Source organism: Babylonia areolata, chromosome 11 (genome assembly GCF_041734735.1).
Source record: "Babylonia areolata isolate BAREFJ2019XMU chromosome 11, ASM4173473v1, whole genome shotgun sequence".
In the NCBI taxonomy this organism is placed as follows: domain Eukaryota; kingdom Metazoa; phylum Mollusca; class Gastropoda; order Neogastropoda; family Buccinidae; genus Babylonia; species Babylonia areolata.
Window position 1 is genome coordinate 23,762,095 of NC_134886.1, and position 65,864 is coordinate 23,827,958.

The 65,864-nt window shown below is 42.6% G+C and overlaps 4 protein-coding genes across 4 annotated transcripts in view; 2 read left to right on the forward strand and 2 right to left on the reverse strand.

Annotated features, from left to right (window-relative positions):
- The window catches only part of LOC143287612 (tripartite motif-containing protein 2-like), a 156,174-nt gene extending 153,704 nt beyond the window's left edge, over positions 1–2,470 (forward strand). The window contains exon 8 of the mRNA XM_076595730.1: positions 1–2,470. This exon is cut by the window's left edge and continues 2,854 nt beyond it. The gene's annotated coding sequence lies outside the window, so the exon portion shown is untranslated.
- Positions 2,471–10,097: 7,627 nt separating this feature from the next.
- LOC143287339 (uncharacterized) lies at positions 10,098–23,650 on the reverse strand. Its single transcript, XM_076595300.1, has 7 exons — positions 23,527–23,650; positions 20,187–20,250; positions 18,098–18,275; positions 16,934–17,093; positions 12,774–12,988; positions 11,709–11,854; positions 10,098–10,313 (listed from the first exon to the last, which is right to left on the reverse strand). The coding sequence occupies exons 1-7, from the start codon at positions 23,615–23,617 to the stop codon at positions 10,157–10,159; spliced, it is 1,011 nt and encodes a 336-aa protein (XP_076451415.1). The 5' UTR covers positions 23,618–23,650; the 3' UTR covers positions 10,098–10,156.
- A 3,874-nt stretch (positions 23,651–27,524) lies between these two features.
- LOC143287613 (26S proteasome regulatory subunit 7) lies at positions 27,525–41,347 on the reverse strand. Its single transcript, XM_076595731.1, has 11 exons — positions 41,179–41,347; positions 39,735–39,772; positions 38,157–38,238; positions 37,461–37,535; positions 36,483–36,639; positions 34,555–34,723; positions 33,684–33,848; positions 32,843–32,930; positions 31,771–31,973; positions 31,101–31,197; positions 27,525–30,009 (listed from the first exon to the last, which is right to left on the reverse strand). Exons 1-11 carry the CDS (start codon positions 41,252–41,254, stop codon positions 29,852–29,854), a joined length of 1,308 nt encoding a protein of 435 aa, XP_076451846.1. The 5' UTR covers positions 41,255–41,347; the 3' UTR covers positions 27,525–29,851.
- Positions 41,348–41,546: 199 nt separating this feature from the next.
- LOC143287341 (uncharacterized) lies at positions 41,547–60,599 on the forward strand. The gene is made up of 10 exons (XM_076595301.1): positions 41,547–41,589; positions 42,432–42,532; positions 43,145–43,325; positions 44,056–44,141; positions 45,576–45,670; positions 46,284–46,360; positions 48,691–48,777; positions 53,028–53,102; positions 53,978–55,328; positions 59,516–60,599. Exons 2-9 carry the CDS (start codon positions 42,447–42,449, stop codon positions 54,026–54,028), a joined length of 738 nt encoding a protein of 245 aa, XP_076451416.1. The 5' UTR covers positions 41,547–41,589; positions 42,432–42,446; the 3' UTR covers positions 54,029–55,328; positions 59,516–60,599.
- The last annotated feature ends 5,265 nt before the right edge of the window (positions 60,600–65,864 follow it).

The window sequence follows — 65,864 nt, forward strand, 5'->3', positions numbered from 1 at the left end:
GAGCTGTCTCTGTCCCCACCCCCTCAGCCACTAATTCCAAATGCATTATGCAAAAACCTGTGTGATATGCAGCCCATATCCCCACCCTCCCACCCCCCTCCCCACATGGCCATGATGTAACATAGCTCTTCACTGACCACTGACATCAAAATGCACTGTGTTGACGGGTGTTACTGTTTCGTCACTGTATAGTCTCTTGACTTGACAGTGGAGCTAGCAACCTCGAAACTAAATTTGTATGGTTGAAAAAAGCAGTGATGTTCTGCAGTAAGCTGCATGTGTGGAGGTGGTTGGTTTGTTGAGGTAGAGGCGGGTCGTGTTCAGATACCTGCTGTCAAACTTGCCATCACAAACTTGTTGTCAATCTATCGTCATGGTTCTCGACATCAGCGTCTTTCCAACCAGGTTGAACCACAACCTGCCTGACCACTGGTGAATATCATTGCCTTCGCTGTATCTGTGTTGTGAACTTGTTGGAAAACCTGTGCATTTGTTTTCTTTTCTTTTTTTCTTTTTTTTGTTGTTGTGCTTTTCCGATAGTGTTTGTGGAGTAGGATCAGCTACAATACACAGCAGTCTGAGCACAAATGATTAAAAGTAAAGAAAAGAATTAAATCATCACATCGTGATTCTGATATCACATGTACAGGGAATGATAGCTGGTCATGTCTGCTCCTGACCATCACAATAACCTAGGAGGCAGCTGCCGTCCTGACTACCTGGGCGAGAATTTGATTGTAGTGGAGAGTGTCTTGCCCAAGGTACATCCCCACTCACGGCCAAGAGGGCTTTGAGACAGTCGGCATTGGGGACGGTCCCCAAAGGCCAACTAGCCCCCAAGGTATATTTATATACAGTAAATAACTCTCAGGATAGGTTGTTTTTCAACACTATCCAGTAAAATGACTAGGTTATAGCATGGTTTAGTAAAAAAAAAAAATTTAATTAGTGCAGTATTTTCATGTGACGAGTTGCTTTGGATTTGTAGATTTATAGGGTGGTGAGCAAAACCAGTCATTCATGCCAAGAGATCACGCATTCATGGTTTACCATGGGGGGAGGGAAATATGACACTGAACATAATTCTGAAAGTTGACTTGTAAAACCAATATGACACTGAACATAAATCTGAAAGTTGACTTGTAAAACCAATATGACACTGAACATAAATCTGAAAGTTGACTTGTAAAACCAATATGACACTGAACATAAATCTGAAAGTTGACTTGTAAAACCAATACTGATAACTGAAGCACAGAATTATATAATGTCTTTTTAATAATCACCAGTGATGCATATAGTCCTAGAATTTTACTCTTTAATATTTCAGAAACTCTTAAAGTTGCACTGGATCCAAGTCAAGCCCTCGTTTGTTATGACATAATTGTGCAGCCCATTGAAAAGTGGACTGTCAGTTGTAAAATTCAGTCAGCAGTTTGTGTTTTTTTTACTAGAAATGTGTGCAATGTGAGGTGGTCGAGGTTGTTATTGTTTTTTTTTACACAATGCACTGTGCTCCAGTTCTCGTACAAACACAGTTTATTAGCATGAATTATTGGTAACGTTTATGACAACTTGGACAGCCATAAATAAATTTGCAGAACTGGAACTAGAAGATTTGTATTTGTTGTCAAAAGTGCAGACTTTCACAAGTTGCTTACAGGTATTGATGAGTCGCTCTCTCTTTCTCTCGCTCTCTCTGTGTGCCAATGCCACTAGTCAGACACAAAACCCTATTCATCTCGAGAAGAATATTTACCAGACTTGTTTATTTGTTGTCAGAGTGAATGTTCATCATCATTACTAAAGATGTGTTCTGGGAAAAGAAACATGAACAGTTTCTTTGGGTAGAGTTTTATTGCATAATTTTGGATTGTGTTGGATTGGTTTGAAACCAGTATGAGTGACTGCATCTTTTCGTGCTAATTTGGGATTGTGTTTGACTGGTTTGAAACCAGTATGAGTGACTGCATCTATTTGTGCTAATTTTGGATTGTGTTTGGTTTTAAACCAATATGAATGACTGCATCTATTCGTGCTAATTTTGGATTGTGTTTGACTGGTTTTAAACCAGTATGAATGACTGCATCTATTCGTGCTAATTTTGGATTGTGTTTACCTGGTTTGAAACCAGTACGAGTGAATGCATCTTTTCGTGCTAATTTTGGATTGTGTTTGGTTTGAAACCAGTACGAGTAAATGCATCTTTTTGTGCTAATTTTGGATTGTGTTTGGTTTGAAACCAGTATGGGTGAATGCATCTTCGTGCTAATTTTGGAAACTAATATGAGTGACTGCATCTTTTCGTGTATCCACATTTCCCTGTTCAAAAAACAAAATACATGTGGACGGTGATGAAAGCATCAGTTTTGAGGGTTTAAAAAAAAAAATTATACTGCCATGATTTTAGGCTTTTTTTGGGGGGGTGTACATTTCTTATTTCTTTTTTTCAATGAATTTTGTTACTATTTCATGATGAGTTTGTGGGTTGTTGTTTTGGTTTCTTGTTGTATTGTTTATTGAAGGGGATGGGGGGAGGGGGGGGGGGGGTTGATAGAGGTGGGAGTGGTGGAGTGAAGGGCAAATCCAATATGAAGAACACGTCTTCTCACCCCCAGCCCCCTCCCCAAACTTTTTTTTGTTTTTGTCCTAATTTATACACATGTATATAAGATTTGTTGTTTCAAGTGTTGGGCTGTGTCATCACCACAGTATCACATTCGGTGTGTGTGCACATGTCTGCGGACACCACACACACACACACACCAGGTTCAGTCTGTTCAGTTTCTTTCTCAGGGCTTTGGATGAGGTAACAGACATGAAGCCATCACACCATGTGTGTCGGTGGTCGGCGTGCACCCCACTGTTATGTATCCATATTGGTTTACATGGTCGGCTGTAAATAGTTCTTCTGTCTTGCGAGTGATGCCATGGTTTTTTTGTTTGTTTTTTCTTTTCTTTTTTCTTGTTTGTTTTTTCTTTTTTTTTGCATGGTTTTACTCCATGTGTTAGTACACACGAGGATTTTTTTTCTTTTCATTGCAGGTTTTGTTTTTTGGGGTTGTTTTTTTTTTTTTTTTTACATGAATGTGAGAATCTGGTATCAGTGCATGTTTTGTTTTGTTTTGAAATTATGTGAAACCATTTTCTATTTATATCTTGAACAAAGGCCCACTTCCACCTGTCACCTTTGATCCCTAATCAAACCCACTCATTCTGTCCATGACCCCTGCCTTTCCTCCAAGTTTAGATTCTTCTTCAGGCCTCCAATAATTGTGGGTCTGTTTATAGAGACATCAGTGTGTCTCCAAGTTTAGATTCTTCTTCAGGCCTCCAACAATTGTGGGTCTGTTTATAGAGACATCAGTGTGTCTCCAAGTTTAGATTCTTCTTCAGGCCTCCAACAATTGTGGGTTTGTTTATAGAGACGTCAGTGTGTCTCCAAGTTTAGATTCTTCTTCAGGCCTCCAACGGGATTGTGAGTCTGTTTATAGAGACGTCAGTGTGTCTCCAAGTTTAGATTCTTCTTCAGGCCTCCAACGGGATTGTCAGTCTGTTTATAGAGACGTCAGTGTGTCTCCAAGTTTAGATTCTTCTTCAGGCCTCCAACAATTGTGGGTCTGTTTATAGAGACGTCAGTGTGTCTCCAAGTTTAGATTCTTCTTCAGGCCTCCAACGATTGTGGGTCTGTTTATAGAGACATCAGTGTGTCTCCAAGTTAGGTTCTTCTTCAGGCCTCCAACAATTGTGGGTCTGTTTATAGAGACGTCAGTGTGTCTCCAAGTTTAGATTCTTCTTCAGGCCTCCAACAATTGTGAGTCTGTTTATAGAGATGTCAGTGTTTATAGAGACGTCAGTGTCTCCAAGTTTAGATTCTTCTTCAGGCCTCCAACAATTGTGAGTCTGTTTATAGAGATGTCAGTGTTTATAGAGACGTCAGTGTGCCTCCAAGTTTAGATTCTTCTTCAGGCCTCCAACAATTGTGGGTCTGTTTATAGAGACGTCAGTGTGTCTCCAAGTTTAGATTCTTCTTCAGGCCTCCAACAATTGTGAGTCTGTTTATAGAGATGTCAGTGTTTATAGAGACGTCAGTGTCTCCAAGTTTAGATTCTTCTTCAGGCCTCCAACAATTGTGGGTCTGTTTATAGAGACGTCAGTGTGTCTCCAAGTTTAGATTCTTCTTCAGGCCTCCAACGGGATTGTCAGTCTGTTTATAGAGACGTCAGTTTGTCTCCAAGTTTAGATTCTTCTTCAGGCCTCCAACGGGATTGTCAGTCTGTTTATAGAGACGTCAGTGTGTCTCCAAGTTTAGATTCTTCTTCAGGCCTCCAACGGGATTGTCAGTCTGTTTATAGAGACGTCAGTGTGTCTCCAAGTTTAGACTCTTCTTAGGCCTCCAATGGTTGTGGGTCTGTTTATAGAGACGTCAGTTTGTCTCCAAACCAGCCGAAGACGAACAAGAATAAGAAAGAAGATATAGCACTGGCCTGTTTAGAAGAAGAAGAAAAAGAAATGCGAAATATAATCTTAGGAAATTACCCCTCTGTTGATCCTATTTTTACTGAACCACAAAAATGTCAGTTTCTTATCTTAGATCAAGTTTGTTTTATCATGTTTGTCTGAGCATTGTTGCAATACGATAGACAGTGATACTTTGTGATCTGTAAGCTAGAGTGCAAGTGAAGGATGATAACTGTATTTATTGGTGTGCAATGAGACCAATTTTTTTTTTTTTTTTTTTTTAATTGTTTTGTTCCTTGATGTTTCCACTTTGTGCCCCTCCATTGTGTAGTCCTAGATTCCCTACAAGGTTTTCACATTGTGTTGCTCGATTTGCTTGAAGTATTATTGAGAAAAGCAAGGCGAGACAAGAGCATAGGACAAGGTAGTGCCAACACCAAGTGGATCTCCGTTGCCTGTGTGTTTTGTGTCCAGACCAGCAGACACAAGCTAGTTGTCTGTGTGTGTTTGTGTGTGTGATTGTTTGCCACATGCCATGACCATAGCCAGCATAATCCTCCAGATCCTGACAGTGGCATTCTGTGCCATGCATGGAGTGTGTGTATGTGTGTATCATATCCAGTTTGATCAATTGTATCCTTGGGGTCTGTGTTGAAGCATTTAGTGTGAACGTTCAGAATAGAAACGAGTGGTTCACTTTTCAGTGAACAGAAATTTTGAAACTTTAATGGGAAATTAGTAGTAGTTACAAAAAGAAATACCATTAATAATAGTCATTCGTAAACTTGTGACTTACAAGTAGATGAGCAAATTAATGGTTATCATTTTGTCTGTAGAATTCACTGGGAAATTTTCTCAAAATATACAGGGTTCATGCAGGTTTCAACACTAGTTTAAAGACTCTTTCCAACAGAAATTGTAGTTTTCAATATAGAAGATTAATAACACATGTCCACACAAACATTTGTTTAAAGAGACTCTCCAACAGAAATTGTTTTCTATGTAAAAGATTATTAACACATGTCCACACACATACCTGAATGTACATTAACTTGGTAGCAAGTAACAAATGGGGAAAACGAGAAAATAGTTTGCACAGAAAAGGCACAGCATAAGCTCCAATGTACTTTGTCATAAAACGCACTCCAGTCACACTCCAGAAGAAAATACCTTTTGCAAAACACAGCAGCAAAGCAACAGAAATGTGACTTAATATCAAGTGAAATTTCATACCTCTGTTGTAACAGTTGCCATTTCATTGTGCCATGAATGCAATCTTACTTTGGTTTTGGGGGGGGGGGGGAAGCACACACACACACACACACACACCCCCCCCTACAGTTTCTGTCAGTGATTAACAAAGCACTGCAAAAGAATGTATAACCTGATTTGAAATTAATTGTAATAAAATGATTTTTCTTTTTACCTTTCTGACTGAAATCACGATAGTTATCTTTGTAGCAGACTGTTCATTCAAGTGGTGCAACACCACTCAGAATATCCTCATGTTCATCAAGGTTCTCAAATATAACAATGCAATAATTTGAAATTGTTGGCCCTTTGGAATTTTAAAGGCTTTTTTTTTCTTTTTTCTTTTTAATTTTGTAATTAAAACCTGTATGAACTCTGGTGCATCACAACCGTCAAAAAAAGCAACAAAAAAAAAAAAGCACAGATAATCACTTAGAGCAGTCAGAGCTGTCATGTGTACAGAAAATGTTTGTACAATGTATAGTCTTATATGTAAGAGAAACACCTGTTTGGACTGTCATTTTTTGGTATTTAGATTTGTTACATCTGGTATCCAGTAAGTTGTTAACAATGTGGGAATTTTCATGTTGCTGCTTTTGAAGACCTTCCCTAGTTTTGACAGCAATTACCCATGAAAGAAAAAGACTCGCATGCATTGTCTGAAGACATGACACTTGATGGAAAAACTCAGTTTTTGTGGCCAAACCTATGTTCTTTATGATACGCCAAGGTGTTTGAATGCACTCTTTTTAAAGGCAGTAAAGCAGTTCCTCTGAATTTTATCCGTTCAGAGACGTGGACATTTGATACCGGCCAAGGTGTTTGAATGCACTCTTTATAAAAGGCAGTAAAGCAGTTCCTCTGAATTTCATCCATTCAGAGGTGTGGTCATTTGATACCGGCTCAGTTGTTGAACAGGTGGCTGATAGATTTGTTTGAATTGTACGACTCTTTTTTCATGATAAAGTTCCGTGTGAAAATCAGGCTGCTCTCTGCAAGGAGGAGGTGTCAGTACATGCAGAGCTACCCATTATGGTGTGGACAGTTGTAATGGACAGTTGTAACGGACAGTCAGTCACAAAGTACATGGTGGTCCACACCATAGAGCTACCCATTATGGTGTGGACAGTTGTAATGGACAGTTGTAACGGACAGTCAGTCACAAAGTACATGGTGGTCCACACCACAGAGCCACCCATTATGGTGTGGACAGTTGTAATGGACAGTTGTAACGGACAGTCAGTCACAAAGTACATGGTGGTCCACACCATAGAGCCACCCATTATGGCGTGGACAGTTGTAATGGACAGTTGTAACGGACAGTCAGTCACAAAGTACATGGTGGTCCACACCACAGAGCCACCCATTATGGCGTGGACAGTTGTAATGGACAGTTGTAACAGACAGTCAGTCACAAAGTGCATGGTGGTCCACACCACAGAGCCACCCATTATGGCGTGGACAGTTGTAACGGACAGTCAGTCACAAAGTACATGGTGGTCCACACATAAGCTGTGAGTGACAGCATGTCCAGTCCAGAGAGTAAATGATAGTACCCCTCAGTCCTACCTTTTTATGATACAGATTTCAGTAAAGGCACCTGGTTCTGGTACTAGCAGCAGCCCCATGCATTCACACATGCCCACACTGGCCCTTCTTGGGAAATAGTTCTTTGTGCATTGTCCTCGTGGTAGGGATTCATCTTGCACTTGACCTCACGTTGTGCACAACTCACCCATAGGATTTATCCAGACCTCCTAAACTTGCACAATGTGTCTGTCTACGTTCTCAGTATATGTTTTATCTTGCCATTCCATTGTCAGGGAAATAGACCTGTTTCAAGTTCAAGACTTTTTCCCGTAGAAAGAATAAGACTGCATTATGGAAGTTTTGTTTTTAGATGAACATAATAGTTAAGAGAAAATCATCATCTGATTAATCTTGTACAGGTTGACCTTGTAATAACTAGTACTGACATTCCCTTTTTGCCATGATTTCCAGCTCCATCATCCACACCACTGTTCTCAAACAGTACATTGGCACACAGTATAGTAGCACATGTGCACTTGCTTTTTTATTTTTATTTTTTCCACTTATTTTCCTAGGTAGTATCCTGACAAATGACTACTCGTTTTCTTTATGTTGGAAGTAAAATATACATTTTATTAAGTTCAGGTGGAATATTCAGTTCTGTTCTTTTATATACAAGCATTTTATATTTTGGTGAAATCAGAAAAACTTCTTTTTTGTGTGTCAAAGTCACTGTGATGAAGATAGACATCTTTTAGAATGAGACAGTTGAATGCAATGTTTTCACCAAGTTTTGTTCATTATTTTGGAGTTTTGTTCATTATTTTGGAACTTTTATACATTTTTAGGGAGGACACATTGGATTTACCTGTACTGACTATTTACTTCCCACCCCCTCCCAGTTTGTCGTCTAAATGTCTACCCTTGTCCCCCACACCCCCCTCCCGCCACCCCCGCCACCTGTATTGACAAACAGAAGTAAATGCTGAATGTACCTTTGATTTTGGCAAAGAGAGAACCAGTGATTTGGAACAACCCAGCTTTAAAAATTGGATCATGGCCCTCTAAGGACATCATTTTTATTTTTTCAAAACATAGTCTTTAGGTCATTGGACAGTTCTGTTATCAGTACCATTCACTACTGGCGTATCACAGAACTGTTTTGTTATTGTTCTTTGATGATAACTACAGTTCCTGGCAAGACGTCGTTTTTTTTAAAGAGTTCTAACTGTAGAATTTCAGTTTGCTGTACTACAGCTCATGACAAGACCTCATTTTTTTTAAAGAGTTCTAGCTGTAGAATTTCAGTTTGCTGTACTACAGCTCATGGCAAGACCTCATTTTTTAAAAGAGTTCTAACTGTACAATTTCAGTTTGCTGTACTACAGCTCATGACAAGACCTCATTTTTTTTAAAGAGTTCTAGCTGTAGAATTTCAGTTTGCTGTGTTCCAGGCATCAGCTGTTCATTCCAAATTCATTTGGATGACGATAGATGTCAGTAAATCTGCCCAAGATTTCTTATTCCTCCCACAACTTTGTACCCAAAATTTTTTCATTTAAATAAATTTGAATTAGTTTGGCTTTATTTGTATCCTCCTGCTGGCATTCATTGCTACATATCCATCAAACCCTGGGTTTTGTTGCCAAAACAAACTAAATTTCATTATCGATTGCATTTGTTTTTATCATATCATGAAATGTGTTATTTCTCCATTGTTCAGTTTTTCTACTAGTTTGTTTCTCGATTCATTTTGTGAAAGATTTGATACTAGTAGTATGTTACATTTTTAATTAAGAAAAAGGATAGATCTGATTTACTTTTTATTTTGTGCATATCAGTGTGTGCAGAGCACCCTTTATCATTTGTTTCCGTACTTGCAGATCTTGTTGATTAAATAGACGTACAGTAAGACGATAAACATTTGTTCTGATTTGTGCAGTTGTATGTATGGTGATTCTGAATGGTGCATGTACCAGCTCCCAGACTACGCACATGTTTAAACAGCTAACAGATTACACACACGTGTTCTGTGAAAACATAATATAAAAAAATTGTCAAATCACTGCTTGAACACTTATCACCCCCAAATGCAGGTGAACTTAGGCTCAAAGATTTTAACCATGCAACAAGTCGCTCCCAGTTACAGGTAAATTTGGGCTCAAAGATTTCAACCATGCACAAGTCGCTCCCAATTACAGGTAAATTTGGGCTCAAAGATTTCAACCATGCACAAGTCGCTCCCAATTACAGGTAAATTTGGGCTCAAAGATTTCAATCATGCACAAGTCACTCCCAATTACAGGTAAATTTGGGCTCAAAGATTTCAACCATGCACATGTCACTCCCAATTACAGGTAAATTTGGGCTCAAAGATTTGAACCATGCACATGACACTCCAAACTGCAGGGAAATTTGGGCTCAAAGATTTCAACCATGCACATGTCACTCCAAACTGCAGGTAAATTTGGGCTCAAAGATTTCAACCAGGCAACAAATCCATCACAGCTGCAAGTAAACTTGGACTTACATCAGCATGAAGATCAAAGAGCTGAGGACAAACCATGCCACTGGTGAGACAGTCAAAAGGCAGAAAGAAGACAAGTTGTACAGAGTTTTGTTTGTTTGTTTTTCTTCCCTCAGCTAAAAAATGACAACGGGGGATGAGGATGCAGCAGCAGAAACTGAGACCAGAATCCCCAAGTCCTGTGTCAGTCAGGAACATCTGGAGGACTGGTACCATCAGCGCCAGTACCAAGATCCCACATCTTTCACACAATCCAGGTCTTTCACTCACACACACACACATACAATCTCTATCTCTCTCTCTCTATCTCTCTCTCAAACACACACACACACACACAGTGAAGACAGCCCATCCAGCCAAACACAGTGTAATCTTTGGTGGACATACTCAGACATCAGCCGGAGGACAGATGGTCAGCCCACTGGTCAGTGTGGCATTGCCCTGAGTGTAGACATCGGTCAGCAGTGACCACAGCTGGGGGTCACGACTGTGCAGGTGCTGTCTCACCTCCTGCTCACTGCCACACCTGTGGTGTCTATGGCAACTGTGACACACAATCCACGTTGTTCTGACACACGTTGTTCTGACACACAATCCACGTTGTTCTGACACACAAACCACATTGTTCTGACACACAATCCACATTGTTCTGACACACAATCCATGTTGTTCTGACACACACACAATCCACGTTGTTCTGACACACACACAATCCATGTTGTTCTAACACACAATCCATGTTGTTCTGACACACAATCCATGTTGCTTTGACACACAAACCATGTTGTTCTGACACACAATCCATGTTGTTCTGACACACAATCCATGTTGCTATGACACAAAAGCCATGTTGTTCTGACACATGAACCACAAACCATGTTGTTCTGACACACAATCCATGTTGTTCTGACACACAATCCATGTTGCTTTGACACAGAAGACATGTTGTTCTGACACACGAACCACAAACCATGTTGTTCTGACACACAATCCATGTTGTTCTGACACACAAACCATGTTGTTCTGACACACAATCCATGTTGTTCTGACACACAATCCATGTTGCTTTGACACACAAGCCATGTTGTTCTGACACACGAACCACAAACCATGTTGTTCTGACGCACAGACCATGTTGTTCTGATGCACAGACCATGTTGTTCTGATGCACAAACCATGTTCTTCTGACACACAGACCATGCCGCTTTGACACAAATCATGTGTTGTTTTGACACACAAATGTTTTGGCACACAAATCATATGTTGTTTTGATACACAAATCATGCGTTGTTTCAAATCATGTTTTGGAACACAAATCATATGTTGTTTTGATACACAAATCACGTTTTTTACACACAGGTTAAATGTTGTTTTGAGACACAAATCACATGTTTTGACACACAAATTATATGTTGTTTTGACACAAAAAACATTTCTTTTGTCACAAAAGTCATATACTGTTCTGATGCACAAGTCATATATTATTTTGGCAAACAAATCAATGTTTTTACGTACAAATCATATGTTGTTTTGACATAGAAATCATATGTATGTTGTTTTGCCACACTAATTGTGTTTTGACACACAAATCATATCATTTTGGCACAGAGATCATGTCATTCTGACAAACAAATCATGTGTTGTTTGGACACAAAAGTCATTTTGTTTTGACAGACAAATAATACATTGTTTAGATTGTTTTAACAAACAAATCATGTTGTTTTAACACACGTCATATGTTGTTTTGACACACACATCATATATTGTTTTGACACACACATCATATGTTGTTTTAACATCCAAATCTCATGTTTTGACATACATGACATGTTTTGACACACAAACCAAATCATGTTTTGACACACAAATGAACACAAATCAAGTCATGTTTTCACACACAAACGATTAATCACACACACACACACACACACAAACTCACTTGGACATTCCCCCAGAGCTGAAGTAGAGGTTGACCAGGAAGTAGACCCCGGTGCCCTCAGCAAAGTACTCTGCACCACTCGCCATGGCATAGGAACCCACCGCCCATAAACCGTTCTCCTTGGCATTCCGGTAAGCTGCCGTCAACTGGAATCAAAAAGGACGTAGACAGAGGTCTGACGAAGACAGCTGCTGACTGAAATATGCTTTATCTTATTTTTAATTCCTGTCTGGCCAGCTTTGGAGGAAGGTCAAACAGGTAGGCTACTTCGTGATCTCAATCAGAGTCTTTTGATGTTCCCAGGGTCACTTTCATTGCTTCAAACTGAAATGTGACTTCAAGAGACTACTTTGAGAAAGAGTTACGAGCTGTAGTCCATAATCAATCGCACTAAAGAAAGCTGTTTCAAAATAAAGTTGGGACCTTTTGTTTAAAAGTTGCTAAAAGCTACAGTCTAATATCATCATCTTAGATGAACAGACAATAAATAATTAAAAGAAACGAAGTGTTAAAAGCTGATAATAGCTGTTTAAAAAGAAAGCTGACAACCTGTGTTGTAAAAAAACAACAACTGACATCTGGTAGGTGTTTTTTGTTGTTGCTGTTGTTGTTGATTTGTTGTTTCTGTTCACGGGTTATAACTCACGTTCACTCCTATGCACATGAGGACTTTTACAGGAATGACCATTTCTACCCTTACCATGCAGGCAGTCCTACACAGGTTTGGGGGGCAGGGGGGGATTTGGGGGGCATGGGGGTACATTCTGGGTATGCTCTCATTTCTATAACCCGTCGAGTGCCAGCTGGACTACAGGATATTCAACGTGTATTTGATCTTCTCCTTGTGTATCTGCACGAAGGGGGTTCAGGCACTAACAGGTCTGCACATCTGTTGACCTGGGAGATCGGAAAAATCTCTACCTTTACCCACCAGGCCCCGTGACCAGGATTCGAACCCCCCCCCTCCCCCCCCCCCCTCCACACACATGCACAACACAAAACATACATGCAACACACACCCATGCCCCCATCCACCCCTCCCTACCCACACAAAGTGCAACCAACCTGCCGTTTCTGAGCATGCGTCAAGCCGACACGCTGCACACAGTGTCCCAGCTCGTGCACGGCAATGTTGTCATGGTGACCGTATGGGTCATGTGACGTACACAGAACATTGTCCACCAGGGCGAAGGACCTCGAGCCGATGGTGATGCCAGGAATGTTGGCGAACTTACGTCTGTCGGATGTGCACGTGTGGCGACACGTCCCGTTACACAGACCTGTTGGAGAGACACCATGGTGAAGACAGTCAGTACAGTGTGGTGACATGTCCCATTACACAGACCTGTTGGAGAGACACCATGAAGACAGTCAGTACAGTGTGGTGACATGTCCCGTTACACAGACCTGTTGGAGAGACACCATGGTGAAGACAGTGAGTACAGTGTGGTGACATGTCCCGTTACACAGACCTGCTGGAGAGACACCATGGTGAAGACAGTCAGTACAGTGTGGTGACATGTCCCGTTACACAGACCTGTTGGAGAGACACCATGGTGAAGACAGTCAGTACAGTGTGGTGACATGTCCCATTACACAGACCTGTTGGAGAGACACCATGAAGACAGTCAGTACAGTGTACGTGTGGTGACATGTCCCATTACACAGACCTGTTGGAGAGACACCATGGTGAAGACAGTCAGTACAGTGTGGTGACATGTCCCGTTACACAGACCTGTTGGAGAGACACCATGGTGAAGACAGTCAGTACAGTGTGGCGACACGTCCCATTACACAGACCTGTTGGAGAGACACCATGGTGAAGACAGTGAGTACAGTGTGGTGACATGTCCCGTTACACAGACCTGTTGGAGAGACACCATGGTGAAGACAGTCAGTACAGTGTGGTGACATGTCCCGTTACACAGACCTGTTGGAGAGACACCATGAAGACAGTCAGTACAGTGTGGTGACATGTCCCGTTACACAGACCTGTTGGAGAGACACCATGGTGAAGACAGTCAGTACAGTGTGGCGACACGTCCCATTACACAGACCTGTTGGAGAGACACCATGGTGAAGACAGTCAGTACAGTGTGGTGACATGTCCCGTTACACAGACCTGCTGGAGAGACACCATGGTGAAGACAGTCAGTACAGTGTGGTGACATGTCCCGTTACACAGACCTGCTGGAGAGACACCATGGTGAAGACAGTCAGTACAGTGTGGTGACATGTCCCATTACACAGACCTGTTGGAGAGACACCATGGTGAAGACAGTCAGTACAGTGTGGTGACATGTCCCATTACACAGACCTGTTGGAGAGACACCATGGTGAAGACAGTCAGTACAGTGTGGTGACATGTCCCATTACACAGACCTGTTGGAGAGACACCATGAAGACAGTCAGTACAGTGTGGTGACATGTCCCGTTACACAGACCTGTTGGAGAGACACCATTGTGAAGACAGTCAGTACAGTGTGGTGACATGTCCCGTTACACAGACCTGTTGGAGAGGCACCATGGTGAAGTCAGTACAGTGCACAACAGACGTTCTGTCTTCACTACAGATTCAATGATTAATCATGATTATAGTAATTATAATGATGATAATGATAATAGTATTAACAGAAATAATAATAACATTAACAATAATAACAATGATAATGGTAACAGCAATAATAGAAATAATTATAATGATGATAATGATAATAGTATTAACAGAAATAATAATAACATTAACAATAATAACAATGATAATGGTAACAGCAATAATAGAAATAATAATAATAATAATAACAATGATAATGATAACAGTAATAATAGAAATAATATTAATAATAATAACAATAACAATGGTAATGATAACAGTAATAATAGAAATATCAATAATAGTAGTAATAAGAAGAAGAATAGATACTTTTTACAGCACTCTATCAAGAAAACTGCCCTGGATGCTATACAAAATATCTGATTTTTATAGACAGATATAACACATGACAACAACACGCCAAGATTCCAAGAAATGTAATACTTTCACCCCTTTGATAACAACTATATCAACAGCAATAATAACAATAATAATAATGATACAAACAAAAACAATCATATTAATGATTACTTGTGTTAAATAGTAATACTAATATAATGATAATGATGATAATGATGATGATGACAATAATACTACCAACAATGGAAACTTATATAGCATTCTATCTAGAAAACTGTTCTGGGTGCTTTAACATATAACATGATTTTTATATTTACATAACATGTAACATGATTTTTATATTTACATAACATATAACATCAATGTTACATACACATACCAAAAATGAACCTAGCAAACTATACACATACACCTATCCACAATTTGTATTCTTTGTATTTGTATTACTCTTTTCGTCACAACAGATTTCTCTGTGTGAAATTCGGGCTGCTCTCCCCACGGAGAGCGCGTCGCTACACTGAGAGCGCCACCCATTTCTTTGTATTTTTTCCTGCCTGCAATGTTATTTCTTTTACTATCGAAGTGGATTTATGCCAGAGACAACCCTTTTGTTGCTACGGGTTCTTTTACGTGCACTAAATGCCTGCTGCATACGGGACCTAGGTTTATCATCTCATCCGAATGACTAGCGTCCAGACTACTACTCAAGGTCTAGTGGAGGGGGAGAAAATACTGGCAACTGTTGGTGTGATTCGAACCAGCGTGCTCAGATTCCCTCGCTTCTGTGGCGGACACATTACCTCTAGGCCAACACTCCAATAAATGCAAACATATATATAAATAGACAAAAATTACAATAAATTCAATCCTTTTGCCCCTTTGATAACAACATCAACAGTAATGATAACAATATAATCATAATGACAACAACAATAATACTAATACTAATGATTTAATTCATACAGTGCCTTACCACATAAAACAAGCTTAGGGTGAGGAGGAAACAGTAAGAGTACAAACACATTGAATCAGAACTTAGTCCAACAATATCAAATAAAACAAGCATAAACAGACACACGCCCTTTTTTTTTTCAATTTGTCATTTGACATCGTTGCTTAGAGTCCAGCAGACCCCAAAAGCTGTATCAGAACTGCTCAGCTGAATACAAATTTCAATATTAAATACAAAACTATCATACCTGGAAAAAGAACAGTGTAACATCTGCAAAGCAACACAGTTCATGACATTCATCTTAATCATGAACACATTAACACTGAGGTAGAAAACCTCCCCTCTGCCTCCCCCCCCCCTCCACCTAGTGAAGCCAATGTGTCCCTACCCCCACACTGAGGTAGAAAACCTCCCCCCCCCCTCCCCCAGTGAAGCCAACGTGTCCCTACCTTAACACTGAGGTAGAAAACCTCCCCCCCCCCTCCCCCAGTGAAGCCAACGTGTCCCTACCTTAACACTGAGGTAGAAAACCTCCCCCCCCCCTCCCCCAGTGAAGCCAACGTGTCCCTACCTTAACACTGAGGTAGAAAACCTCCCCCCCCCCTCCCCCAGTGAAGCCAATGTGTCCCTACCTTAACACTGAGGGAGAAAACCTCCCCCTGCCTCCCCCCCCCTCCACCTAGTGAAGCCAATGTGTCCTTACCCCCACACTGAGGTAGAACCCCCCCCACACACCCCCAGTGAAGCCAACGTGTCCCTACCTTAACACTGAGGTAGAAAACCTCCCCTCTGCCTCCCCCCCCCCACCTCCCCCCAGTGAAGCCAACGTGTCCCTACCTCCACACTGAGGTAGAAAACCTCCCCCCTGCCTCCCCCCCCCCCCCCCTCCACCTAGTGAAGCCAACGTGTCCCTACCTCTACATTGAAGTAGAAACACCCCCACACCTCCCCCCCTCCACCCAGTGAAGCCAACATGTCCTTACCTCCACACTGAGGTAGAAACACCCCCACACCTCCCCCCCTCCACCCAGTGAAGCCAACATGTCCTTACCTCCACACTGAGGTAGAAACACCCCCACACCTCCCCCCCTCCACCCAGTGAAGCCAACATGTCCTTACCTCCACACTGAGGTAGAAACACCCCCACACCTCCCCCCCTCCACCCAGTGAAGCCAACATGTCCTTACCTCCACACTGAGGTAGAAACACTCCCCCACACACACACACCCCTCCACCTAGTGAAGCCAACGTGTCCCTACCTTAACACTGAGGTAGAAACACCCCCCCCCCCTCCACCCAGTGAAGCCAACGTGTCCCTACCTTCACACTGGGGGGACTCTCTGAGGTAGGCAGCTTCAGGAAAGACGGTGACTTTCTCCTGAGCGGTGAACAGCCCCAGCCCTGCCCCTGGCTTCCTGGCGATTCTGGTGAACACGTCGGGCTGTGTGTGTCGGAACATCTGACCCACCAGCACTGACGCCTTGACACACGGACACACACTATACTGGTATTGGCACTGCATTGGTATTGTATTTGTGTTGCTGTGTAGTGGACTGGGGTGTGGTGTGGTGCAGTATAGTGAAGTGCAGTGTACAGCACTGTAACAGGGTTTTTGGAACATGGTGAAGTGCAGTGTACAGCACTGTAACAGGGTTTTTGGAACACGGTGAAGTGCAGTGTACAGCAATGTAACAGGGTTTTTGGAACATGGTGAAGTGCAGTGTACAGCAATGTAACAGGGTTTTTGGAACATGGTGAAGTGCAGTGTACAGCAACGTAACAGGGTTTTTGGAACACACTGAAGTGCAGTGTACAGCAATGTAACAGGGTTTTTGGAACATGGTGAAGTGCAGTGTACAGGGTTTTTGGAACATGGTGAAGTGCAGTGTACAGCAACGTAACAGGGTTTTTGGAACGCACTGAAGTGCAGTGTACAGCAATGTAACAGGGTTTTTGGAACATGGTGAAGTGCAGTGTACAGCAACGTAACAGGGTTTTTGGAATGCACTGAAGCACACAAAAACACAATGAACTCACCACAAGTGTCCTGTAACATCTTTCTGTGTTACCATCTTCGCTGACATGTACATCCACACACTAAGCTGCTTTCTGTATTATTTCAATGTTAAAACATACATATTTTAATGTGTCTAAATTGGTAACTGTTTGTTGACAGCCCATGAACTGAAAGATACAAGCAATATGTGTGTAGCTTCAAACAGGCCCTCAAGTAAGCAAGACAGAAAGAGAGAGAGAGAGAGTGACTGAGTGAGAAAGAGAGGGTGTGTGAGAGAGGGGAATTTCAGTGTGCGAGAATGAGAGAGAGAGACTGTGTGAGTGTGAGAGCGAGTGTGAATGAATGTGAATGTGTGTGTGTGCGTATGTGTGTGCGTGTGTGTGTCTGCAAATGTGTGTGAAGGCATGTGTATACATGTACACATACACAAACACACAATCACAGGGCCTGCATGCAGTGATCCTCACCCGGTGCAGGGCGGTGCGGGGAGTGAGGGGACTGCCCACCACCTCCACAAAGTCCCCCGTGTGTGGCCTCTCCCCCTCCACCACCTCCCCGCTCCGCGCCACGTACAGGAACTGGAACCCTGGGGGGTAGGCCGTTCGGACGACGGGGACACGGGTCAGCCATTCTCTGTCTGCCGGGCTGGCAGAAGGGGGAAAAAAACTGTGCTCATATCCATGGAACAGCCAGCGTTTATGGAGGTGTGGACTATCATCACTCCAGTGATGCACGCCAGTGAAGCAAGGTTCTTGCCAGTGAGACACGCTAGTTAAGCAAGGTTCTTGCCAGTGAGACACACTAGTTAAGCAAGGTTCTTGCCAGCCAGACACACTAGTTAAGCAAGGTTCTTGCCAGCCAGACACACTAGTTAAGCAAGGTTCTTGCCAGTGAGACACACTAGTTAAGCAAGGTTCTTGCCAGTGAGAGACACACTAGTTAAGCAAGGTTCTTGCCAGTGAGACACACTAGTTAAGCAAGGTTCTTGCCAGTGAGACACACACTAGTTAAGCAAGGTTCTTGCCAGTGAGACACACACTAGTTAAGCAAGGTTCTTGCCAGTGAGACACACTAGTTAAGCAAGGTTCTTGCCAGCCAGACACTAGTTAAGCAAGGTTCTTGCCAGTGAGACACCCTATTTAAGCAAGGTTCTTGCCAGTGAGACATGCTAGTTAAGCAAGGTTCTTGCCAGCCAGACACACACTAGTTAAGCAAGGTTCTTGCCAGCGAGACACACACTAGTTAAGCAAGGTTCTTGCCAGTGAGACACACTAGTGAAGCAAGGTTCTTGCCAGTGAGACACACTAGTTAAGCAAGGTTCTTGCCAGCCAGACACACACTAGTTAAGCAAGGTTCTTGCCAGCCAGACACGCTAGTTAAGCAAGGTTCTTGCCAGTGAGACACCCTAGTTAAGCAAGGTTCTTGCCAGAGAGACACGCTAGTTAAGCAAGGTTCTTGCCAGCGAGACACACTAGTTAAGCAAGGTTCTTGCCAGCGAGACACACTAGTTAAGCAAGGTTCTTGCCAGTGAGACACACTAGTTAAGCAAGGTTCTTGCCAGTGAGAGACACACTAGTTAAGCAAGGTTCTTGCCAGCGAGACACACTAGTGAAGCAAGGTTCTTGCCTGTGAGACACACTAGTTAAGCAAGGTTCTTGCCAGTGAGACACACTAGTTAAGCAAGGTTCTTGCCAGTGAGACACACTAGTTAAGCAAGGTTCTTGCCAGTGAGACACGCTAGGAAGGGGCGTTTCTCTTTTTTTTCATCACCTTTGGGTAAGAGTGGCTATGTTCTCACAAGTCAAAGCCAGGCTGCCTTCAGAGCAACTTTGCCACAAGGTAACAGTAAAATCCACTTCCAGCCTCACATTCGTTTTGTTGCACATGTACTCCTCACAGCACGAAAGCGTGCTCACGTTTAAGAAACACGTCTAAGGCCTTCAGTCATAAGTTGATGTCTTGTTCGTTGTGAATACTGAGTTTGGTAACTTATGCAGTTCCCAAAAAGTCCTAATTGTTCTGAATCACAATTGGAAAATGTGTTAGTGTGTTGCTGCCATTTAAAACTCTGTTCCTCCCCACTCTTTTCTAAATCGATTCAGTTTTTAGCATTTACATAATCATATGCACAAAAAGAATAACGGACAGACATGAAAGAAAAGCATATATATGTCTACACAATGGTGTCTGTATATTTACATCCACTGACACAGGGATGAGAAAAAAATACAGTCTATGTCCCTGACAGGTTATGTATTATAGACATGTGAACAACTCTCTCCCTCAGATTCTGTTGTAACATGGTAGCACAGGTCAGACAGACAGACAGACAGATCAACAGACAGATCCACACACACACACACACACACACACTCTCTCTCTCTCTCTCTCACAATAACACACACACACACTCACAACACACACACACACACTCACAATAACACACACACACACACACTCTCTCTCTCTCTCTCAATAACACACACACACACACTCTCTCACAATAACACACACACACACACACACACACACACACACACAATCTTCCTGACCCACCTCAAGGGCCTGGTGGAAACGTTGCCTTGAAAACTACTGACGCTAGGCCGACACAGGGTGCCACCTGATCACATCCACAGAAAAACAACATACTGTGAATTCAGTGAAACGCCTTGAACAAAGCAGACTTAATCATTTGATTATATAAATTTAAGTTAGATAGATACAATTAATTAATTCTATGAATTAAAAGTGAAATACCATAAATACCATAAACAAAGACATAATTATTTAATCTTATGAATTATAGTGAAACAACGTTCTGTGAAATCAAGTGAAACACCATAAACAACGCAGACATAATATTTATTGCTGTGAATTAAAGTGAAATACAGTAAACAAAGCAGACATTATCATTTGAATACTAGGCTTTAATCCTCCATCATCCATGGAAATCAATCAATCCATTCACCAACTTACAGAACCTTTTCTTTTCTATGTCAATGTTTTACACAAACCCAACGTAGGCTCTGAACTCAAGGCCTGACCAGCATGTTTGAGTTAAAATGAAGATCAGGCATCTGCTTTTCTTCTCTTTCTTTCCATAAACAGCAGATGTGGTGTACCATATTCAGGGATCAGTCCACACACCTTGGGCACCTCCTTCAGACTGAAGCAAAACCAAGCAGTCACAAGCAGAGAAACCGACCATCAGCTCATCATTGTCACCCCACTGTTTGGTCCATTCGAGCGGCGCAATCACCGAGTAGTTCAAGAGTTGGACTTTCAATCTGTGGGTCACGGGTTCGAATTGCACTGACAGTGCCTGGTGGGTAAAGGGTGGAGATTTTTCTGATCTCCCAGGTCAACATATGCAAGCAGAAGATCAAATATGCACGTTAATGATCCTTAATCCATGTCAGCGTTCAGTGGATTATGGAAACAAGAACATACCCAGCAGAGTATGGCTGCCTACATGGCGGTGTAAAAATGGTCATAGATGTAAAAGCCCGCTCGTGTACATACAAGTGAACGTGTGAGTTGTATCCCACGAACGCAGAGGTAGTAGTTTGGTCCATTCCTGTTGCATCTGTGAGTGAGTTTGTTTTTGTTTTAGTGAAGGAACAGGTGTAGCCAGGGATGTATATTCAAATGAGATCATATATCATGAATGAATACCTGAATTGTGTGCTATGTACCTGTGTACCATTTGTCGCAGACTTAAACATTGTGTCCCTGTTCAAGTTTCTATAATTATAAGTTTCTATATCATAATTCAAAATGTTATTTCATTTTGGTTTCATTTGTTGGTCAATTGTTTTAAAAGAATTGATTGCATGAGTGATTTTGTAAAAAAAAAGAAAAAAAAAGGACTGATTGTTTGTTCATTGTCTTACTTAATCTCTTTTTTTTTTTTTTTTTTTTTTTTTTTTTGCGCATGTGCCGCTCTCTGTATTTTGTCTGTAATGGTATGATTGTACGCGTCTTTTCGATCCATGTGCGCCTGTGGAGTTTTTTGGAAATAAAGTTTCACTGTTTCAGTGGAAAACACGTCAATGCAGTGTCCAGTATCTCACAGAATTTCTTTCAAAGTTTCACTGTTTCAGTGGAAAACACGTCAATGCAGTGTCCAGTATCTCACAGAATTTCTTTCAAATCTTGTGTTTTCCAATGTATCAAGACAATCAGTTCTATATTCTGTTTCCTAGTCCACTAGGTCATCAATACCTTGATCTTTGCTGTTCTTTTCTGAACTAGACCTCTGCTCAAAGTGGCCTTCACTAGCCTCTCTCTCTCTCTTTCCTCTCTCTTTTCCTCACCTCTCTCTTTCCTCTCTCTTTCCTCCCCTCTCTCCCCTCTCTTTCCCCTCTCTTTTCCTCACCTCTCTCTCTCCCCTCTCTTTCCTCACCTCTCTCTCTTTCCTCTCTTTTCCTCACCTCTCTCTCTCCCCTCTCTCTTTCCTCCCTCTCTCTCCCCTCTCTCTTCCTCACCTCTCTCTTTCCTCTCTTTTCCTCACCCCTCTTTCCTCTCTCTTTTCCTCACCCCTCTTTCCTCTCTCTTTCCTCACCCCTCTTTCCTCACCCCTCTTTCCTCTCTGTTTTCCTCACCCCTCTTTCCTCTCTCTTTTCCTCACCCCTCTTTCCTCTCTCTTTTCCTCACCTCTCTTTCCTCTCTCTTTTCTTCACCCCTCTTTCCTCACCCCTCTTTCCTCTCTCTTTTCCTCACCCCTCTTTCCTCTCTCTTTTCCTCACCCCTCTTTCCTCTCTCTTTTCCTCATCTCTCTCTCTCTTTTTCCTCTCTTTTCCTCACCTCTCTCTTTCCCCTCTCTTTTCCTCACCTCTCTCTCTCTTTTTCCTCTCTTTTCCTCACCCCTGTCTCTTTCCTCTCTCTTTTCCTCACCTCTCTCTTTCCCCTCTCTTTTCCTCACCTCTCTCTCTCTTTTTCCTCTCTTTCCCTCACCCCTCTTTCCTCTCTCTTTTCCTCACCTCTCTTTCCCCTCTCTTTTCCTCACCTCTCTCTCTCTTTTTCCTCTCTTTTCCTCACCTCTCTCTCTTTCCTCTCTCTTTTCCTCACCTCTCTCTTTCCTCTCTCTTTTCCGCATCTCCCTCTCTGTCCCCTCACCCCTGTCCCACACACTGTGACATTCCCCTTCACAAATAAAATCAGTAAATCTCTCTCTGTCTCTCTCACACACACACACACACACACACACACTAACACTAACACACACACTAACACAAAAACACAAATGAATTTTTTACCGTAGTCCCAAACTGATGAAATATACAGAATCCATATAACAAATGACAGGAATGATTAACAAGTCCCTTCAGACACAGGTGCTGGCTTCGTCTACACAGTCCAAATGCCGACACTTGTAGTTATTTTGAATCAGGAATAACATGATACCAAACTATATTTCTTGGGAGACATATTTCTGCCTTTTTTTTTTCAAAAAAGAAATTAATGCTTTGACCATTTCTTGCTGAAACGTCCTTAGTTTCACAGCCTGTATAACATTCTGGTAAACAAAACCATAGTTGTTTTTTTTAATAACCACCAGTCATAACTTTTCACCAACCTTGCAGACACAGGTCATGTCAGATAAAACAATATTTCAGGCTGCAAACTGGACAGACATAGAGAGGGAGAGGATGAGGCACAAACAGGCGAACAGAGCGTACAGACCATCAAACTGGACAGACATAGGGAGAGGATGAGGCACAAACAGGCAAACAGAGCATACAGACCATCAAACTGGACAGACATAGAGAGGGAGAGGATGAGGCACAAACAGGCGAACAGACCGTACAGACCATCAAACTGGACAGACATAGAGAGGGAGAGGATGAGGCACAAACAGGCGAACAGAGCGTACAGATCAGTTGATCAAACTTACCAAGAAGGGACCAGAAGACAAAAGCACCCAGCATACTTATTCTAACCTTGAAGACTACAGAAAAACCATGGCACTGCTGGCATTCCAACATAACCCACCTGCTTTAATAGCTTTCTCTTATCAGTCAATCACACACCCATTTAAAACTGAGGGCACTTAAACAGACAACTCAAAGTTCAGATTAAAGTACTTTAGACAATAGGCAGTGTGTGTGTGTGTGTGTGTGTGTGTGTGTGTGTGTTGTATGTTTGTGTGTGTGTGGGGGGGGGAGGGAGGGATGTATGTGTGTGATGTGTGTGTTGTGTTGTGTGTGTGTGTTGTGTTGTGTTGTGTTGTGTTTGTGTGTGTGTGGGGGGGGGGGGGGGGGGGGGAAGGGGGAGGATTGTGTGTGTGATGTATGTGTGTTATGTGTGTGTATGTGATGTTGTGTGATGTGTGTGCTGTGTGTGTGTGTGTTGGGGGGGGGATGTGTGTGTGTGATGTGTGTGCGGGGGGGGGGGGGGGGGGGGGTATATATAAGTGTGTGTCTTTGTGTGTGTGTGTGTGTGTGTATGTGTGAGATTGTGTGTGTGTGTGTGTAAAAGAAAAAAACCACACCGTTTTCCATTTACGGACCCGCGCGGCAAACCATGAAAACCGCCGCGCTGAAATCGTGGTGGCTTGAGACAAGTGTCTGTTCGTGTTCAAGATATTGGTCATTCGCGTTGTATTATGCCTGGGCTGTTCTTGATAAGAAGCGTCGGTTAGGCTACACGCAACCTATCATCCATTTCATTTCTCATGTGCCTGATGGCAAAACGCATAGAAACGTTCTTTTCAACGTTCTTTTCAATGCCACGTCCCACAATTTGGCCCGCTGGCCGGATACTTCAATTTCAGTTTGTTTCTCAAGGAGGAGACACTGCGTTCGGACAAATCCATATGCGCTCACCACATTTAAGGCAGATCCTAACCAGCAACACAACCCGACGAGCTCTAATCAGGCCTTGAGTGCATGTATTTGTAGGCCTCTATAAACGGTGCACATTTCTTTTACAAAATGTTGACAGAAGACACTCGTGTCGCCATGGTTTCTTTTTCACTGACTCAAGTGCGTGCTGCACACGGGGGCTTCCGTTTATTATCTCATGGGATGACTGGACGCTGTTTGATTTCCCAGTACAACATGGAGAAAGGATATGACGGGATTCGAACACAGACCCTCACGGACACTGGCAGTACTGGCAGATAAGCGTCTCAACCTTTCTCAGTGTCCGTACATGATATCTATGTCATGCATAAAAATCAAATATTACTTTACTAACCTTGCTAAGTGAAAAAAACAAACAAACTGCACAGTCGCAGCGACCAAGACAGCGCCCGCCGGTGACCAGAAAGTTTGCCGCAACTCAACCTCTGTTCACAGGGTCAGTTCAAAGAGCACGGAACTCACGAGCTTTGTTGAGGGCAGCCAACAGAAAAGTCCATTCACCGAGCACAGGGAGGGCAGGGTGGCAGGGGGTGAGGGGGCGGGGCGGATCAGCAAAAAAGCACCGTCGCTCTCTTCAGGAATTTAGGACGCTGAAATGTGATTCCGTCACACTGCCCCACTGAAGAATCCCAGATTCAGCTCCAGGAATTTATAGGATACGACATTACCCCATTTTTGTTTTGTTTTGTTAGCTGGTTTAATTTCTTTGCCCTGAGGGCTGGATGAAATAAATATGTCCTTGCTTCCTCCACTTCCCCCACTGAATAAAATTCATTTCATTCTCTCTATTCCACAGGTGTTTTTTTTGCCAGCTGAGTCGACAGTTTCATCAATAAAAGAACAACACTACACCAGTTTTATATTTTTTTAAAGCAGCTTTTCTTCTGCATTTTCATTTGATCTCACTGCATGTGGTATTATTTAGATGGTATGCAAACGTCACAGCATTACTGGAGTCAAACATTCCACCTCCACCCCTCCTCCTAATGTCCCCAAGTATCAAGGACAGCAGACTCGTTTTCTGTCTGACAAAAGTTTCCTTTCACGTGACCATTTCACTTTGTCCACATTTGACATGGCAGAAAAGATTTTACAGCTGGTGACATTTACTGTTTGAGATCCTGTTCCATATTTTGATGTGATTTGTTTTAATACTTTGTGTGCAACAAAATTACAACTGCTTCACTGACCAGTAGTGAAGTGGTTAGTATCTGAGAGGAAGTGGGTTCAATTCCCAGCAGAGGTGAGTTTTTCTGGGCCATGGATGGCCCAAACAGCAGAGTTAAGTGTGCTGTGAGCTTGAAGGGACAGACCAGAACAATGCAGTCCGTGGGTGGGTTGCACGAGCAAACTCAGTGCTGCATATTGTGAAGAGCTGGTGAGCACGGCTACATCTGGGACCAGAGGAGGACAGCATCCATCAGCAAGTCATCATCCTCAGACTGTGCACAGGCCACTGCCAGCTCCTCTCCCGTCTCTACAAGCTGAAAATTTCCCACACAGACCAATGTCTGTGTGACACCACTCCTCAAACTCCAGCCCATGTCCTGCAAGACTCCCCTCTACACAAAGAGCTGAGGAGCCAGATCTGGCCCCGTCCCACAGCGTTTCTGGTATGAAATATCAGTATTGTAGGATTCCTAATACTGTTGTAAAATTCAAAATCATTTATATTTAAAAAAGAATAGAACCTGTTTAAAAGTTCATCTTTGTGTTGTAAAGAACTGTTACACAAATTTTTCATCATAAATGAGACACTATATACATTTCTGTCAAAATGTGAACATTAAAAATTTTCTGCCCACAATATTTTGTTTCACCATCGGAGTGGATCTTTCTTCAGAATTTTGCCAGGGGCAACCATTTTGTTGTTTTTTCAAGTGTTCTAAACGCATGCTGCACGTGGGACCTCAGTATATTATCTCATCCAAGGAGGAGAACATTCTGGAAAGGATGAAATTTGATCCCATACCCTCTGATTCTCATGCTTCTTAGGCAGACCTGTTACCATGTAGCCACCACTCCACTGTTGAACATCACATCTGATGTACAGCTTCTTGTCATATTCACATTTTATCCAAAACACTCTTGCAGAAGTTTAGAAGACGCTGTTCAGTATCTTAAAAGCTCTCAAAAAGGTTTTGATGAGAAGTAATTTTCAATTTCTAAAATTCTGTCCAGTCACCCACTTCTTATGCCCATCTTTTGGTAGTTACTTAATTATTTATCTGAAGTATCTTTATTGTAGAGTGGCACCTCTTTATTGTAGAGTAGCACTTTCTGACTCTTAATTATAGACTAGCACTTCTCATTTCAGAGTAGCAGTTACAACTCTTCATTAGCAATTCTTTTTTCCCCAGAGTAGCTGTCATAGCTCTTTATTCCATTATTCCCGAGTAGCACTTCCCTTCATTCCAGAGTAGCCCTTCTTTATTCCAGAGTAGTAGTCATAACTCTTTATTTCAGGAAAGCACTTATCTCTATTACAGAGTAGCAGTTCTTTTTTTTTTTTCAGAGAAGCAGTCATGACTCATTAGTACAGAGTTGCACTTCTATTACAGAGTAGCTCTTTTTCATCTTTATTTCAGAGTAGCAGTTATAACTCAGCATTACATTACTGCTTCGTTTCTAAGATTTCCATACCATGTGCGATTCATTGTGACAAGCACTGTTTCACCATTTACTATATTTAGTAAATGTTGTTTTTCTTGTTGTTTGTGGATTCATTGTGACATGCACTGTTTTACCATTTACTATTACCATTTACTGTAAGTTGTTGTTTGTTTGTTTCATAACTTGGAATGCAAGATGGTGCACAGTTCATGACGTACAATTATCATTATGTTTGCAATCAACAACAGTGCTAAGGCATATCTCTTGATCGTTGTATTTCTTTTTTTTCTTTTTCTTAATAAGGTGCTATGTGTAACCACTCAAGGAATGAAACATCGAATGAAAGAATCCATCCATACAAAAACACAAGTCATGTTCCAAACACATCATGGTGATGTCTTCCAATTTTTTTCTCTCTCTATTTTGCTTTTGTTTTTATCACACATCTTTCACATTGTTTTGACATGACAGAAAGAAATGCGCACCAGACAGACAGACAATTTGAATTTCATATGTTTTAGTGTCAAACATACAATAGACTTGTTTTTTGAGAGACTCGTTTTAATCTGTGACAATTTACCAACACAGAAAGAAGAGTAAAAGACTGACAAATTCACACACACTCTTGCTCACAAACACTGCAAAGTATCAGACACACTGGTTCCAGTCTCTCCCAATTTTGTGAACATGGACCAAAAATAAAAAGTGGCAATTGCTGTCAGAAAAAAAGATGATAAGCACTGACACTGCTTACAGTGCAAACACTACAGCTTCACAATCAACTGCTGTGTTAGCAGTTTTCTTTCTGCTAGACACAGAACCTTCATCAATGATTCCCTTCAACTACAATAGCAATGGTTAAAAAAAAAAAAAAAATCACACACACAAAAATCAAAATAAATGTATGTGTGAAACACTTCTCACTCACGCCTGCTGGCTCACGTGAACTACACTCGTTATTCTTGGTTTTCCAAGCATGAAGTGAGAAGTACGAAAACTGCATAACTTGTCTTCAGAACCAACCACTGCACGGACTTTCAGACCAACGCAGTTCACATGTTGTCTGCACACAACAGAACTGATCAGCACAGTGACGACCACAGAACTGATCAGCACGGTGATGACCATCAGCATGGTGATGACCACAGAACTGATCAGCACGGTGACGACCACAGAACTGATCAGCATGGTGATGACCACAGAACTGATCAGCATGGTGATGACCACATAAATGATCAGCACAGTGATGACCACAGAACTGATCAGCACGGTGACGACCACAGAACTGATCAGCATGGTGATGACCACAGAACTGATCAGTACGGTGAGGACCACAGAACTGATCAACACGGTGACGACCACAGAACTGATCAAGTGACGAAAACTGCACTACTGGACTTCAGAATCAACTACTGCATCGACTTTCAGACCGACACAGTTTACACGTAGTCTGCACACAACACAACTGATCAGCACAGTGACAGCCACAGAACTGATCAGCAGTGTAGTTGGCAGAGGAGTGAGCAAACCACAAACCACCATGTGGAGGGTGAAGTATCACCCCTGCCACTGTTCTCACCCGCCCTCTGCCCCATGTCTGTCTTAACAGCAGGTGAACACCAAGGAAAGCACAGGTGGCCCTCAAGGAGGGGGTATGGCCAGGGGAATCACCTGTCATCAACCTTACTGGGCAATAGCTCAGACACCTCATGAGGTACAGTATCTCTGAATTTGGTGTTTGGCAGCATAGTGAACTCAGAAATGTTTCAAAGATTAATATATGTGTAATTTGAGGTATTTTCACACAGCTGCCACTATTAATATTCACAACACAACAAAAGTGCATGAAAAGTATGCACAAGAGTAAGCGCATAAAAAGTATGAACAAAAATAAATTGTAGTCTCAGCATTTTGAAAGCCAAACTTTATACACAGTCCCAAAAGGTATGTGCTTTCTTCCACAAGGCAGAAGCCTTCAGTGAAATCAACTAGTTGTTTACTATGTGGCTTTGAGGAGGCAGCTTTTGGAATGGCTATTTCCACCAACAATCACTTTCCTCTGAAATCCTGTTTCAAAATTCTGCCAAACTCCAGGGACGAAACAACTCCCATGCCTGTTGTGTTACACACTGTTCTTTTGTTGTTCACATCTCCCACATGGGAAGACAACCAGAAAGCTCTGCTTTCCCAGTGGTTTTTTTTTTTGGTTTTTTTTTTAAACACGGACACATGTGCATGCATGTGTGTGTGTGTGTGTGTGTGCGCATAAATATTGATCAGGCCAGGCCCCCAGTTCCCTCCCCTTCAGGGCTGCGTGTTCTGTCTTTTCAGTTCACTTGCTGAAGACTTGGGCATGGGGCCTAAGGGTTGGTAAGAGCAGCATGCACAATTTGTCATTCACTCCATATTCACTATAATCTATTGTATATTTATGCTTTTTTTTTTTTTTTTCAAAACTGCAGCTTGTTTTTTTTTGGGTTTTTTTAACATAGAGAACTCTAAAAGTCTTTTGATGCATTTCAAAATTTATCTGAATGCATCTTTCTCATGCTGCAGCTTATATCAGTATACTGATGTTGACAGAAGTCTTTTTAAACATTTATGTGACAAAAAACAATTTAAACACTAAAAGAAAAAAATGTCCAAAACAATTTTTTTTTTTTTTTTTTTTACAACTATTCAAAAAACACCCAAGATTCTTCCAGAAGTCTTTCATGCACAGTGTCACTGGTTGACCTTGACCTAATTGTAGGTCATGTAGCGGGGCGTAGCACTGAACTTGGCGTAGGCCTTGATGACCTTGTTGACAGCGTCCAGGAAGTCTTTCTCGGTGGCCATCTTCCGACGAGCGCGGATGGCAAACATTCCCGCCTCTGTGCACACACTGCGGATCTCTGCACCTGTTGATGGTATGGGGAGGAGTTGTATAGATCAGTTCTTGGATTCTCTGTGTGTGTGTGTGTGTGTGCATGTGTGTGTGGGGGGGGTTGTTTTCTCTACACACGCGCGCGCACACGCATGTAATAAAACGGGTAAAATAACTGAATATCATACTTCTTTTTTCTTTTTAAATAATGAAAGCAATTTTCTTTTGGATTAAAAAATACATAACAAAAAAGTGACATGTATCCTTACTTGCTGTCATTCTAAACGTGTACAACAACATTCCAACCATGCAATTCACTTTTGAAGCAAACGTTAGTTTTTGTAGCACAGACACACAGCACAGCTGAACTTAATTGGACAGTATCATTCATCCTACTTGTGGTCTGCAGGTCTTGAATCAATAGCACTGCCTGATTCAATAATTTGTACCACCAAACCAAGAACAATTTGCATTACCAAATCCACAGGGTTTTTAACACCAAGTTTACAATGTTACTGCCACTTTTTCCTCCTCCTTCTGTGTTCCAGTTCCAATGCTATATTGTCAGGTTTGTCCTATTGATGAAGTCTGCAGTTCTCCTGACCCAACAGTTTCTCCTCAAGGTCCACAGCACTGGACCAGAACTGACATCAGATGGGTTTGGGCATGGCTGCAGGATGTGCTCAGGGCTTTGGACACCTGTGTCACAAAGGCCTCGTCTGTGCAGGAGATTCTGATCCTGTTTCAGGCATCAGAATACCCCAGAGCCCAATCCTCTGAAGACGGCATGGATCAAGGGGCCGCCCAGGCCCCAGTGAGGTAAAGGGGAAACATATGTATCTATAAATATACATGTGCAAAACAGAACAAGCTGTTAAAGAATATCATAATTTAGAGAATAAGATCGTACTCCATAAAAAAATTGAATCCGTGGCTGCCTGAGCCGAAACCTCGGTTAGTGGTCCCCTCTGAAATAAGCCGATCCGCGGACCATTCTGATGCCTGTGTTTGAACTACCAAAGCCACTATATTTGTGCCACCAAATCTAATATATTTGTGCCACCAAAGTCACTAAATCTGTGCCACCAAATCCACAATGGTGTGTGCCAACGCTGCCAGACTGACCTGTGCTGTTGGGACAGAGGCGAGCCAGCAGCTCGTATCGGATGTCCTTCTCCACACTCATGGAACGGGCATGGATCTTGAAAATGTGGGCACGACCCTACAACCCAGCACAAACACACACAAACCCATGAATCAAAAATTACAAACACATGCAGAAAAAAAAAATCCACAGAACTTAATAAGCAAAGATACACAAAACTGTTCACAAGCACACAAGTTTGTAAGATTAATCCAAAATGATTTCTGAGTGAATCCATTACACAAAGGGAAAGTTGGAAAATTGGACAAGACACAATTCCTTTGAAGATTAACAGGGTTAAAGATATCAAACTGAACACTCAACAATGACACTCCAACAACATTTGTTGTTGTTGAAAATATATCATTCAGTTACAGATTGTGAAGACAGATTGTAAAGATTATCTATTTCATCTTTCTATCTATTTATCTAAGTATCTTTATCGAATCTATGTATTTAATCTAATCTTATCATCTATCTATCAATCTACCTGTCTATCTATCTATGTCTGTAGAACACTCCCAGAATCAACTCTGGATAAATGCTCACTTCCAAGTTGGGCAGTCCAAACTCAATCTTTCTGTCGAGATGTGTCAATCTACCTATCTATCTGTAGAACACTCCCAGATTCGACTTTGGATAAACGCTTACCTCCAAGTCGGGCAGTCCAAACTCGATCTTTCTGTCGAGACGTCCAGGTCTCATGAGGGCAGGGTCCAGCGTGTCGGGGCGGTTGGTGGCCATCAGCACCTTGATGTTGCCCCGCGGGTCAAACCCGTCCAGCTGGTTGATCAACTCCAGCATTGTCCGCTGGACCTCGTTGTCTCCCCCTGCACCATCGTCAAACCTGGCACCTGCACACACACACACACTCTCAGTGCTCACTATGAAATGCTGTCTTTTAAATCAGTGTTATTTCCTTTGACAAGGAAAAAACGTTTTCACTATGTAACGCTGCCTTTAAAATCACATTATTTCATTTGAAAAGGAAATCATGTTTTCACTTTATCTGTCTGTAGGATTACTTAAGAAGTTGTCAACAGATTTTCCTAAAATTCCATGGACATGTCAGCTATGAATGAAAGCCTACAACTTTTTGACAGTGATCTGTGTGGTGTTATGTTGAATCACACTGAAGTTATGAATGTGAAAACTGAAATGAAATAAAACCTTGTCTGCAAGGGGTTGAAACAATCCCCCCCACAAACCCCCACGCTCCCTGCCCCCCCAAAAAAAAACAACAACCCAACAACGACAACAACAACAAAAAAACTTTTGAAAGTCATCGGGATTATGTTTGGACCCAGAGAAATGTGAAAACTTTCTTCACCTGTGGAAGAAAGGGCGAAAAGCAACAACATGACATCTCAGGAAAACATTAATGGCTTTCCATGACACTTTGTGGAATGATCAACACTGGGATAAGTAAGGTGTGGGTGCAGTCGTTTACCTTTCATCTGTATCCAGAGAGCCACCTCTCAACAACATCCAGTCAGCAATCCAGTCACTGATGAAGCCACCACATTCTACAATTCCCTATCCATTTTTCATCAACACTATCCCATCCACACATACAAACAGAAGTAAAAAAAAAAAAAAAAAAAAAGAAGAAGAAAAAAGAGAGATGTAAACAGATATAAACATATAGGTTTAAAAAAACCATGTAAATATCCCAATGTGTGAGACTGATTTCTGTAGTGCTTGATGGACAGAAGGGACCCACCTCCGACAGCATCAATCTCATCAAAGAAGATGATACAGGCTTTCTTGGATCGCGCCATTTCAAACAGCTCCCTCACCATCCTCGCCCCCTGTCATCACATCAACATCAACATCAACAGGACTGACCTTCACATTTTTCAGTGTATCATCAACATCAACAGGACTGACCTTCACATTTTTCAGTGCATTATCAACATCAACAGGGCTGACCTTCACATTTTTCAGTGTATCATCAACAGGACTGACCTTCACATTTTTCAGTGTATCATCAACATCAACAGGACTGACCTTCACATTTTTCAGTGCATCATCAACATCAATAGTACTGACCTTTTTAACATTTACAAGTGCTTCATCAACATCAGCATCAACAGTTATAAGCGAATCTACCTGCCAACGTCAGCATCAACAGCAGTTGAGTACAAATCTTTCTAACATTTATAACGTATCATTCACCTAATCCATGCTACATTTTCTACCTCATGGATTTAACTAAATGCAATTCACATGAACTGCAGAAGTACAGAAGAGGATGAAAGATATAGACAAACAGGACTAATTACAACAACATCTTGAAGAAAAATTGAGAAAAAAAATAACAACAATAAGGACAGCAATCCTTTGTGACTTCTGATACATTATCTAAAAGCTGTGTCCAAATTTCATGTAGACAGTATCTGAAAGGTACTGTTTTGTTTCAAGCAAATAACTTATCATTTGGAAAGGCCTTATTTTTGCTTATGGATGGGAATTACATGATTGAAGAAGTACAAGAAAAAGAAAGAAAGAAAGAAAGAAAGAAGAAAAAAAAAAGAAAAAAAAGTCAGCAACAGCAGCCTGACCTCTCCCACATATTTCTGCACCAACTCTGACCCAATGACTCGTATAAAGCAGGCGTCAGTGCGGTTGGCCACAGCTCGTGCACACAGGGTTTTCCCAGTGCCAGGAGGGCCAAACAGCAACACACCCTTGGGCGGCTCGATACCTAGGTTCACGAACCGCTCAGGCTGAAAAACAAACAGGTACAGATTATAAGTTTGAATGGGTGTGTCCGTGTGTGTGGGTGTGTGTGTGTGTTTGTGTTAGTGTGTGTGTGTGAGTGTATGTTTGTGTGTTTATGTATGTGCATGTTTGACTGCATGTGTGTGTATGTGTGTGTGTGTGTGTGTGTGTGTGTGTGAAAGGATGGGAATGGACAGAGACAGTGAATGCATGTTGTGCGTGTGTAAAAAGAAACAGTAAAGAGAAATGGGTGGGGTGTTTAAGAGTGCATAAGCCTATGTACATTAATGTATGTGACTTTGTACCAGTTTAAGATGGGGCATACTTCTTCAATCTACCTTGACAACCATATGTAATGCATGGATGTTTCATGGCAACTGCCATTTTATAACATACACATCAACTCAGTTTAGTTGTGGGTTTTTGGGTTTTTTTGCCTTTTCTTCTTGTGTCTATAAACTTTCATGTTTACTTTTCATGACAAGCCTGATTCTGAAGATTCTGATTCTGTTTCATGCCCCCCACCCCCAACCACCACCCTCCCAAACCACCACACAGCCTTACGCATCCTGAACCACAAATGTGCACACTCAACCCTCACTCTTTCTAACTCACACCTCTATTTATACGCACACTTTCACCCCCCCCCCCAGGCCCCCCACCCCGTCCCTTGAAAACGCAGCACTAAAACCTGTGTGCGTCACAACTCACATGTAGTAGAGGGGTCTCGACCACCTCTCGAAGTTTCTCAATCTGTTCCTTACAGCCACCGACATCGCTGTACGTCACGTCTGGCTTCTCTTCCACCTGCATCATGGTCACTGTGGGGTCGATCTTTGGGGGCAGCGGGATGTGGATCTGGTACTTGTTGCGGTCGACACTGCAACACAGCAACACGCAGGTTTCTACAACACTGTCACAGTCAATGCTTCAACTTGGTTTCTACAACACTGTCACAGTCAACGCTTCAACTTGGTCACGGATGTTCAGTGCTGGCACTTTAGTTGGCCCTGCGAAAGTTCGTGAACCCAGGAAGTAGGGCATGGATATAAATAAACGCGGCTGACAAACAGGCCGCGCCAGCGGCACTCGCTGTACACTTGTTCGGCGGTAAATCTGCTTTGTTTCTTTCGCGCATCATCTCCTCGGATGGATCAGAAATAACGACTGAAGAAGTGGTTTTCTAAAAAGAACACAAAATAAGCTTTCCATTGACTCCAAACACAATATGTTTTCTTACATAGCAGTTGTTGCGGCAACGGCTGAAACATAAATGAAGAAAGAGAAGAGAAGGATAAGCAGAAACATGATCGCAAAAATCGTTAAGTTTAAATCCCTCTCTAAGAAAACAGGCGTTTAGCACAATAACATCGTAAATACACACAGAACATATAGCATGCCTGCATGCAGATTAGCTTACCTTTTGAGTTGTGCGATTTTTCTTGGCAGCACAACAAACGTTTAAATGAACACACTGTAGCATGGTGAGTGCGAGCAGCAGGGGGATGGAGAGCGGGGTGAGTGTCTGTCGGCTTATGGCACTGCCGTGCCCTTCATTCCACGAGAAAGACGAAGATTTTTAAGGTAAAAAAAAAAAAAATGAAATGATGATGTTGATAAAATAATGAAATTGTGTAAATCAAATCAAACTGCACTCCAATAATACAACCAGGAATAGCAATAATTCAACTTTCTGTAATCGCTGCAGGAAATGTGTGGATGCTGTGAAAAGGTGGGAAAAGTGGGGCGGGGGCTGCGGGGCCGAGTGAAACAAAGAAGGCAGTGTCCCAGTTTGGCGCGCGGGGCCAGAAATACCGCGGCGAATGTGCCGGTCAGTGCAGAGTGCGGTGGGAAAGTCTGGCATTAAAAAATTTTTGACCCAAGACGCTAGACGCTGCTCGGCCAACTAAAGAGCCGGATTTTGTGCTCGGCTGAGCAGCCGTGTGGTGGTCACAGTCAATATTTCAACATGGTTTCCACAACTTTGTCACAGTCAATACTTCAACACAGTAACAAGGTGATTTTCAGAATGCTGTCCCAGTCTACACTAAAAGCATAGCATCCAGAACATGGTCTCAGTCAATGATAATGCTTTAACACAGTAACAATGTAGCAGTCAACACTGCAACACAATAACAGGTTTCCAGAGAATTTTGGTAGTCAATGCTGCTAAACAGCATCAAACTGGTTTTGCAGACATCTTTATTTTTCTATAAAATCATTAAAATGCAACTTAAAAAAAAACCCCAAACAAATGGAAACTGTGGGTGGAAGGAGATCTGAAAAAGTGAGTAGCTAACTTCCACATCCTTCCCTCAAACATCACCAAAACATTCTGCAATAGCTCCAACTGAAAGAACAAGAGTTCTCACAAACACTGTAAATGAAGTTAATCAGTCATTCTCTAGACCTGACATGCATAATGGGTTCATGCATTAGTCAGGCATCTGCCTTTTTTGTGAGTTGTCCTGTTTTGCTTTCTTTCCCCCATTAACGATGGAGCAGATGTGATGTAGTGTACACGTTTTGAGATGTCTATGAAAACTGATCTCACTCTTTCATCGATCGGCGAGCAAACACTGTGAAGGCTTACAAAACAAAGTATAATGTTAAGCAAACGAAGCAGCGACTGTACCCACCCCACACGCATGCCTTCCTCAATGTCTGTGGGAGCCACCTGATCTCCCAGGTCCACCACAAACTTGGCGAACTGTTTGACGTTGATGATGTATTTGGCATCGTCGGAATCAGCGTTGATGATCTTGGTGCAGCGAGCCACCTGCAGGGGCTGCTCACCTGTACAACACAGAGGGCACAAGATAGAGTCAGTCACTGACACTGATAAATGTACTGAAATGTTTTGGGACAGCACAGTGTCAAGCTGTTTTATGATATTGAATTTGAAGTCTTAAAGAAAGTGTCTTGCACTGCTCAGATGTAAATTATATATATATATATTTTATTTTTATTTTTTATTTTTTTTTATTTTTATTTTTTTATATATATGTAAATGGATTCATGTTTTCAAAAGTGTGGTATTCCAAGGTCATATCAAGAACTCCAAGAAAGTCACTTATCTCAAGAACACCAAGAGTTTCACTATCACTATCCACCTACAACTTGGATAGGTTCAAACAAAATAAAGCTCAATGTAAATAGCAGACTGGAATAGCTGCACAAACAAGGATGGGGAAGGAGGAAGGGTTGCAATCTAAATTTAAGAAGAAATAAACAAGAAAATGGAATGGCGTATGTTTCAACAAATGTCTCTGGTCTGCGATCGCATAATGAAAAGCAAATAAATCATTTGAATACTGTTTTTACACTAAATCACAGATCACCTAAATGTTCAAATGGCATGTCTGAGACATTTACAGTATTACTTTCAAGGTCTGCTGTTTCAGAATTACATAACAAACCAAAGAATCTTCTATCAAAAAAACAGTTAAAATTAAAAGGCAGTAAAATCCAACAGTAAGGTAAGTAGCACTAACAGTAGTCAATGACTGATATAGAACTCAAGGCAAGGAACAATCCAGCAACAAGCAGTCTGTACGTAATATGAACACCGTCCCTCAAAGACAAGAACAGAGCAATGAAACCAGACAGACACTCACTCTGCAGGGTCTGTTTGTCAGCTGCCAGATCCCACAGGGCAGGAGGAGCCAGGCCAGTGTCAGACTCTTTGATGCCTGCAATAGTCACCAGTGTTCAACACATGTACGGTAAAAACAAGTTGTAAGGTAGCTGCAAACAATCAATTTCTTATCTTTTTCTTTGTTAGGATTTAAAAGTGATTCCTACAAATCCAGTGCTCTCAAGAGTTTCATACAGTAGGCATATCAATAAAAACAGGTTCAAAAGTAAGTCAGAGCCCCCGAGTTATTGCTTGTCTGTGGTAAACCACAAACCACACTGCACAGTGTACATCAGATCTGCAAGAGGGAATGGATGGTCACTCAGTTAAAGACTGTAATTACATAAGTTAGATTAATCAAAGCACTCAGAGAAAGGGAAGCGCTGTGTTAATTTCCTTTCATCGGTGACATGTGGAGAACATGGCTGGGTATTGGAGAGACGTCAGTAAAGGATGGGATCAAGGAGTAATTACATGTATTGTTAATTTTCTGCGCTTTTGTTGTTCTGCATTGTTTTTCTTCATAACACTCAGTTTACAAACCTTAAAAGATAAATGATTTTTCTCCCAGTCCCATCTGCCCCATATCATAAGATGGTTATTAAGTTAGTAGATTAAACATTTTCACGGTTCTCTCATATCATCTCTGTGTCTGATGAATGTTTGAACAACTCACCTGTCAGCTCATTGACATTTTTCAGAATTTTCTGCATGTCCTCCTCCACACTCTTGATGGCACTGCTATATTGGCCCACACCCTGTAATCACAACATCGCACACTGTTCACTACATCTTACACAGATCCAGCTTACAATCAACTAGGACTGCACATGGCTTTTCTCTTTCTAAGAATGCTACTCCACCATTGACTTGTCCATCTTTCCCCCCCCCCCCCCATTTTATTCAACAATGGCGGAAACAACAACAACAACACATACATACATGGCCAGTCTGGATGTGTACATGGTTGTGATGATTGTGAAGAGGGACTGGAGGAATGAGTGCACTTTCTTTTGAAGCAAGGCATTTCTTCCCCTGCTGCTCTCTCACAGCCCTTTCACACTTCTGTCTGTCTGTGGTTTCTATAGATTGGACTTGTCCATCTACTGGAGTATCTTTCTTCTCTTTCCCACTCCATCCCTTCCCCATCCCACCCATATACACAGTTCATGTAATAAGCTGATTATATACACATCCTGCAGTTGGAATGCCTACCTGTGCCACACCCACTCACTTCATGCTCACTTTCAGACAGTATCCAAGGCTGAAAGAGGTTAACAGTGGCCCAGTTGGCCCACAGTGCTGGGTGGAGGGGGAATCTGCACTGTTCATAAGTTTGCCTGCAGATGTTAGCTGTTTGATCAATGTAAGTGTGCTTTTCTAAAACCATGCTGTACATGTAATACACAAATCACATGAAACTGTAACCCCCCCCCTCCCCCAACCCTCCCATCAATCACTCTCTCTGTCCCTCCCTGCCCTAAACAAGTGGATGGTTTGTCTTTGAGGTCATCTCTTGGTCAGCCACACGGCTATACTCGACCTCCAGCTCTGCTATCTCTCCTTTGATGGCTACATCTAGCAAGAGCTTCAACTGCCCCACCTTCCTTCCTCTTCGCAAATCATCATTTATCACATCCAGCAAACCATCCAACAAGATTCTGGCATACCTACCACTAAATTCATTGTTATCAATGACTTGTAAAGCTTCTGCAACATCTTGAATGGCAAAATATCACTTTATTGTTGTTGTTACAAACTGCTGTTCATGACATTAGGCCGATTAGGGTAAGGTTGTGGTTCATCATCCACCATTTTCAAAGCATCATGTGAGGGATATCAACAATAACATTTTGAAATTATCATACAGAACGTGGCTGGGTTTATGGCTGGTGGCTGTTAAAATAATTGTGAAAAATCCTTCAATGATGCTGACGGATATGTACATCCTGGGCCTAATACTAATAGTGAAGCAGTTTTGCAGACAAATATATATACATGTCATGGGGCACGAAAGAGATCAAACATGATTTGCTTTGCTGAATATCTTAATAACTGTAATTTCATATAATTCTATATTTTTCTATAATGTTCCCTTTCTTTCCTAACTTGACATTACGAAGGAATTTCTAAATAATAAAATAAATACAACAACCAAATGATGATAAAACTTAGTAGGTCAATGCAGACAGATACAGAGAGGTGGACAAATGAGATATAACTCTAAACGAGACATCGGTCATGATATACTCACATAGGTTTTCAAAAGTGCAATATCTCCTTCATCCAAAGCTGTAAACATATTAAAAAAAAAAATCATCAAATCATCAATCAAAAAACAAACTAACAAAACACACACACAAAAAAACCCGGCTAACACAAAATATCAAATGCAAATACAAAACAACACATGGATAATAAAGTCATATATTTTGAACACACAAAAAGTAATTCAGTTTAGTTAATTAACACTGTTTTTGATGACAGCCGATGGTCAGGGGAATAGCACAGAAAAGCAACTCTAGTTTTTGCCTCCGTTTCAGTTTCAATTTCTCAAGGAGGCGTCATTGTGTTCAAACAAATCCATATACCTATTTTTTGCTACACCACATCTGCTAGGCAGATGCCTGAACAGCAGCATAAGCCAATACACTTAGTTATCCCCTGAGTGCATGCACACCTGTATATGTATAGATCTATCATACTCATAGTGTGTGTGTGTGTGTGTGTGTGTGTGTGTGTGCCGTGGAAGCTTAGATACGTAGACTAGAAATGAGTGTGTGGAGGAGGGGGGTAGAGGAGGTGCAGGGTAATGTGTGTGGTGTGTGTGTGTGCGTGTGTGTGTGTTTGTGTGTGTGTGTGTATGTGTGTTGGAGCTCATGTACGTTTATATGTATTTGACTGTGCTTTCATATCTGTGAAACTGCATGTTTGGTGCATATCTGTTATGCATGTGTGGGTGTATGTGTGAATGTGTGTCTTCATGTTTTACATTTGCTTATTTATCATCACTGTTGTCTTATTTGTTTATTTATTTATTATTATTATTATTACTACTACTACCTTTTTCTATATTATTATTTATTTATTTATTTATGTAAGCTTATCTATTATTTATTCACCTTTTTTTTTCAAGGCCTAAGAGTGTTGGGTTACGCTGCTGGTCAGGCATCTGCTTGGCAGATGTGGTGTAGCGTATATGGTTTTGTCCAAACGCAGTGACGCCTCCTTGAGCTACTGAAACTGAAACTCATAGTGGATTTCTGCTACAGAATTTTGCCTGAGGACAACACTCGTTGCCATGGGTTCTTTTTCAGTGTGCCAAGTTCGTGCTGCCTACGGGACCTCGGTTTATCGTCTCATCCGAATGACTAGACGCTCCGTTTGATTTTCCAGTCAAACTTTGGAGAAAGGGCGAGAGCGGGATTCAAACAGACCCTCATGGCAGACGAGCGTCTTAACCATTCTGCCACCTTCTTCCTTAACTTCGAAGAGTAAGGTAAAAAGAAGAAAAATGGTTATCAAACAAGGAAATTAGGTAGTATCGCTGTTCTTTTATGGTTTGACAATACGCACTGAAACCTATGTGACTATGTCTTACATTTACAAATGTTTTGTGTGACGAAGCAAAATCGAACAAAATATAGTTGTATTTGTCTTTCAGCGAACTGAGACAAATAAAGACAATGAATACTCACACTGAATTGGCTTTTCCTCTTTTTCTACATCATCTTTAACTTTTCTTTGGTCTGCGCCAAGATAATCTTTCGGCATGTTTATATTTAGCAAAGGCAAAGGCAAATAAAAAGCAGATATATTTTCCAAAAGCGTTGTCGGTGACTGTCCGGAAGTTCGCAGCTCACTTGAGTACCGATACAGCAAAATAAGGAATGGGACAGAAAAGAAGGGATATTTTTGAAAATACTGCGCTTTTGTTCAAACACAAATAAATGTTGATAATTGATTACAATAAAAGATTTTTGTATTATACAATTTTTCTTTTAATTTGATTTGATCGTTGCTTACACCAATCTCAATTCTTTAATTACTCCAAGAGAGACTGTGTGGATGATGTCCCTTGATAAACAAGTGCCTGCCGACCACTTTACGTAAGTTTCAGTTATCACACGTCTGCTCCGGGACCGCATGAAGAAACCAGTGTGTTTCGTTTATATTGCATGTTATGGCTTGTTTGTCGATACAAAATGACTCGACTAAATGGAAGCATGCTCACGACTCTTTTTTTTAAGACTGAAAAATTGAATAAAGAAAGATAAAATGCTGAATTAGGCATAAAATGTCATTTGCAGATGACCAGCAAAATAATGAATGTGGTTGTTGAAGCATTAGAGCGTCAGACTTTCAATCTGATGGTCTTGGGTTCAGATCCCTCGAATACCTGATGGATTGTGTTAAGACGTTCTTCTGATATCCTATGTTAACACACGGCTCCCCAACGCATTAAAAAACAAAACAAAAACATCCCCGGTTGCTATACAACTACGAAAGCTTGTCCTCTTCAATAATGAACTTTCAGGGGTAGTATCAGGTGGGCAACAATTGATGATCCAGATCCAGGCTTATGATGTAGCACTCACACACACATGTAGTGGCGAGTACACACACACACACACACACACACACACACACACACACACACACACACAGACACAGTTGAGTTTAAACACAGACATACACTCACATGCAGCCAAATTCTGACATGAATATATGCACCTGCACACACACACACACATGACACCACCATGACCACACCCCTCCACAAGCATGCATACATATAAATATACACTGACATGCAGCCAAATGCAAACATGAATGTGTGCACTTGTACACACACACACTTGAAACAAAAATACTCTTGCACTAAATCAATGCTTTCCAATGATAATATCATCTGACATCACCTTTGTTTTGTGTGTGTGTGTTTCTTCAGACTCAGAAGCAAACAATGAAAGCCGCAAAGCAGAAAAAGCCAGAAGTGAATATTGCTCCAACGGTGTTTGTGGCCTACACAGACATCACTGCCACAGCAAGGTAATGCTGTCAATACCATTGATATCCTTTTGGTGGATGTTTGGTGAGACTGTTCTTAAAAACACAACATTTACATCCTCTTTCCCAGTACCAGTTTTTTGCCAACACAAATGAGAAAGGAGCGAGAGAGAGAGAGAGAGAGAGAGAGTTCAACCCAAAGATGCTCAGCATAACTACTTTTTGATATTGTAATTTCAGCTCAAGGCCTACATTCCAACTCTTTCTTTTCCTGACAAAACTTAAATACTGAACTATTGCTGACATGCAACAAATGGTGAGAACACGGGTAATGTTACCTGTACTGAATACTGACCATTTTCAGTTCATCTATAGAGGATAAAGAGATATTGTATTAACTACTATATATATAGGGATTGTTATGAGATTAAGCACTTCATCTCTTTTCTTTTCCTTTTTATTGGAAAGTTTTATTGTAATGGAAGCAATATTTACACCCACAAGACAGCATGCAGCAACACTGACACCAATTACATTGACATCGTTATCTACAGTTTTATTGCACTGGCAATAATGATGACAGCAAAAAGACAGCACACACCAAAACATAAGTTTTGCAAAACATGCAAACAGAAGTTGTATCATCATCTACAGCCGAGCACTGTATGGGCTGGAAGTCAAGGACCGACAGTACCAGACACTAAAGATTCCAGTCCTGGAGGGCGCCCCCCCAGCCTGTGTCCAGTCTCCACAGACCCAGACCACAAAGACCAGTCCCCCCATGGACTCCGTGCAGGTCATCAACTGCAGGTTTAAGGAGAAGGACAACCCTCAGGTCAGGAGAAGGCATTCCTCTTCATCCTTGTTTCCACTGGTGATGTTAATCCTGTAACACTCCAATTGTTAACCTGTAAATAGAAACCATTCGTTCAGTTCAGTTTCTCAACGAGGCGTCACTGCATTCAGACAAATCCATATACGCTGCACCACATCTGCTAAGCTGATGCCTGACCAGCAGCATAACCCAACATGATCATTCAGGCCTGGAGAGGGAGGGAGGGGGAGGGCGGGTGGGTGGGGGGTAAGATACATAAAGTAAAAAAAAAGAAAAACAAAAGGATAAGTAATTAAAGAAGAAACCATTATTAACAGTAGGGTTAAAACAGTAACATATATATATAAACATTCCCCAGTAGATATCCGTATACATGTGAATCACATGCCCCTGCTTCTCTCTTCCTTGATTTTGAATTACAGTCCTGTGACTAACCTCACTCTCAAGTGATTATTGGTACAGCTGTCCCCCCCCCCTCCTCCTCCTTCCCTTAAAACCATGCACAAAACAAAAACAAAAAAAACTACAAAAAAAGAAGAAGAAGAAGAAAAGCTGTTAATGTATTGTGCCATATGTTGATGCTTGTCTCGCTTTGATGGACACAACCTCTGTTATGATATAATGATATAGGTAACTTTGCTGAAAAATATTGTCCTTTGTGTGAATGGCATGTTTGTAGAACAAAGCAGGAGAGAAGGTCATGTCATTGCAAGTTGTCTGATGTCTACAGATCACGTTTCTCATCCTCAACACGCATGTGTCCAATGCAAAAAGTCATTTTGTGGCCAAGACCATAGTGGACCTTTGTACAGAAAGGTAAACATAGAGAGAGAGAGAGGGAGAGTGAAGGTGTGTGTGTGTGAGTGTGTGAAGGTAAACAGAGAGAGAGAGAGAGTGTGTGTGTGTGTGTGTGTTAAACAGAGAGAGTGAGGGTGTGTGCATGTGTGTCTGTGTGAAGGTAAACAGAGAAAGTGAGGATGTGTGTGTGTGTGTGTGAAGGTAAACAGAGAGAGAGAGAGAGTGTGTGTGTGTGTGTGAAGGTAAACAGAGAGAGAGAGAGAGTGTGTGTGTGTGTGTGAAGGTAAACAGAGAGAGAGAGTGAGGGTGTGTGTGTGTGTGTGTATGAAGGTAAACAGAGACAGAATGAGTGTGTGTGTGTGTGTGTGTGTGTGAAGGTAAACAGAGAGAGAGTGAGTGTGTGTGTGTGTGTGTGTGAAGGTAAACAGAGAGAGAGAGAGGGTGTGTGTGTGTGTGAAGGTAAACAGAGACAGAGAGAGAGAGTGTGTGTGTGTGTGAAGGTAAACAGAGTGAGGGTGCATGCATGAGAGTGTGGAGTCTCCTTCCATGTTGGTGGTGGAGGACTCTAGGTCCGTGGTCATGGTGGTGTCAGGGATGCAGGAACCAGTGATGAGCACAACAGCCAAGTGGTTAAAGCAATGGACTTCACTTCAAGGTCCTGGGTTCAACCTGCTGGGTTAAGGGTGGCCATTTTTCTCATCTCCCAGATCAACATGTGTGCACATCTGCTTGTGTGTATGCGCACGCGGAAGATCAAAAGCATACATTAAAAATTGTTCTTCATGTTGGTGTTTGATGGGTTATAGAAATATTACACCCCCTTTCCTCCCCCACCCCCCCAAAAAAAGGAAGAAAAAAAAGGAGTATGGCTGTATGCTTATGTAAAAATGTTCACACACATTAAAGCCCAGCCATACACACAAGTGATAAAAGAGCTGCAGCACATGAAATCAGAAAGAAAAAAACCGGATCTAGTTCCTCATTAACTCTTTTGCTGCCATAGTCGACATAGATGACTTGATAGCGCACTGACGTAGGGGTCATGTTAAAAGGACCGTTTTTCACATGATAACAAAGCTTGACAACTGCAACGTTGCTCCCGCAATAGAACAATGACTAACCTTTGCCTCCCGACCCAGTTTGAAGGGAACAAGTCTGTTGTGTTATTTGTACATGAGCCAAATTGCAAAGCCTTTGACTGAGCGTGTAAAATATTTGGTGCCGGGGAATGTTCTTCACACTGACAGTGAAAGAGTTAATGACAGAGACAGGAACCAGTTTTGACAGCCATGGGAGACACACAATTATTTTTCCATGCCTGTGGTAGGGACAGTGTGTGTGTTTGTGTGGTGGGGAGGTGCATACATTCATGCTTCTGTGTGTGTGTCTGACAATAATTCCTTCTGGACGTGTCATGAATTTGACACATACATGTAGCGTGACCTGTTGCAGACATGTCATGAAACTGGCCGTCCTGACCACACAGAGGCTGGACGTTGAGCAGCGAAGCAAGCTGTATGAAAATGCCTGCAATGGCATGGCACCAGGTTGGGCGCTTTTCTCTCTGGTCAGTGTAGCAGGGCAGTTAATGGTGTTAGAGTTTGAACCCTGATTGTAGTTATCATTCTATTAAGTGGTAAATTCTTGATACCTCCATCAGCACTGTAGTTATTCTGTTAAGTGGTAAATTCTTGATACCTCCATCAGCATTGTAGTTATCATTCTGTTAAGTGGTCAGTTCTTTATACCTCCATCAGCATTGTAGTTATCATTCTGTTAAGTGGTAAATTCTTGATACCTCCATCAGCATTGTAGTTATCATTCTATTAAGTGGTAAATTCTTGATACCTCCATCAGCATTGTAGTTATTCTGTTAAGTGGTCAGTTCTTGATACCTCCATCAGCATTGTAGTTATCATTCTATTAAGTGGTAAATTCTTGATACCTCCATCAGCATTGTAGTTATCATTCTATTAAGTGGTAAATTCTTGATACCTCCATCAGCATTGTAGTTATCATTCTGTTAAGTGGTAAATTCTTGATACCTCCATCAGCATTGTAGTTATCATTCTGTTAAGTGGTCAGTTCTTTATACCTCCATCAGCATTGTAGTTATCATTGAAGAATGTACATGTCAGGTGTGTATTTTTTGTGTCACAGTGACACAGAGGTCCAGACTTCCTGATGACACCATTGTGATGGACGCTTTCCTCAGCAGCCTCATTCAGCTGTGCACGGTGAGGGCTGCATTGTTGCAGAGTCAGATACACACACTTTGTAACTTAAATGATGGTTTTTCTTTGTTTCTGTTTGTTTTTTTTATTCCATCTTTGGGCATCCAATTTCAACATAGTGTCACAAGAGGTCTTCATGTTAATAATTCCACACCATGTTATCATACATTCATTCTGATGTAAAGTGCAAAGATGGGTTTTTTCTTTTGCTATAGGACATGTATGTGCATAAACTAAATCAAGACATACATGAAGTCACACATACTTATGATGACATAGATATATACATATACATACACACATGCAAGCTTGTGTAGCACGTCTGCACATGGGAACAAGATGATTATCACAAGGGAGGAAAGAAAAAAAAGATTTTTTACATTTTTTCATGAGAAAAAGAAAATATACCATGCGTACTATACTATTTTGTATTCAGCTGTATACAAGGATTTTATAGATTTAAATAAGATAGTTTTTAGCCATGTTAAATATGCAAATTATCAAACAGTAACTTAAATAATGTTATATGTATATCAGATGTCCAGGTAGTGAATGTGCACTGAATGCGCACACATGCATATTTAGGCACACACATTTGTTTGCACACACACACACACACACGCATAGAGTGCAGGTTTGTGTTGACATTTGATTGAGAGAGTGACAGAGAGTAAGAATATGTTTGAAAATGTGTGACTCATCTCTGTGATGTGTTTCTATGCATCAACATGAACGTTCACACTTACAGTGTGTGTTTGTTTTGGTGTGTACATACATGTTTATGGCTGTCAAGAATTCTGCCCTTGCTGTTCAGAAATAGTATTGCCAGGCTGTCAAGAATTCTGCCTTTGCTGTTCAGAAATAGTATTGCCAGGCTGTCAAGAATTCTGCCCTTGCTGTTCAGAAATAGTATTGCCAGGCTGTCAAGAATTGTGGCCTTGCTGTTCAGAAATAGTATTGCCAGGCTGTCAAGAATTCTGCCCTTGCTGTTCAGAAATAGTATTGCCAGGTTGTCAAGAATTCTGCCCTTGCTGTTCAGAAATAGTATTGCCAGGCTGTCAGGAATTCTGCCCTTGCTGTCCAGAAATAGTATTGCCAGGCTGTCAAGAATTCTGCCCTTGCTGTTCAGAAATAGTATTGCCAGGCTGTCAGGAACTGTGGCCTTGCTGTTCAGAAATAGTATTGCCAGGCTGTCAGGAATTCTGCCCTTGCTGTTCAGAAATAGTATTGCCAGGCTGTCAAGAATTGTGGCCTTGCTGTTCAGAAATAGTATTGCCAGGCTGTCAAGAATTCTGCCCTTGCTGTTCAGAAATAGTATTGCCAGGCTGTCAAGAATTCTGCCCTTGCTGTTCAGAAATAGTATTGCCAGGCTGTCAAGAATTCTGCCCTTGCTGTTCAGAAATAGTATTGCCAGGCTGTCAGGAATTCTGCCCTTGCTGTTCAGAAATAGTATTGCCAGGCTGTCAAGAATTCTGCCCTTGCTGTTCAGAAATAGTATTGCCAGGCTGTCAGGAACTGTGGCCTTGCTGTTCAGAAATAGTATTGCCAGGCTGTCAGGAATTCTGTCCTTGCTGTTCAGAAATAGTATTGCCAGGCTGTCAGGAATTCTGCCCTTGCTGTTCAGAAATAGTATTGCCAGGCTGTCAGGAATTCTGTCCTTGCTGTTCAGAAATAGTATTGCCAGGCTGTCAAGAATTCTACCCTTGCTGTTCAGAAATAGTATTGCCAGGCTGTCAAGAATTCTGCCCTTGCTGTTCAGAAATAGTATTGCCAGGCTGTCAAGAATTGTGGCCTTGCTGTTCAGAAATAGTATTGCCAGGCTGTCAAGAATTCTGCCCTTGCTGTTCAGAAATAGTATTGCCAGGCTGTCAAGAATTCTGCCCTTGCTGTTCAGAAATAGTATTGCCAGGCTGTCAAGAATTCTGCCCTTGCTGTTCAGAAATAGTATTGCCAGGCTGTCAAGAATTGTGGCCTTGCTGTTCAGAAATAGTATTGCCAGGCTGTCAAGAATTCTGCCCTTGCTGTTCAGAAATAGTATTGCCAGGCTGTCAAGAATTCTGCCTTTGCTGTTCAGAAATAGTATTGCCAGGCTGTCAAGAATTCTGCCCTTGCTGTTCAGAAATAGTATTGCCAGGCTGGTAATCCAGGCGGAAAGTTTTCTCTACAAGGTAGTATGATGTAGTGCGAGCGTACACGTGTGTCAAGTAGATGAGTGTGCGCATGTGTGTGTGTGTGTTGTGTGTGTGTGTGTTATGTGTGTGTGTGTGTGTGTGTGTACATGAGACAGACTTTATGTCAGTGCACTGAGGATGGCTGGTGTGTGAACAATGCAGGTGGAAGGCCAGCCGTTTTCCGTGATCATGGCTCCAGCCCATCGCTGTTCCTCTGGACAGGCCAACGCCGAGGACGGGTCCTTACAGGTAGGACTCCTTGACTTGTGTTTGCTTGTTTGCTAAAGTTAAGTTTTTCGTCTGTTTTTGACATCACTTTTTATTTGTATGGTGTGTGTAAAAGATGAATGTGTATACTGTTTCGGTGTCCCCAGGGGGCACGTGAAATAAACTTACTGCCTTGCCTTGCCTTGCCAGGGGTGGTGTCTGATCGCTTTATTCCTTGCGTAGTGCAGACTTATATTGTTCGAGCGTCTGGGATTGTTAGCGCATGTAAGTGTGTTTGTGTTATATGCACTCATGCATGTCTTTGCGTGATGCAGAAGACAGATTTTTTATCAGTTTTGGAGATGTTTGTAAAAGTGTGTGTCATGTGTGCATGCTTCAGAGAGTGAGCACATGCAAGTTTACATAATATTGCACACTTGTGACTGTGTTGGCATTATGTTGACATACTGTGTTACTGGTGTCCGCAAAATGTCAAACGTGTCCTTTGTGTTTCATTCTGTCTTGGGTCAACAAATGGCCTGATATTTTCATTCTTGTCTAGCTCATACTTCAGGTAGTAAAGTCATAGTAGAAATGTACTAATAAAATACGCTTCAGAAAGGATGGGTGCCAAAAAGTCTACTTAAGTGTAACTCATTAAGTGCAGCACCCAAGTAATACTCTGGCATAAAAAAAAAAATCAAAAAAAAAATCATTAAAACATGACTAAATCACAGGGAAAAGGAACAAACTTGTACAGTATTTCAGGATGTGTCCACATTTAATGTGGAGAAAAAACAGTACATTTTCTGTGCTTCTTGCTGCATCAATATGGCAGGGAAGCCTGCTGAACTTGTTAACTTTCCACGGGTCAGTCATGCTTCTGAAGGGAATTCTGGCAGAAAAACAGCTTTTCCCATGGGTTAACCATGCTTCTGAAGGGAATTCTGGCAGAAAAACAGCTTTTCCCATGGGTTAACCATGCTTCTGAAGGGAATTCTGACAGCTTTTCCCATGGGTCAGTCATGCTTCTGAAGGGAATTCTGGCAGAAAAACAGCTTTTCCCATGGGTTAATCATGCTTCTGAAGGGAATTCTGACAGAAAAACAGCTTTTCCCATGGGTCAGTCATGCTTCTGAAGGGAATTCTGACAGAAAAACAGCTTTTCCCATGGGTCAGTCATGCTTCTGAAGGGAATGCCAATGGAAAAACAGCTTTTCCAATAGTATGTTTTCCCAGTTTGAGGGTTTCTTTCTGTCAGATTTGTACTTAATTGTACTTTGAAGTCCCTACTGTATACATGTATGTGTGTATGACTGTATGCGCACACATGGCATGTACGTGTGCTATCACTGCCATCATCATTAACAAGACAATCCTTCAGTTGTTTTTTTATCTGTGTTTTTTTTTCTTTCTGAAGTCATGGTTAAGATCACAGGAGCCAGATAATTGATTTGTCATGTGTCAAAGTTGTGGTATTTTATGTCACATACTGTGTCTGAAGAACGTCTGTATGGATTGAACAGAGCACTGACATGGAAAGAGGTAAAGGAGTGGGCATGAAATAGTTTTGTCAGCATACCAGCTTTTTTTCTTGTCTTCTTTGTTGGTTTCACTTTGGTGATGGGATTATTTTTCTGTTGAATTCACTGTCTTTGGTGATGGAAATTTCTGTTCACAATTCACTCACTTTGGTGATGGAATTTTCTGCTAAGATTAACCCCCTTTAGTGATGGGAATTTCTGTTAAAGATTCACTAACGTTGGTGATGGTATTTTCAGTTAAAAATTCCCTCACTTTTGCTGATGGAAATTAAAATTGTTAAAATCTACTTGTTTTGATGATGGAAATTTACTCCAATTGTTGATGGAATTTCTGTTCATAAATTCACCCACTTTGTGTTGACATGTACCCCATTTGGTGAGGGTAATTTCTGTTAAAAATTCACACACTTTGGTGATATAAATTTCTGGCAAAATTACCCCATTAGGTGATGGAAATTTCTGTTTGAAATTCCCTGACTTTGGTGATGGAAATTTCTGTTCAAATTCCCCCACTACTTTGGTGATGGAAAATTCTGTTCAAATTTCTCCACTTTGGTGTTTAAATCCCCCACTTTGGTGATGGAAATTTCTGTTCAAATTCCCCCACTTTTGGTGATGGAAATTTCTGTTCAAACTTCCCCACTTCGGTAATGGAATTTTCTGTTCAAATTCCCCCACTTTTGGTGACGGAAATTTCTGTTCAAATTCCCTCCACTTTGGTGTTTAAATTCCCCCACTTTGGTGATAGAAGTTTCCGTTCAAATTCCCCCACTTCAGTGATGGAAGTTTCTGTTCAAATTCCCCCATTTTGGTGTTCAAATTCCCCCACTTTGGTGATGGAAGTTTCTGTTCAAATTCCCCCACTTCGGTGATGGAATTTTCTGTTCAAATTCCCCCACTTTTGGTGACGGAAATTTCTGTTCAAATTCCCTCCACTTTGGTGTTTAAATTCCCCCACTTTGGTGATAGAAGTTTCCGTTCAAATTCCCCCATTTTGGTGTTTAAATTCCCCCACTTCAGTGATGGAAGTTTCTGTTCAAATTTCCCCATTTGGTGTTCAAATTCCCCTACTTTTGGTGATGGAAATTTCTGTTCAAACTTCCCCACTTCGGTGATGGAATTTTCTGTTCAAATTCCCCCACATTTGGTAACGGAAATTTCTGTTCAAATTCCCCCACTTTTGGTAACGGAAATTTCTGTTCAAATTCCCCCACTTCAGTGATGGAAGTTTCTGTTCAAATTCCCCCATTTTGGTGTTCAAATTCCCCCACTTTGGTGATGGAAGTTTCTGTTCAAATTCCCCCACTTTGGTGATGGAAATTTCTGCTCAAACTTCCCCACTTCGGTGTTGGAAGTTTCTGTTCAGATTCCCTCATTTTGGTGTTTAAATCCCCCCCCCATCCCCTCCTCACTTCGGTGATGGAAGTTTCTGTTCAAATTCCCCCATTTTGGTGCTTAAATTCCCCCACTTCGGTGAAGGAAGTTTCTGTTCAAATTCCCCCACTTCGGTGATGGAAGTTTCTGTTCAAATTGCCCCATTTTGGTGTTTAAATTCCCCCACTTCGGTGACAGAAGTTTCTGTTCAAATTCCATTTTGGTGTTTAAATTCCCCCACTTCAGTGATGGAAATTTCTGTTCAAATTCCACAACTTTGGTGATGGAGATTTCTGTTCAAATTCCCCCACTTTTGGTGATGGAAATTTCTGTTCAAGATTAAATCTCTTTTGTAATGCAATTTTCTGTTCAGAATTCACTCCCTTTGATGATGGAATTTTCTGTTAATTTACTCCCTTTGGTGATGGAGTTTTCTGTTCAAGGGTCACTGATTTTGATGATGGAATCTTCTGTTCAAAATTCACTCTCTTTGGTAATGGAAATTTCTGTCTTAAAAAAAATCACCCCATTTGGTGATGGAAATTTCTGTTAGAATTTACTCCCTTTGACAATGGAAGTTTCTGAAATTATGTGATGTACCGGTTATGATTTTCAGCTGGCTGAACAACAAAGTATATTTCAGCTATGTAATTTCATGTTTCATGATTACACAAAACATAGCTGCATGATTGTGAATGAAAAAAAAATATCAGAAACAAGCATGCAGGCAAAGAAAACCTACCAAATGAAATCCCGGTGTCCAAGGTGTTTGTCACTGAGCTAAAAGACCAAAGAAAACTACTCACATTATAGTGCAAACTGAGTGACACAATCAATGTGTCTGCGTTATGACCTGGGTCATCATAAACAGTTAATAATTTGCTTGAACTTGACCCAGGCTGTGAATGGTGTTGTGTTTGCTTTGCACTCTGATTTGGGTGGCTGTTGGTTATGTTTTGAGTCACAGGTTATGCCATACACTATATTAGGATCATATTCATGATTTGGGTGGCTGTTGGTTGATGATTTGAACCACAGGTTAAGCCATACACTATATTAGGATGGTGTTTATGATTTGGGTGGCTGTTGGTTGATGATTTGAACCACAGGTTAAGCCATACACTATATTAGGATGGTGTTCATGATTTGGGTGGCTGTTGGTTGATGCTTTGAGTCACAGGTTATGCCATACACTATATTAGGATGGTGTTCATGTTTATTCATGATCAAAATGTAGTCTTCTTTTGGGTTAGACAACAGATATGACGCTATTTCTGATTCTAGCTGAAAGAAAATTTACAGAGAGAGAGAGAGAGAGAGAGAGAGAGAGAGAGAGTAGAGAGAAGATGAAGCTATTGTCCACTTTATTTCCAGCTGATACGCCTGTTCCAAAACACACTGATGGGCAGCTGTGGATTAATGTTCTCCGAAAAACTGAGCACTTCCTTGGTAAGATCGCAATCCACACAGAGCTGACTATGTTGGATGGATGCGAGAGACAGAGATAGGGGAAGGAGTGCGTGGGTGTGTGTGCTTTCTTTGATGCATGTGTGTCCATTCACTTACTGTGATTTTAAACGGCGTTTATGTGTTTGTTTGCATGTGTGTGTGTGTATGTTAGTTATTTCTTTATGAATATGATTCTTTTGTGAATGTGTGTGTTTGCGTTTGTGTGTGTGTTATTTGCACTTGTGTTTTGTGACTAAGTTACTTATCTGTGTCTTCTGTTTGGAGAGGCTGGGTGAGGGTGGGAGTGGGGGATTTGGAAAGCTGTGTGGTGATTCAGCAAGCCGGAAGAGTGACATATCTTTGCAAAAAAAGTTGTTTTTTTTTTAAGGTTTCAGCAGAACTGGACTCACAAGTTGGTTTGTGCTCTTACATGCTTACTGTTGTGTTATTAACTTTGATAACTAATTGCCTGTCTGTATATATGTCAGTGTGTGTATATATATATATATATATATGTTTTTATCTGTGTGTGTGTGTGTGTTTGTGTGTGAATGCATGCAGTTACTAGTAAATATTGGCTATAACTGTTGCTGTTTTTTTTCTTCTGGGATGTTTCATACTTTTCTTTGTCTTTCCATCAATCCATCTTTCTTTTCATCTTTTACTTCTTTCCCTCTCGTTTAGCAAGGATAAAATTTTTGTGAGATGTTATAACTTATCAAATAAAAACATAAAAAGTGACGATAAAGCTTGCAATTCTACATATAACCACTGGAGATTTAAATCATTTATGACTTGATGAATATATATATTTTGTTGTTTTCCAGGTTGGTGATGATGATGACAAAAGAATTAGCGAGTTTGATTTTTTCCAGGTATACCATGAAACTACAGACGATGCACACTCTGGTTTGATGTACGCTTGAAAGGGCTGAGAGGTATGGGGCTCTTCAGTGGATGATTTTTTTCTTCACTTTGTTCAGAAACACAAAAGACATAGTCAGCCAAAACCTTTTCGCCACTACGAATTTGAGTCAACATTTTTGGTGTTCATTGTCACATGAAATTTGATGGAATGTTAGAGTATATTTGTCAAGTGTCAGCTGTTTTAGCCTTTTGGCTCGTACCCTCATGTGTACTCATCATTGTTACCAGTGATTTTTGAGTTTTTGACTGGTGAAAATACATTTTATGAAGGTACTGCACCTGAAAGGATGGTTCACATGTGATCCAGAAAATGCATTTGCTTTTTTTAGGCTGGATTTTTTTGGCTGTTATGAGATTTTTTCATGTACATATTTATATAGTTGTACAGAGCCAAATATTTTAATATGTGATAATTTAATATGTAACTTTACAACAGTCAGTGATTAATGAGTTGATATACAACCTTGTCTTTTTATGATGAAGGATTTTTCTGTCAATATTGCAATGTAGTGATTAGAAGATTACATATTTTCTGTTCATTTTTGCTTACTGGTACATATTGTGTTGTGCATCGTGTGGTCCAGCGTACTGGCTGTTGTTGCAGAAGTGTCCACAGCTGAGATTTTATTAGTCAGTCAGTCAGACTGTGTGAACTACTTCCCCACCCCTAACCTCCTCCCCTTTTTTTTCCTGTTTGTTTTACTCAGCATTGAGCTTCCAGCAGTCTTGGTTCTTGTGGATGTTTGTTCCATCTCCACCACTTTATGTGTGTTTTTCCTCAAGACTAAGAACTATGGATCTGGATTGTCTCCTTTTTTGACGGGCACAACAGACAAGAGGTTAACGTGTTGGACTTTCAATGAGGGTCTGGGGTTCGAATCCCGTTCACGGTGCCTGGTGGGTAAAGGGTGGAGATTTTTCTGATCTCCCTGGTCAACATATGTGCAGACCTGCCTGTGCCTGAACCACCTTTGTGTGTATACGCATGCAGAAGATCAAATACGTACGTTAAAGATCCGACAATCCATGTCAGTGTTTGGTGGATTCTGGAAATAAGAACATACCCAGCATGCACCCACCCCCACCCCCCTCCTCTGAAAATGGAGTATGGCTGCCTACATTGCAGGGGTAAAATTGGTCATTCACGAAAAAGCCCACTCGCGTATATGAGTGAACATGGGAGTTGCAGCCCACGAACGAAGACGAAGATGATTATATCCTTTGAACACTTACAGCCTCTACCTTTCATGCAATCACCAACAGGTTTGCGCTGTCTGTGTCTTTGTATGCTATGTACAGGTACCTCTATGTCAGGTCAGGTCATTAGATCTGCTACTGGTAACCTGTAATCCAGTACAACCTGTTCAGGGTCGGGTTGCCGACGACTAAACCGGCACTCCCACCACTCCCTTCTGGGACTGGTGAGGCGGGTGGCTAGACACCCTTATGGAGATCCATAAAAGGGCGTCGGCTCAGGAGAGCCACCGACGGCCATCTAGCTCCACCGTGCTGTGTGCATGCCACACGCAGTTGGCCCCCGGGGTGTGTCTACCCATGCATGCGAAGTCTGGATCCGGCAGAATCTGCGGAAGAAACCTATCGGTTCAACGGAGAGGAAGGCGGTTACAGCAACGCACTGTGGAGTGCAGAGAGCAAGATGAGACACCGAAAGGATATCTTGGTCATCCACTGCATCCGTGCTCATCCTCCAGTCGTCTCGACTTAGTCTTGCCACTGGAAATTGGTGGACCCGGACGAGAGAGTGAGGTCGACGTTGCGCAACTCCTCTTCACTTTAAACAAACTCATCGCGCAAGTCATCAGTCATCCAAAATGACCTTTCATCCTTCATCATTTCATCACCCCCAAGTCCTGTGGCGACAGGCGAGCGACGAAACGACAGGTGTGGGTACACTGGCAGTCGCAGCCGCAGACCTGCACGCAGGCGGCTCAGGCCATAGGGTCGTTCTTCGTCGACAGGAGCAGCGATGGAGCTCGGCAGCCGTCTGAGCGTCTGAGCAGCCCTCTTTAGGAATGCACTGCTCACCTCCCTAGCATGAGGAAGGGGCTAGAAAAGGTGCCCTAAAAATTGCCTGCTCCATATCACCCTGGCCAGCATACCGCGGCTGGCGGGGACCCTACATCAGCGGTCGAAACAAAGAGAAAGAAAAGAAAAAAACAAGGATCGTTCCTCTCACCATTGGTGCTTGGAACATAAGGACTCTCCTGGACAGAGATAACGCAGACAGACCCCAAAGGAGAACAGCACTAGTTGCATCCGAACTCGCCAGATACAATATCGACATCGCAGCCTTGAGTGAGACTCGGCTTGCAGGCGAAGGCGAGCTCTGTGAACGGGGATCTGGTTACACCTTCTTCTGGAGTGGACGAGGAAGCAAAGAGCGACGTGAGGCTGGTGTTGGTTTTGCAGTAAAAACAGCACTTGTCAGCAAGCTAGCTGGAATCCCAAAGGGAGTCAACGATAGGCTTATGACCATGAAACTCCCACTGGCATCTGGCCAGAAGCACCTCACCATTGTCAGTGCCTACGCCCCAACCATGACCAACCCGGATGAAGTGAAGGCGAAGTTCTACGAGGACCTTCACTCTGTCATTGCTGCCATCCCTAAAGCAGACAAGCTCATCATTCTTGGGGACTTCAATGCTAGAGTTGGCTCTGACTACATCTCCTGGGATGGAGTGATTGGAAAGCACGGTGTGGGCCACTGCAACCCAAATGGATTGCTTTTGCTTCAGACATGTGCAGAGCACGAACTGCTGATAACCAACACAGTTTTCTGCCTCCCTACCCGTAACAGGACGTCATGGATGCACCCTCGCTCAAAGCATTGGCATCTCATCGATTATGTCATCGTCAGGAAAAGGGATAGGCAAGATGTACGTGTAACAAAGACCATGTGCGGCGCCGAGTGTTGGACAGACCATCGCCTTGTAGTCTCGAAGCTGAATATTCGAATCCAGCCAAAGAGACGCCCCCAAGGCCAGAAGGCTCCAAAACGGCTCAACATCGCTAAGCTGAAAAACATCACCATCAAACAGTCCTTTGTGGAGCTGCTGGAAGATCGTCTGGAATCCGCCTCTCTGAACAACCAGAATGTGGAGTCTGACTGGAGGACCCTGCGTGAGCTGATCTATAGTACAGCTTCAGAGACCCTGGGACCCATGATCAGAAAGCACAAAGACTGGTTTGATGAAAACTGTGATGAAATCAAGCAGCTTCTGGATGAGAAACGCCGTCTGCATCAAGCCCACCTGAGCAACCCAAAGTCCACATCAAAAAAGGATGCGTACAATGCCATCCGCAGGACTGTTCAGCAAAAGTTACGCCAGATGCAGGATAAGTGGCTGAGTGACAAAGCTGATGAGATCCAGGGATATGCTGACAGGCACGATATGAAGAGGTTCTATGATGCCTTAAAAGAAGTCTACGGCCCCACATCCTCAGGATCATCCCCCCTCCTCAGTGCAGATGGGAATACCTTGATCACCGAGAAGGAGAACATTCTCGAACGATGGGCTGAGCATTTCAACAGTGTCTTAAATCGCCCTTCCTCCATAAATGATGAAGCCATAGACCGTCTCCCACAAGTCCCCACCAACGAAGCACTGGACGATCCGCCAACACTTCTTGAGACCCAGAAAGCAATCCGTCTGCTATCCAGTGGCAAAGCACCTGGCTCAGACTCCATACCAGCAGAGGTCTACAAGGATGGAGGCACTGTGCTGACTGAGAAGCTTCATCAGCTGTACTCACTCATGTGGAAAGAAGAGACGATCCCCCAGGATTTCAAAGATGCATCTATCATTCACTTGTACAAGCGAAAGGGGAACCGGCAAGCCTGTGATAACCATCGGGGCATTTCCCTGCTCTCCATCGCAGGCAAGATACTTGCCAGGATCCTACTAAACCGCCTCACAGCACACCTTGACCAAGGTCATTTGCCTGAGAGCCAATGTGGATTCCGGAAAGAGCGCGGAACCACCGACATGGTGTTTGCTGCAAGGCAGCTGCAAGAGAAATGTCAGGAGCAAAATGCTGATCTGTTCTCCACCTATGTCGACCTCACTAAGGCCTTTGACACCGTGAGTAGAGAGGGACTGTGGAAGATCATGGCCAAGTACGGATGCCCTCGGAAATTTATTTCCTTGGTCAGCCAATTCCATGAAGGCATGCAGGCTCGAGTCCAGGACAATGGTGAAACATCTGCTCCTTTTCCTGTCACAAATGGTGTCAAGCAAGGCTGCGTCCTGGCTCCAACGCTGTTCAGCCTCATGTTCTCTGCAATGCTTACTGATGCCTTCAGAGATGGCGATGTTGGAATTGGCCTAAAGTACCGAACAGATGGCAAGCTGTTTAACCTCAGAAGGCTTCAAGCAAAAACGAAGGTCATGACAGACATCATCAGAGACTTTTTGTTTGCTGATGACTGTGCCCTCAACGCTGGATCTGAAGCTGACATGCAACTCAGCGTCAACAAGTTTGCCACTGCCAGCAGGAACTTCGGCCTTACCATCAGCACGAGGAAAACTGAAGTTCTCCATCAGCCAGCCCCAGGGAAACCCTACGTTGAGCCCAACATCACAGTCAACGGTCAGAGACTCAGTGCGGTGGAGCGGTTCACATACCTTGGCAGCACACTGTCACGAAATGCGACCATCGACGATGAAGTGAATGTCAGGATTGCAAGAGCAAGTGCAACGTTTGGCAGACTCAATGCAAATGTCTGGAACAGAAGAGGCATTAGTCTTGAGACCAAGCTAAAGGTCTACAGAGCAGTAGTTCTCCCCACACTACTGTACGCCTGCGAAACTTGGACAGTGTACCAACGACATGCCAAGAAGCTGAACCACTTCCACACAACATGCCTCAGGAAGCTACTGAACATCAAGTGGCAAGACAGGACCCCAGACACAGAGGTGCTCGCAAAAGCCACCCTTCCCAGCATCTTCACCATCCTGATGCAGTCCCAGCTTCGCTGGGCTGGACACGTGGCGCGCATGCCAGACCATCGGCTGCCCAAAAGGCTCTTCTATGGCGAGCTGCAACAAGGGAAGAGATCACACGGAGGTCAGAAGAAGCGCTTCAGAGATACTCTGAAGGTCTCTCTGAAAGCGTTTGATATCAACCCTGACTCCTGGGAGGAATCTGCAGTGGACCGTAACAAATGGCGCGCTGCTGTGCACAAAGGCGCCAAGTTGTGCGAGGCCAACAGGACTGCTGCAGCTGTTCAGAAGAGGCAGGCCAGAAAGTCACGGGCAAACAAGCTCCCTGACAATGATATGCCTGTCTTTGTCTGCCCCAACTGTCAGCGAACATTTCGTGCGCAGATTGGACTATTCAGCCATCTGCGCACTCACAGATAGACTCACGAGCATCCTTCCCCCCACCCCACCACCACCCTCCCCCATCCCCCATCTGGATGACAACGATGGTCATCATCGGTCTCGATGGACACACCACCACAGGTACCTGATGTGGCATCAGCTACTTAACAGAACATAACTGATCCCTTTTTTTATGCTGAGATGGCTTTAATTAAGCACTGTGAGATGGCTTTAAGCTCTATGAGATGGCTTTAAGCACTGTGAGATGGCTTTAAGCACTGTGAGATGGCTTTAAGCACTGTGAGATGGCTTTAAGCACTGAACGGATTAGACTTGGATCTTTTGTGTTTCCCTCCTCCTTGTTGCTGACTTGTGCATCAATGACTTATGTTATGAAACATATTATTGTATTGATCTGTATTGTATTGTATTACTCTTTTGTCACAACACACTTCTTTGCGCAAAATTCAGACTGCCGTCCCCAGGGACAGCGTGTCGCTACAGTGAGAGCGCCACATTTTTTTTTCTTTTCTGCCTGCATGTGTACTTGTTTTCCTATCACAGCAGATTTTTTCAACAGACAGGGACAACCCTTTCGTTGCTGTGGGTTCTTTTTACATGTGCTAAATGCTGCACATGGGACCTCAGTTTATCATCTCATCTGAATAACTAGCATCCAGACCAGCACTTGGGGTCTAGTGGATGGAGAGAACATAGTGATGAGGGTGGGACTGGAACCAGTGCGCTCAGATTCTCTCACTTCTTAGGCAGATGTATTACCACTTTGCCAACACTCCACTATTGAGAGGTCTAAGGAGCATTTGGAGTCCCCACTTGTGTGGCATTGCAGTCCAAATGAAACAGGCTGCTTAATTCTCTTGTTTGTCTTTAATGAATGAGTGAATCATAGCAAATGATGCCAAACAAGTGCAGCTGATTATGCCAAAAGTAAACGTACCTAGTACAAACATCAAAACAAATGTTGATTATTATGCCAAAAGACACAAAGCTGACGATGCCAGAATAGGTGTAACTGAAGATACAGGTAATGACGTCAAGACAAGTGTAGCTACTGCTGCATTGAATAATACCAAGAGAGTCAAGTGTAGCTACTGCTGCATTGAATAATACCAAGAGAGAGTCAAGTGTAGCTACTGCTGCATTGAATAATACCAAGAGAGTCAAGTGTAGCTACTGCTGCATTGAATAATACCAAAAGAGTCAAGTGTAGCTACTGCTGCATTGAATAATACCAAGAGAGTCAAGTGTAGCTACTGCTGCATTGAATAATACCAAGAGAGTCAAGTGTAGCTACTGCTGCATTGAATAATACCAAGAGAGTCAAGTGTAGCTACTGCTGCATTGAATAATACCAAGAGAGTCAAGTGTAGCTACTGCTGCATTGAATAATACCAAGAGAGTCAAGTGTAGCTACTGCTGCATTGAATAACACCAAGAGAGTCAAGTGTAGCTACTGCTGCACTGAATAATACCAAAAGAGTCAATTGTAGCTACTGCTGCATTGAATAATACCAAGAGAGTCAAGTGTAGCTACTGCTGCATTGAATAATACCAAAAGAGTCAAGTGTAGCTACTGCTGCATTGAATAATACCAAGAGAGTCAAGTGTAGCTACTGCTGCATTGAATAATACCAAGAGAGAGTTAAGTGTAGCTACTGCTGCACTGAATAATACCAAGAGAGTCAAGTGTAGATACTGCTGCACTGAATAACACCAAGAGAGTCAAGTGTAGCTACTGCTGCATTGAATAATACCAAAAGAGTCAAGTGTAGCTACTGCTGCATTGAATAATACCAAGAGAGTCAAGTGTAGCTACTGCTGCATTGAATAATACCAAAAGAGTCAAGTGTAGCTACTGCTGCATTGAATAACACCAAGAGAGTCAAGTGTAGCTACTGCTGCATTGAATAATACCAAGAGAGTCAAGTGTAGCTACTGCTGCACTGAATAATACCAAGAGAGTCAAGTGTAGCTACTGCTGCATTGAATAATACCAAAAGAGTCAAGTGTAGCTACTGCTGCATTGAATAACACCAAGAGAGACAAGTGTAGCTACTGCTGCATTGAATAATACCAAGAGAGTCAAGTGTAGCTACTGCTGCATTGAATAATACCAAGAGAGTCAAGTGTAGCTACTGCTGCATTGAATAATACTAAGAGAGTCAAGTGTAGCTATGCTGCATTGAATAATACCAAGAGAGTCAAGTGTAGCTACTGCTGCATTGAATAATACCAAGAGAGTCAAGTGTAGCTACTGCTGCATTGAATAATACCAAGAGAGTCAAGTGTAGCTACTGCTGCATTGAATAATACCAAGAGAGTCAAGTGTAGCTACTGCTGCACTGAATAATACCAAGAGAGTCAAGTGTAGCTACTGCTGCATTGAATAATACCAAGAGAGTCAAGTGTAGCTACTGCTGCATTGAATAATACCAAGAGAGTCAAGTGTAGCTACTGCTGCATTGAATAATACCAAGAGAGTCAAGTGTAGCTACTGCTGCATTGAATAATACCAAGAGAGTCAAGTGTAGCTACTGCTGCATTGAATAATACCAAGAGAGTCAAGTGTAGCTACTGCTGCACTGAATAATACCAAGAGAGTCAAGTGTAGCTACTGCTGCATTGAATAATACCAAGAGAGTCAAGTGTAGCTACTGCTGCACTGAATAATACCAAGAGAGTCAAGTGTAGCTACTGCTGCATTGAATAATACCAAGAGAGTCAAGTGTAGCTACTGCTGCATTGAATAATACCAAGAGAGTCAAGTGTAGCTAATGATGCCAATTTTTTTTCTCATATTAAAAATACAGATGGAAAAAAAAGAAACAAATAACCAAAATATAGACATTTTTGTCTTATTGTTCAAACACTGGGCATTGTATTGGTCTGAGAAAAATGCTCAAAGCTGGTTACGTTTTTTGCTTTGTCAGTCTGGTTGATCATCCTGTTGAATTTTACATGTTGTCAGTGTGACAATGAAAATTCTTTTTGCCACTGGGCTTGCAACACAGTCACACCAATTTGGAGTTTGCTTAGTAATATTCATGGAAAGTGTTTGGCACGATTTTCGCCTTCGTTCTTGCCCATTAGCTATGCATATTGTAAATCACTCTTTTATGTGTGTGTGTGTGTGTGTGTGTGTGCATGTATTTTTGCGCAATCATTTTACATGACTGCTTGACCCTGGTCTTGCCTGATGTTTTGTCATAGTAGCCATTTATTTATTTTCCTCCTTATTACTGTGCATTTTTTGTGAACATTCATGGTGTCCATGTGATATATGGATATATATATATATATATATTATCATGCTGGGGTCGTTTTGCTTGGGTTTTTTTTCCCCATTGTGGATGTGTTGGAAAGAAGTTTTACCGTGATCTGTTTTTATGCTTGTGAGCTGAATAAAAAGTGTGCAAGTTAATCACTCTCTTTTTGACAGAATTTATGGAGGTTGGGAGGGGGGTGGGGGAATGTTGAATTGTGCATGTTGTGAGTGTGCGTGTGTGTGTGTGTGTGTGTATATGTGTGTGTGTGTGCCTGGGAGTGTGTTAGTGTGTTTGAGAGAGAAAGAGACAGACAGAGAGAGAGGCTGAATATACATAACGGGAATGACCGGTAGGCAAAACAGGCCAGTGAGTCCAACTCTCAAGAGGCCCATGAAGATGGCAGTGGACACAATCAAACGAACGAAGTCTACTTGTCCATGAAGGGTTGTCACCTCCATCACTGAGAGCTCAAAGGTCAGGGTATACCAGTCACCATGATCTATTTGGACTCCTGTCCTCTTGGGACTCCATTACAGCACAATCAATGACACGACTTAAAAAATTAAAAAAAGTACACAATATTAAAGGCATCACAAAATCCAGCCACACTGATCTCATTTCACACCAAGGTTCAACAATCAAGGGGTTAAAGATGTCACTGAACACCAATGACGTCAACAAAACTGTGTCCTCTCGATCACTCCACTGTCAGCAGTAAGTGAAGGTCACATGACGTCATTAGTTGAGAGGCGCATGACTGCAGGATTGTTCCCAGTGTTCTTCATGCATGCGTCAAGGAACATCATTCATCGTGATGTTTCATCCAACGTTCCTGACTATCCTGATGATGTCAAAATAACTTCACCATCTTCCTGATGAAGCATCATCAACCAATGTCATACAACAACGATGACACATTGTTTTAACCACACTGGCACTGGCGACAGCCCCAGCAATGGGATCTCCAGCACTTACGAAGAGAGGCAGACACTGTGGTGCAGATTCTGTGCACTGGGTGATGGCATAGTCCACAAGTATCATTGGAGATCATCACTAGCAGGGCCATGACCTTGATGCAGATAATCACTAGAGGGGTCAGGACAATAAATCACTGTAGATCATCACTAGCAGGGTCCAGGGCCTGCAGACTCTGTGGAATCAGGCAGGAGAGGCCAGCAGCGAACTGCGATACGTCAGCAAACTAACGATGGTGACGACTGCCGCAGGTCTGTGGCAGGAGCTGTGTGAACAGGTGTGTGGGGAGGGGGGGGGGGAGGGGTGAAGGGGGGGGGGTGAGTGGGGGAGGGTGGGGGGGGGGGGGGCAATCATCAGGTGTTCTATGTCACTGTGGGTGAAGTGTGGACAGGTGTATGGGGAGGGGGGGCAGTCATCATCATCATCAGATGTTCTATGTCACTGTGGGTGAAGTGTGGACAGGTGTGTGGGGAGGGGGGGGGGCAGTCATCATCATCAGATGTTCTATGTCACTGTGGGTGAAGTGTGGACAGGTGTGTGGGGAGGGGGGGGGGCAGTCATCATCATCAGATGTTCTATGTCACTGTGGGTGAAGTGTGGACAGGTGTGTGGGGAGGGGGGGGGGCAGTCATCATCATCAGATGTTCTATGTCACTGTGGGTGAAGTGTGGACAGGTGTGTGGGGAGGGGGGGGCAGTCATCATCATCAGGTGTTCTATGTCGCTGTGGGTGAAGTGTGGACAGGTGTGTGGGGAGGGGGGGGGCAGTCATCATCATCAGGTGTTCTATGTCGCTGTGGGTGAAGTGTGGACAGGTGTGTGGGGAGGGGGGGGGCAGTCATCATCAGGTGTTCTATGTCACTGTGGGTGGAGTGTGGACAGGTGTGTGGGGAGGGGGGGGGGGCAGTCATCATCAGGTGTTCTATGTCGCTGTGGGTGAAGTGTGGACAGGTGTGTGGGGAGGGGGGGGGCAGTCATCATCAGGTGTTCTATGTCACTGTGGGTGAAGTGTGGACAGGTGTGTGGGGAGGGGGGGGGGGCAGTCATCATCATCATCAGGTGTTCTAGGTCACTGTGGGTGGAGTGTGGACAGGTGTGTGGGGAGGGGGGGGGGGCAGTCATCATCATCAGATGTTCTATGTCACTGTGGGTGAAGTGTGGACAGGTGTGTGGGGAGGGGGGGGGCAGTCATCATCATCATCAGGTGTTCTATGTCACTGTGGGTGAAGTGTGGACAGGTGTGTGGGGAGGGGGGGCAGTCATCATCATCAGGTGTTCTATGTCACTGTGGGTGGAGTGTGGACAGGTGTGTGGGGAGGGGGGGCAGTCATCATCATCAGGTGTTCTATGTCACTGTGGGTGAAGTGTGGACAGGTGTGTGGGGAGGGGGGGGGCAGTCATCATCAGGTGTTCTATGTCACTGTGGGTGAAGTGTGGACAGGTGTGTGGGGAGGGGGGGGCAGTCATCATCAGGTGTTCTGTGTCACTGTGGGTGAAGTGTGGACAGGTGTGTGGGGAGGGGGGGGCAGTCATCATCATCAGGTGTTCTATGTCACTGTGGGTGAAGTGTGGACAGGTGTGTGGGGAGGGGGGGGCAGTCATCATCATCAGGTGTTCTATGTCACTGTGGGTGAAGTGTGGACAGGTGTGTGGGGAGGGGGGGCAGTCATCATCATCATCAGGTGTTCTATGTCACTGTGGGTGAAGTGTGGACAGGTGTGTGGGGAGGGGGGGGCAGTCATCATCATCAGGTGTTCTATGTCACTGTGGGTGAAGTGTGGACTGGTGTGTGGGGAGGGGGGGCAGTCATCATCATCAGGTGTTCTGTGTCACTGTGGGTGAAGTGTGGACAGGTGTGTGGGGAGGGGGGGGCAGTCATCATCATCAGGTGTTCTATGTCACTGTGGGTGAAGTGTGGACAGGTGTGTGGGGAGGGGGGGCAGTCATCATCATCATCAGGTGTTCTATGTCACTGTGGGTGAAGTGTGGACAGGTGTGTGGGGAGGGGGGGAAGTCATCATCATCATCAGGTGTTCTATGTCACTGTGGGTGAAGTGTGGACAGGTGTGTGGGGAGGGGGGGTCAGTCATCATCATCAGGTGTTCTGTGTCACTGTGGGTGAAGTGTGGACTGGTGTGTGGGGAGGGGGGGGCAGTCATCATCATCAGGTGTTCTATGTCACTGTGGGTGAAGTGTGGACAGGTGTGTGGGGAGGGGGGGCAGTCATCA

Excerpts from the sequence above, each read along its gene's own strand:
- LOC143287613 (XM_076595731.1), bottom strand. The coding sequence starts at position 41,254 with ATGCCGAAAGATTATCTTGGCGCAGACCAAAGAAAAGTTAAAGATGAT. Across the intron at positions 37,536-38,156 it reads AAATGTCAATGAGCTGACAG|GCATCAAAGAGTCTGACACT; the intron begins GTGAGTTGTTCA and ends TGACTATTGCAG. Across the intron at positions 34,724-36,482 it reads GAGGAAGGCATGCGTGTGGG|TGTCGACCGCAACAAGTACC; the intron begins GTGGGTACAGTC and ends GCTGTGTTGCAG.
- LOC143287339 (XM_076595300.1), bottom strand. The coding sequence starts at position 23,617 with ATGTTGGAATGCCAGCAGTGCCATGGTTTTTCTGTAGTCTTCAAGGTT. Across the intron at positions 20,251-23,526 it reads TGTCTTCTGGTCCCTTCTTG|GTGGCACCCTGTGTCGGCCT; the intron begins GTAAGTTTGATC and ends GGATGTGATCAG. Across the intron at positions 11,855-12,773 it reads CGCATGCTCAGAAACGGCAG|TTGACGGCAGCTTACCGGAA; the intron begins GTTGGTTGCACT and ends TTTTGATTCCAG.
- LOC143287341 (XM_076595301.1), top strand. The coding sequence starts at position 42,447 with ATGAAAGCCGCAAAGCAGAAAAAGCCAGAAGTGAATATTGCTCCAACG. Across the intron at positions 44,142-45,575 it reads GTGGACCTTTGTACAGAAAG|ACATGTCATGAAACTGGCCG; the intron begins GTAAACATAGAG and ends GACCTGTTGCAG. Across the intron at positions 48,778-53,027 it reads CCGAGGACGGGTCCTTACAG|CTGATACGCCTGTTCCAAAA; the intron begins GTAGGACTCCTT and ends CTTTATTTCCAG.